Source organism: Hyperoodon ampullatus (assembly GCF_949752795.1).
Source record: "Hyperoodon ampullatus genome assembly, chromosome: 7".
Lineage (NCBI taxonomy): Eukaryota > Metazoa > Chordata > Mammalia > Artiodactyla > Ziphiidae > Hyperoodon > Hyperoodon ampullatus.
Genome location: NC_136920.1, coordinates 47,840,260 through 47,912,348, shown reverse-complemented (window position 1 = coordinate 47,912,348; position 72,089 = coordinate 47,840,260). Strand labels below are relative to the sequence as shown.

The window sequence follows — 72,089 nt, the reverse complement described above, 5'->3', positions numbered from 1 at the left end:
CCACAGCAAAGGAAATCATCAACAACATGAAAATTTAACCTACTGAATGAAAGAAAATATTTGTAAATCATATATTATATACAGGGTTAATATCCAAAATATATAAGACAAACAACTCAACAGAAAAAAACAATCTGGTTAAAAAATGGACAAAGAACTAAATATACATTTTTCCAAAGAAAACATACAGATGACCAACAGGTACATGAAAAGGTACTCAGCATCACTAATCAGGGAAATGCAAATTGAAACCTCAATGAGATATCACCTCACGCCTGTTAGAATTGTTATTATCAAAAAGACAAGAAATAAGTTTTAGCAAGGATGGGAAGAAAAGGGAACACTTGTGCACTGCTGGTGGGCATGTGAATTGGTGCAGCCACTATGGAAAACAATATGGAGGTTCCTCAAAAAATTAAAAATAGAACTACCATATGATCTAGCAATCCCATATCTGGGTATATATTCAAAGGGTATGAAAACAGGATATCTATGAGATATCTGCACTCCTGTGTCTTGTAGAATTATTCACGGTACTCCAGATATGGAAACAACTAAGTGTCCATCAATGGATTAATGGAGAAAGAAGATGTATTGTGTGTGTAATTATTCAGCCATGAGAAAGAAGGAAATCCTGCCATTTGTGACAACATGGATGAAAATTGAGGGCATTATGCTAAGTGAAATGAGCCAGACAAAGAAAAATACTGCAAGGTATCACTTATATATGGAATCCATTTTTTTAAGTCAAATTCATAGAAATGGAGAATAGAAAAGTGGTTGCCAGGTTTCTGAGGGGAAGAGAGGAAATACGGAGAGATTGGTAAAAGTGTACAAATTTTCAACTATGATTAAGGTCTGAGGATGTAACATATAACATAGTGACAATAGTTGATAACACTGTATTGTATAATTGAAATTTGCTAAGAGAGCAGAACTTAAATGTCTCACCCAAAAATAATTTAAAAGAGGGAGAAATAAATATGTGAGGTGATAGATGTGTTAATTATCTAGATGGTGGGAATCTTTCACAAAGTACACATCTATGAAATCACCAAGATGTACACTTAATATCTTACAATTTTAGTTAATTTTACCTCAATAAAGCCGAAAAAAAAAACGCTGAACTCATATTAACAGAGAGTTGATTGGTGGTTGACATAGGCTAGGGCATGGGGGAAATGAGGATATATTGGTCAAAGGTTATAAACTTCCAGTTTTAAGAGAAATAAATTCTGGGGATCTAACGTACATGGTAACTATAGTTAACAATACTGTATTGTATACTTGAAAGTTGCTGAGAGTAAATCTTAAATGTTCTCACCATAGTGGCAGCAACAACAGAAAAAAAGTGGTAATTATCTGAGGTGAAAGATGTGCTAACTAACTTTATTGTGGTAATCATTTTGCAACATATGTGCATATCAAATCATCTCATTGTACAACTTAAGCTTACACAATATTATATGTCAATTATATCTCAGTAAAGCTTGGGGGGAAATGGGCAAAATATTTAAAGACATATTTCAACAAAGAACATAAATGAATGGCTAGTAAGAATAAAAGAAGATGCTCAGCATCTTTGGTCATTGAAGAAATACAAATCAAAATCACAAAGTTACTACTACATACCCACTAAATTATCTAGAATCAAAAAGATACACAATACTAAATGTTGGCAAAGATGTGGAGAAATTGAAACTATCATACATTGGTGGTGCGAACATGAAATGGCACTGCCAATTTGAGGGATAATTTATCAGTTTTTTTAAAGTTCAACATAAATTCACCATATAAACTAGCAAATTCACATCTAGGAATCTACTCAAGAGAAATGAATACATATGTCAACACTAAAACATTTATACAAATGCCCACAGCAAGATGATTTATAATATCCAATACTGGAAACTATCCAAATGTCCATCTAATGGTGAATGAAATATTTTTAACAAGATATACCCATATGATGGAATACTACTCAGCAATAAAAAGGAATAAACTAGTGATACAGGCTACAACATGGGTAAACTTCTAAAACATTATGACAAGTGAGACCCTACATGTGAAAGATTACATATTGTACGATCAATTTATACAAAATGTCCAGAAAAGGCGAATTTACAGAGACAGAAAGCAGATCAGTTGTGGACTGGGGCTGGCAGTGAGGAACTTTTTATGATAATGTGAATGTTCTAAAACTGGATCGTGTGATGGTTCCACAACTCTATAAATTTACTAAAAATTGTTGAACTGTTGTATTATAATGGGTAAATTTTATGGTATATAAATTAAACCTCCATAAAGCTGCTTTTTTGGAAAACTGTGAACTTCCATCTTTTCTTTGCTTTTACTGACATGAGTGACGAAAGTACTTTCAAAAACCCTGAAATTCCTGTCAATATTACAGTACAGAAACTATATACATGATTCTCAATTTAAGATTTGAGCCACTGTTCACCAGTTTTCAAAATTTCCCTTGCATTTGGCAGTTAGAAATCTAAAGTAACAGCATAATGAAGGCAAGAGGCATATTTGGCAGTTATGATTTGAATGGATAGATCATAAAAGAAAACTCTTGTCAAATCAACTCCAGAAGAAACGTTAGCACATATGGTTCTACACTGACAGACAGCATTGTATACTAACTTCACTATATTATAAATCTTGCAAATGTTTCAATAAAATTTTTTCTATAAGCATCATTATTAAATGTTCCAATCGGACCCTGGTACAGTTCTCATTGAGATTTCTGTCCTGAAAATTTAATAATGATGTTTATAGCAATAAGTTTATTAAGCATTTACAATATTTCAGTTACCATGCTAAGTATTGCACATTTAAAATCTCATTTAATCCTTGCAATGATCTTATATATTTTTACCTCCCTTTTACAGATATGGAAATTGAAGCTGAGAGAGATTGAGCCTCAAGATTACACAGCTAATAAGTGACTTATCTCCAAGTTGATTTAGCACAGAACTATGCTTTCTACTCTTCATAAAAGCAAAACCACACCTTGGCTTCAAAGAAAAACTGTATTACCAGAGCATGTCATTGTAGGCTCCTGCTTACAAGCAAGAATACCCACTATTGCTGGCATAATTCTACTGTGAATGTTGGAGTCAATATAGAAGAAAGTCACCAGCAGTGGGTGAAAATGAAGTTGATCCAGGCAATTTTTAAATGACTTTGAACTATTTCCAGCCTAGAGTCCTTGTAAATATGAAAAGGCCAGGTTTAAAACTGATGTCCAATTTAGAGCTAAGCATTCCTGAATACCAGTGAGAAGAGAAAATGAGAGAAGGGAAATATTTACCATTGGTATTGACCATCAGGTTTTAGCCAAAGAATATGCTACACTCTTCATGTATCTTATTTCATATATCTTCAAAACCAACTCCATAAGTATTATTATTATCTTCAACTTGCAGATAAAAACTATAGGACTCTAAGAAGTCAATTAACAAATTGACCCAAATCACACAGTTAATAAGTGGCAAAGCCAGGATCTAATCTAAAAGTCCATGTTCTTTTCAGTATACCATGCTCAAACCCCAGTCTTCTATTGCTTATTTTAGAATTGCTTTCCTCCAATCCAAAAATGGCCTCCTCTTATGCCTTTCATCAATTAGTATTCTCTAAAGCTCTATCAGGCAATTCTGACTCATTCATTCATTCATTCCATTTGTTGAGCCCATTTATGTGCCGGTCAGAGCTACAGATAAAAGATGAGTTCGATGATAGTCTAGTGGTAAAGAGATTTGTGTAAAATAATTATAATAAAATGTGACAAATAAGCCCAAGGTACAATGCAAACATGGAGAAGGGAGTACCTAAGTAATTTCTCCTATTCTTTCCTACCTATAAGAACTTCAGGATGAAATATATATTTCTTGCCTCACCTTCAAGGCCTTTAATCCCTCTGCTCACATTTATTTTCAATGTAGTATTGATTGAGCATCTGTTGTGTGTATAAAAAGGCTGCATAACATAATGAAAAGAGGATGAACTTGGAGTCAAATAGATGAAAGTGTCAATCTATTCTCTGTCACTTACTAGCTATGTAAGCTTGAGTAAGTAGCTTTACTTCCTTCAACCTCAGTGGGCTTTTTAAATCAATTCTATTAGGGTATAATTTACATAAAATAAGATTCATTTTTAAGTATGCAGTTTGATGAGTTTTGGTAAACGTCTACACTCATATAATGAACACACAATCAAAATATAGAACATTTCTATCACCACAAAAGTGTTATATGAAAATGTTAATAGCAACTTTTTCATAGTAGCCCCAAACTGGAACCCAAATATCCATCAGTAGGTAAATGGATCTTTTAAAAGTTACCTTGCACCACTTCCTACTCAATCTGTCCTCCCACCTCAGACTCCAAACCTCAGACAACCACTATCTTTCTGTTAAAAAAAAATCAGGTTTGTAATAGAATTTCATATAAATTAGAATCATATACTATGTACTCTTTTGTATCTGGTTTATTTTTGTTTTAGCATAATGTTTTTGAGATTCATTTATGATCTTGCATGTAGTTTGTTCCTTTTTATTACTGGGTTGTATTCCACTATATAAATATATCACAATTTGTTTATCTATTCATCTACAGATGAACATTTGGGACCCAGTTTAGGGCTACTATGAATAACACTGCTACAAGCATTCTTACACAACGCTTTGTGTGAACAAAGATTCTCATTTCTCTTGGGCAAATATATTCAAGTAGAATGGCAGGTTCAGATAAATATGAGCTTAACTTTTTGAGAAACTACCAAACTATCTTCCAAAGTGGTTCTACGATTTTACATTCCCACTAGAACTGTATGAGTTCCTGCCAACATTTGTTATTGTGAGCTAGCTAAAGTTGGGTACTGGTATCACCCTGTGGCTTTAATTTACATTTCCCTAATAACTAAAGATGGTGAACATATTTTAATGGGCTCATTTTTCATTTAAACATCGTTTTGTTAAGTGTCTTAAATATCTTTTGTTCACTTTTTTATTGGGCGGGTGATTTGTCTTCTTATTCTACAGTTGTTAAGTATTCTTTATAAACTGTGAACACAAGTTATCTATCAGATGTGTGCATTGCAATATTTTCTCCCAGTCTCTGGCTTCCCTTTTCATTCTTTTCAAAGTATCTTTTGAAGGGTAGTTTTTAGCTTTGATTGAGTTCGATTTATCAATTGTTTCTTTCATACTTTTGGGGCCCTAAAAAATCTTTGTCTACTTCGTGGTTGCAAGGAATTTCTCCTGTGTCTTCTTTTAGAGGTTTTATATTTTCACTTCTTATGCTTAGATCTGTGATCCCTTCTGAATTAATTTTTCTGTATAATGTGAAGTAAGCATCAAAGTTCATTTTTTCCACATAGCTATCAAGTTGCTCTAATACCATTTGTTGAAAAGACTATCATCTCCCCCATTGAAGTATTTTGGCACCTTTGTCAAAAAATCAATTCACCTATATATTGGATCTATTTTTTGGAATCTCTATTCTGTTCCATTGATCTACATGTCCATTCTTATGGCAATACCATACTGTCTCGATTATGTTAGTTTTACAATAAGTTTTGTAATTAAGTACTGTAAGTCCTCCAACTTGGTTCTTCTTTTTCAAAATTGCTTTGGCTATTCTAGGTTTTTTGCATTGCTATATAAATTTTAGAATCAGCTTGTTAATTTCTAAAAATTCTGAGATTTATATATACATATATCAGAAATTAAATTATATAGATATAGATACAGATACTCCATCTGATCTGATGTCATGTAAAGCCAGTGTTTCCTTATTTTATTTGGATGACCTGTTCATTGATTTAAGTGGGGGGTTAAAGTTCCCTACAATTATTATGTTACTGTCAATTTCTCCTTTTATGTTTGCTAATATTTGCTGAATGTATTTAGGTGCTCCCATGTTGGGTGCATGTATATTTACAATTGTTATATCTTCTTATTGGATTGATCCCTTTATCATTATGTAATGTCCTTCTTTGGCTTTTGTTACAGTCTTTGTTTTAAAGTCTATTTTGTCTCATAGAAGTATTTCTACCCTGGCTTTCCTTCATTTCCATTTGCATGGAATAACTTTTTCCATTCCCTCACTGTCAGTCTGTGTGTGCTTTAGATCTGAAGTGAGTCTCTTGTAGGCAGCATATATGGGTGTCATTTTTGTATCCATTCAGTCACTCTATGTTTTTTGATTGGAGCATTTAGTCCATTTATATTTAAAGAAATTATTGATATGTATGTACTTGTTGCCATCTTTTTTTTCATTGTTCTCTGGTGGTTTTTAGAGTTCTTCTCTGCTCCTTTCTTCTTTTGCTCTCTTCCCTTGTGATTTGATAACTATCTTTAGTGTTATGTTTGGATTCCTTTCTCTCTTTTTTTTTGTTCATATCTATATAGGTTTCTGATCTGTGGTTACTATGAAGTTCACATATATCATACATATGTAAGATATATATATATGACTTATTTTAACTTGATGATCTCCTAAGTTCAAACATATTCTAACAACCCTGCATTTTTACTCCATGCCCCCAACACTCAATGCTTTTGACATTATATTTTACGTCTTCGTATTTTGTATATCCCTTAACTACTTACTGTGGATATACATGATTTTAACTACTTTTGTCTTTTGACCTTCCTACTAGCTTTATAAGTGGTTGATCTACTACCTTGACTGTATATTTGCCTTTACCAGTGAGAGTTTTCCTCTCATAATTTTCATATTTCTAGTTATAGTCTTTTCTTTTTCCACTTAGAGAAGTCTCTTTAACGTTTCTTGTAAAGCCAGTTTAGTGGTGCTCAACTATTTTAGCTTTTACTTGTCTGTAAAACTCTTTATCTCTCCTTGAAATCTGAATGATAGTCTTGCCAGGTAGAGTATTCTTGCTTGTAGGTTTCTTCATCACTTCGAATATATCATGACACTCCCTTCTAGCCTGGAAAGTGTCTGCTGAAAAGTCAGCTGACATTCTCATGGGAGTTCTCATGTGCATAACTAGTTGCTTTTCTCTTGCTGCCTTTAAGATTCTCTTTATCTTTAATTTTTGCTATTTAAATTACACATTTCTGGTGTGAACCTCTCTGAGTTCATCTTGTTTGGGACTCTGTGGGTCTGACCCAGGCTCCTTTCAAAATACTGCCTCTGTGCTACATCTCAGAGCATTTGAGATTTTGCGTGTACCTTTTGACAGCAGAGTCTCTGTTTCCTATAGCCCTCCGGTTCTCCCACAGGCAGACTCTCCTTGGTCTTCAAAGCCAGATATTCTGTGGACTTGTCTTTCCAGTGTAGGACCCCCAGGCTGGGAAGCCCGATGTGGAGCTTGAACCCCTCGATCCTTGGAGAGAACCTCTGTAATTGTGACTATCCTCTCATTTGTAGGCAGTTTACCCAGATGTGTGGGTCTTGACTACACCATGTCTCCACCCCTATTACCCATCTCGCTGTGGTTCTTCTTTATATCTTTAGTTGTAGAAATTCTTTTCTGCTAGTCTTTAGATTGATAGCTGCTCTGTAAACAGCTGTACTTTTGGTGTGCCCATGGGAGAAGATGAGATCACTATCTTCTTACTCTGCCACCTTGGCCACCTGTCCTCTATCATTTTAAATAGTATAATGAGGCAGCTAAGGAACTCAGGTTCTCTCCTCTCCCAGGATTTGTTGCTTTATTTGTTGTAGTTATTTCTGTTTCTTTTAGTGACTATCTGAACTCAGGTTGTAAAGTCTGTATTCTTTGTCATGTGTCCTTGAAATCTCTGTTTCATTTGCTTAGTGGTCAGCTAACAATTAAACAGAGATTTCACTAATACCCAGAATGAAAAATTCTCCCAGTCTGCAGAAGAGGTCTTGTGTACTGGGCCATATCTTCAGCACTCAGCCAGGCAGTTTACAAATTTCCATTAGTCTTCATTTCCTGATTCTGCAGAGCCTCAAAGTCTGAGGTGAGACCTTAGGGTCTACTCAGGTTTTTCCTGAGTATGTGCACAGTCACCCACATGCACATGGCCTTCTAGTTTCCTAGAAATATATCAGAGCTTCTCAAAGCCCTTATTCTCCAAAGTATCTCATTACCCAGCCTTTCTTCTCAAGCTTCTGTAAGTCTATTGCTTGCCCCAACTGTTAATCATCGCATCCAACAGCAAAAACTAAAACATTTGCTTATAAATATTTTGACAAATGCTGCAGGATAGCCACTTTAGTCCTGGTGAGTTCTGAGTTAGGTGGCCTTTTAAACCAGTATTCCAGGGAGGGACCTGATAAGTTAAAACAAATAAGCATAATTATTTTGCAAACGAGGTATATTCTCTTAACTCTGTTACCTGTAGTGGGAATGCAAGACTTTATTTTTAAGGATACCACTAATCTGGGGAATGTGGGATGTGACAAGGGTAAGTTTTCTAAAAGCCACATTGCTATAAGCTTTTGGTTAATTTCCAGAGTTCTGAAAAAGTTGATACTGAAAGTTTTTTCCAGTTTTTTTCATTTCTTTTATGGAGAGATGGACTTTTAGAGCTCCTTACTCCACCATTTTTCCAGCTGTAGGTTTTTCATAGATGTTTCTACATCTTTACAGATTTTCTCTCTCCTTGTTCTAACAATTACTGAAAGTACAGTTTAGAAATCTCTTAGTGAAATTATGTATTTGTCCACCTTTCTTTTCAGTTTCTGCTTCACAAATTTTGAAGCTCTGCTAGTAGTTGCCTACTTATTTAAGGTTATCATTCTCTTGATGAACTAGCCCGTTTATCATATGAAATCTGTTTGTTAACTCCATGCAATATACTTTGTCCTGATGCCTACATTGCCTGATATTAGTATAGACATTCTAGCTTTATGACTAGTGCTTGATATTTGTTTTTATTTTTAACCCATCTGTGTCCATATATTCAAAGTTGATTTCTTATAGACAGTACATGGTAAAGTTTTTCATTTTCACCTAGTCTGCAATGAAATTGTTTGGGTTTAAATCTACCACCTCACTATTTGCTTGCTATCTGACCTATCTTTTCTCAGATCCTTTTTTTCTCTCTTCTCATGTTCCGTTTTTGATTACTAAGTATTCTTTTTAGCAGTCTACTCTATCTTCACAATTGGCTTATTAGCTATATCTCTGTTTCATTCTTTTAGTGATTACCCTAAGTTTTACAATATTCATCTTTATTTTATCACAGTCTACCTTCAAGTATTATTGTGCCACTTCATATGTAGTATGAACTTTATAATGGTTTACTTCCAATTCATTCCTTTGGTCTTCCATAGTATTATTGGTATATATTCCATGATATTCTACTATGATTTTTGCTTTAGATAATCAATTACCTTTAAAGAAATTTTAAAATGGGGTAAATTTTTTTCCCATTCATTTAATATTTTGGTTTTTGTTTATTTGCACAGATCCAAATTTCAATCTTGTATTACCTGTCTTTCTCCTACAGAATTTTCTTTAACTTTTCTTATAGTGTAAGTCTGCTTACAATCAGTTCTCCCAAAATTGGTTTTGTTTGTCAGAAATAAACCTTTATTTTGCCTTCATTATTTTTTTTTTTTTTCAGTACGCAGGCCTCTCACTGTTGTGGCCTCTCCCGTTGCGGAGCATGCAGGCTCAGCGGCCATGGCTCACAGGCCCAGCTGCTCCGCAGCATGTGGGATCTTCCCGGACCGGGGCACGAACCCGTGTCCCCTGCATCGGCAGGTGGACTCTCAACCACTGCGCCACCAGGGAAGCCCCCTGCCTTCATTTTTGAAGGATGCTTCTATTGAATAAAAAATTCCAGTGTGACACTTTTTTTTTTTCTTTCATCAATTTTAACATGTCATTAAATTGTCTTCTTGCTTACATAGTTTCTGACAAGACATCTGTGCTTTTGTTTCTCTGGCTACTTTCAGGATTTTCTCTTTATCACTGCTTTTCAGGAATTTCATTATAATGTGCCTTAGTGTGATTTTCTTTGTGTTTACCCTGCTAGGGTTCATTGAGTTTCTCAGATCTAGAAGTTAATGGTTTTCATCAAATTTGGAAAATGATAATATCTATTGAACATTGTTGTTGTAAGGCTTATCAATAATTCACGTAAGAACTTAGAACAACACCTTGCATATAGTAGTCAACAATGAAATTATTGTTAGATCTGTGCCAGACACACAGTGAGAAAAAGAAAAGAATGATAAAATCGGCCCTCCAAAAATTTAAAATATATTAAATCTTTATTTCTTCAAAAAGTCCCACCTTTAAAAAACTTTCCCACACTTTTACCAGTTATAGTTTGTTTGATTTTCTTTCCTTTTTTGCCTCAATTTCCACATTTTCCTCCTTGTCCCCTATATATCAACCTTTCTTTACATAACCAAGAAGTTATATCTCACTCAAGGCCCTATTCATGACTTCCTTCTGGGGAGCCCACTACAATTTTCTCTGTAAGAAACAGGAGTGAATGAAAGGAACTGCACCCAAGTGAATCAAGCCAATTAGGAATATACAAAATGCACATATGTACACACCTCAAACATCTATAAGCCACTTCAATTCACTGCATGTGTTATAAGTCAAATTCATCCACATCTAAAATTACAATTTTCTGTCTGATTTCAGATAACCCTCCTTCTACTACTTCATAATGACTCACAAGTTGCCATCCTTAAAACATTCATTTCCACAAGCAAACTTCAGGTCTTTTTCAAGGTAGAGTGTCATTGCAAGGAAAAAACAATCTCCAATTTTTTTTTTAATCTCAACACTCTAACGCTAAATACTTCTAGACTCCAAGTGTGCATAAGTTTCCCACACCAAGCAATTCACCAATTCTCTGTAAACACCAACTAGGTGTCCTAAAATTCAATTCAATTCAATTCTTACACTATCTACCTGGAATTAGTAGCAGATCCCACAGATTAAGGGCTCAGTCCCACAGTACTGCCCCTCATTCCAACTTCATTTGCTAATCACAAATCTAGGTTGTCATCCATGCTTCTGAGTAACCGGTCATAAATTGGAGGTTCCTACAACATTTTCCTCAGGTCCAATAATTTGCTAGAATGGCTCACAGAACTCAGGAAAAGCTTGCTTACTAGATTATTGGTTTATTATAAAAGGATACAACTCAGGAACAGGCAGGGAGAAGAGATGCACAAGGCAAGGTGTTGTAGAAGGGGTGCTGAGCTCACATGTCCTCTCCAGGCACATCACCCTCCCAGCACCATCATGTGTTCACCAACCAAGAAGCTCTCCAACCCCAGTACTTTAGGGACTTTTATGCAGGCTTAACCATTGGCCATTGGTGACTGAACTCAATCTCTAGCCCCTCTCCCCTCCCCAGAGGTCAGGGGGTGGGGCTAAAAGTCTCAGCCCTCTAATCAGATGATTGGTTCCTTTGGCAACCAGCCCTCATTCTGAGGCTATCCAGTAGTCCCCAGCCACCCATCATCTCATTAGCATACAAAAGGATACATTACTTTGGAGATTCCAAGGTTGTTACAAGCTGTATACTAAGAAAGGGGGGAAGAGACCAAATATTTATGTCTTATCATGTCACAGCTATATTCACATATTTCTTAACCAAGCGAGGGCTTTTAATCTTCATATAGTGACTTAGCAGTACTGAGATGGTCAAAAAAAGTTCATGATGGCTATGGTAGAATGAAGAGTATAAGGCACAGTGACGAGTGTTAAAGAGCCAGAGTCCAGCAGTATAGTGGCTAATAGTCACTGGTGAAGGCAAAGAGCCACTATCCTTAGAACACTTATTTCTGTAGGGAGATCCTGACTGTGCTTCATATTTCTTGGTTCCTACCTATTTTCTTAGTCTGATCTCCAGCCTTACTACAGTTCTTGTAAGGTATCTTATATCCTTCCAATAAATCCCTTTTCTACGTAAGTTACATAGTAGTAGTCTGTTATATTCAGTCAAGAATTCTAATTTCAGGGGCTTCCCTGGTGGCTCAGTGGTTGAGAGTCCACCTGCCGATGCAGGGGACACGGGTTCGTGCCCTGGTCCAGGAAGATCCCACATGCTGCGAGCGGCTGGGCCCGTGTGCCCTGGCCGCTGAGCCTGTGCGTCGGAGCCTGTGCTCCACAATGGGAGAGGCCACAACAGTGAGAGGCCCGCATACTGCAAAAAAACAAACAAACAAAAAAAGAATTCTAATTTCAGGATTCATCTATTTCTAGTCTTAATCTCTGTCACATTAGAAATTATCTTGATAAATCAATTCCAGAAGGCTTAAATATTTATTTATTTATGGCTGCATTGGGTCTTCATTGCTGTGCGTGGGCTTTCTTTAGTTGCGGTGAGTGGGGGTCACTCTTCATTGCAGTGCATGGGTTTCTCAATGCAGTGGCTTTTCTTGTTGCAGAGCATGGGCTCTAGGCTCATGGGCTTCAGTAGTTGTGGTGCTGGCTTCAGTAATTGTGGCTTGAGGGCTCTAGAGCAGTCTCATTAATTGTGGCACATGGGTTTGGTTGCTCTGCGGCATGTGGGATCTTCACGGACCAGGGCTCGAACCCGTGTCCCCTGCACTGGCAGGCGGATTCTTAACCACTGCACCACCAAGGAAGCCCCCTTATATTTAACATACCCACATGGGTGTCTACTAAGCATCTCAAATTTCACACCTCCAAAACCTGACTTCTGGTCTTCACCCCACCTACCAAATATGCTGCTTTCCTAGACTTACTCATCTCTGAAAATGGGAACGCAATATCACCAGATGCTCAGGCCAGAAAAAAAATTCCTTCTTAACATTCCTATTTTTCTCATACCTGACACCCAATCTGTTTGCAAATTTCATTGGGTCTACCTTCAAAATCTAGAATTTGACCACTTCTCACCACTCTCTCTGCGGCCATAACCTAATCTAAACCACAGTCATATCTACCTGGAATATTACAATGAACTCCTAACTCATCTTCTCCATTTAATTCCTTGCATCCTTTTGTCACTTCTCAACATGCAAAGTTGATCATTTTAAATATGTCAGATCATATCATCTCAAAAGTCTCCAACAGATTCCTAGCTCATTTACAATAAAAGTCAAAGTCTTTATAATGGCCAGTAAATCCTTACATAATCTCTCCTCCTACCATAACCAAGCTCATTTCCTACCACTGTCTCTCAGTCAAGAATGATTAAGTCCATCACACTGGACTCCTATTATTCCTGGAATAATCTATGCATGTTCCTACCTCAAAGTCCTTTGCACTTGCTCTTTCCTCTGCAGATAGCCATATGACTCAATCCCTCAACCCCTTCAAGTCTTTACTCAAATGTCTTCCTAAACAGGACTTTATTAACTACTCTATTTAAAATAGTAACTCTTCTCCTCTTCCATGGTACTCTTCTATTCCCCTTCCCTGCCCTATTTTTCTCTTCGCTATGTTTGTATATTACTGATATTCTGCCACTTAACTATAAGTTCTATGAGACCAGGAATGCCTGTCTGTCTTGTTCACTGATATATACCTAGCATCTATGTCAGTGTTTGACACATCATAGGTGCTCCATAAATATTTGTTCAATTAACAAATAAGTTAATGAAAGGCTTAGGAAAATATATCATAAAGAATAATTGTATCAGTAAGAATACACTTTAAGTGGTACTCTTAAATTTCTCAGAACAGCTGAGATACAATCAAGATTCTAAGAGAAAGATACAAGTACGTAAAAGGAAAAAGACACCTAAGAAGTCTTCTACATTAAATACTAGAAACTAAGTCATATTATTAACAGAGATCCATATTTTTATTCTGTTAAATTTTCATAGTATTGAAGACATCGTAAGTTTCTTTCATATTACCAGCAGTAACCTCAAAAAAGAGCAGGACATGTAAACAAGTAAAATTTGCATGCTTTAATAGGTCCAGCAATTTTAAATGATGCTGTTTTGATCACTGCATACCAGCAAACTCCAAGAGCTTGTCTGGCAACGCAGTAGCATAATTAACCTAATGTGCTTTTCTGACCTCATAAATCACCTTCTTCAATGCCCTGAGCTCTTGGCACAAAAACCCTGAAAACAAATGCAAATTCCCACTGTATTAACTATAAAATATTGCAAACACAAGCACCTCTTTTAAATGAATATCTTAAGTGAAAAGTACTATGTTGAAGAAAGAATCTAATGATTTTGACTTTAAACAAAAAGCAAAAACAAAGAAAATGTTAATGCAGTTATCTTGCCAAAATTTAAAAGTTGACCATCAATAGTAAAATAGCTTTTCCTTCATTCACCAAATTATATTAGCCAATGGACAATTTTTTAAATAGTGAGATAAATTACCTTTTGTTTCAAAAGGTCACTGTGGATGCTATGTAGAGAATAGATTGGGGCAAGAGTGAAAACAAAGGGATATCAGTCAGGAAACTACTGCAATAGACCAAAGAGACTAAGGTGGCTTAGACCACGATGGCATAAGGGAGATGGTAGGAATTGGTAGGATTCCAGACTTAATTTGAAAATTTGGCAACAGGACTTGCAAAGGGGTGTATGAGAATGTGAAAGAAAGAGAAAAATCCAGGATGACTCCTGGGTTTCTGGGTAAATGATGATGACATTTACTGAGATGGTGAAGACTAGAAGAGAGGAGCAAGTTGGTTGTGGGGAGGGGTAGAATCAAAGTCCAGTTTTGGACATGTTAAGTTTTGAAATGCTTGATAGATATCCAAGTGAAAGATATTAAATAGGCGACAGGATATATAGAAGTCAGACATAAGTTTGGGAGTCATCAGCCTATAGGTAACATTTAAAACCATGGGACTGGGCTTCCCTGGTGGCACAGTGGTTAAGAATCTGCCTGCCATGCAGGGGACACGGGTTCGAACCCTGATCCTGGAAGATCCCACATGGTCCGGGAAGATCCCACATGCAGCGGAACAACAAAGCCCATGCGCGACAACTACTAAGCCTGCACTCTAGAGCCTGCAAGCCACAACTACTGAAGCCCACGTGCCTAGATACTGTGCTCTGCAACGAGAGAAGCCACCACAAAGAGAAGCCTGAGCACCGCAATGAAGAGCTGCAACTAGAGAAAGCCCATATGCAGCAACGAAGAACCAATGAGGCCAAAAATAAATAAAGTATATTTTTAAAAAAATAAAATAAAATAAAACCATGGGATTGAATGAGACTATATAAGTACTGTAGTGAGTATAGATAGGAAAAAAAAAAAAAGAAGAAGAAGAAGCCTGAAGCACCTTAGCCAAGGTACTTCAACATTTAAGTCAAGAGAGAAAGTAAAGAAAGTGGTACAAGAAGGTGGACATGACTGGGTATGTCAAATGCTGCTGAGAAATATGATAAATCCTGAAAATTAATCAATGAATTGGCAACACAGAGGTCTCTATAACCTTGACAAGTACAATCCCATTAGGGTAGAGAGGACAAGCCTAATTTGGAGTAGCTTCAAGAGAAAATTAGTGATGAAGAAGCACAGACTGAGTATAAACAACTCATGATAAATTTTGCTCTAAAGGGGATTAGAAAAATGGGAGAGGGGCTACATGACAGGCCTGTAGACTTAAGTAGCAGAATGCAGTCACTGCTAAATCATGGCCCAGAAGGAAGTGGACCACAAGAATAAATATCCCCATCTCTCTTTCCCTCCTCCACCACTTCTGATCTCCTCTTAGTACCTCCCATTGGCCAAACTCAGATAGAAGTTGGAAGACAAGGTGAGGGAGATGACAGATGAAGCAAATGGATTTTAAAGACGACAACAGTAGCAAACACTATGTGCTAGGCACTGTTCAAAATGCAATACATATATTAACTTATTTATCCTCACAACAACCCTATGAGGTGAGTACTTTTCCTATGGTCCTCATTTTACAGACAGGGAAAGTGAGGCACAGAGTGGTTATGAAATCTTCCCAGAGTCACACAAGTAGTAAGTGGCAGAGGACCCAGGATACGAACTCAGGCCGTCTGGCTCAAGGGTCCATACTCTTAACCCTTACTCTAAAATGTTCCTCTTAAGAGGAGACATTTGTGTGCTAATAACTGAAGAGGAAGGTAAAAATTAATTGAAAAGAGAGAAGAAATAATTACAGTAGCATATTCTTTGAGTAAATAAGGAAAAATGCAGACATAATCTGTCATGAATCTTCTGTGTTTGCCCTTCCAGGTAATCTTTCTTCCCCTATCCACCCTGCTCTGTGCCCTGGGAGGCTGACCTTAAAAGACTGTGTTAACCAGCTCACTTGTCCTCTGGCTTCCTATTGCGGTCCACTAATAGGAATAACCAGCAGAAGATCAGGGAAGGGAGGAAAGAGGGGTTGGGATGTTTATTCACCCAGCCCTGTTCTTGCTGGGTCATGGTGTGGCAGTGGCTGTCTTCTTCCTAAAGCCATCATTCCTCTCAGGCAGCCTTCTAATAATTACAGTTCTATTTGTGTTACAGTAACAGCTCACATGCTTTCCCTGTTCCTTCAAGATTCCCACTGTTCCTAGTCCCCAAGTGCTTCCATCCCTGGTTGATTCCCTTAACTCTGCCCCATCTCTTTGTAAACAAATTCTTCATTAAACTCTCTTCAAGAAGGCTTTCTGTTACCTTCCAGGACTCTGATACTCTATCCAAGAGGAGGATTTAGTCTTAGATAAAAGGAGGGACAGTTTATCCACATTAATAAAAGAAAAGGCAAAACACATAGATACAGATATAGGTAGGTTGGTAGATCAAGTACTGAAAAAATGAGGAAGTTCTCTTTTGATTGTTTTTATTGTCTCAATAAAATAAGAAGAAAGGTCAGCAGCTAAATTTGAAGAAGGTGCAGTGTATTGCATTTGAGAAGAAAAAAAGGTATGAAATGCTCCCCCTGGGAACAAGAAAGTGAACTGTCCAAGGAAACATAATAGGCTTTTGGGTCATAATTTAAAGTGAAACCAGTTAACAAGGTTGTATGTATTTCTACAGCTACATTTAGCTGCAATGGTGCAGACATGGAATAGACAGAGATGGGTTTAACCAGAGGTTGGTTTTGCCGGCAGATGGAGAGACAACAAAGAAACTGAAGATGTATATAAAATGATTAAATATAGCAATGAATCATGTCTTTTAAGCTGGACCTGAAGATTTATGGTAGCTAACAGATCACGAAAATAAAATGTGTGGGGCCAATGACTTAGAAGTGCTTATGGGATCAATGATTGATATGGGAAATACAGAAATGAACTGGATCAATAGAAGGTAACGAACGATGGTCACAGAGTAATATGTTTAAAACTGAGATTTTTAGAGGGGTGTGGTTATTAATATTGTTAAGATATAGAGTAAAATCTAAGAGTGGGTGGCTGAGATACAGTGAAGGAAGAGATTATTACCAGAAGAGAGATCAAGAAACTGATAAAAGGAACTGGACTGGTTCCAGCAAAGGAAACCAAAAACAAGACCAAAAGACAACTCTCAGAATGGGAGAAAATATTTGCAAATGAAGCAACTGACAAAAGATTAATCTCCAAAATTTATAAACAGCTCATGCAGCTCAATAGCAAAACAACAAACAACCCAATCCAAAAAATGGGCAGAAGACCTAAATAGACATTTCTCCAAAGAAGATATACAGACTGCCAACAAACACGTGAAAGAATGCTCAACATCATTAATCATTAGAGAAATGCAAATCAAAACTACAATGAGGTATCATCTCACACCAGTCAGAATGGCCATCATCAAAAAATCTAGAAACAATAAATGCTGGAGAGGGTGTGGAGAAAAGGGAACACTCTTGCACTGATGGTGGGAATGTGAATTGGTACAGCCACTATGGAGAACAGTATGGAGGTTCTTTAAAAAACTACAATAGAACTACCATATGACCCAGCAATCCCACTACTAGGCATATACCCTGAGAAAACCATAATTCAAAAAGAGTCATGTACCAAAATGTTCATTGCAGCTCTATTCACAATAGCCCGGAGATGGAAACAACCTAAGTGTCCATCATCGGATGAATGGATAAAGAAGATGTGGCACATATATACAATGGAATGTTACTCAGCCATAAAAAGAAACGAAATTGAGCTATTTGTAATGAGGTGGATAGACCTAGAGTCTATCATACTGACTGAAGTAAGTCAGAAAGAGAAAGACAAATACTGTATGCTAACACATATATATGGAATTTAAGAAAACAAAAATGTCATGAAGAACCTAGGGGTAAAACAGGAATAAAGACACAGACCTACTTGAGAATGGACTTGAGGATATGGGAAGGGGGAAGGGTAAGCTGTGACAAAGCGAGAGAGAGGCATGGACATATATACACTAGCAAACATAAGGTAGATAGATAGTGGGAAGCAGCCGCATAGCACAGGGAGATCAGCTCGGTGCTTTGTGACCGCCTGGAGGGGTGGGATAGGGAGGGTGGGAGGGAGGGAGACACAAGAGGCAAGGGATATGGGAACAGATGTATATGTATAACTGATTCACTTTGTTATAAAACAGAAACTAATAAAAAAATAATAATAATAAATAAATAAATAAATAAGGAACTGATAAAAGGAACCGGACTGTCCAAAAACAAAGGCAAAATAATGACAATAATTCAGATTTGAAAGTATGAAGTTATTATGTAGAATACTGCTGTCCATTTTCCTATATCCTTCATTCAATATCCAGAGTCATAGTCCTCTCCATAATCATCCATGTTTATAAAAAATTCATTGCACTAGCCCAACTCTTCCATGTTACAATTATAAATACTCAAATTCAGGAAATGGAAGTGTCTTGCATCAAAATCTATTTAGTACTTACAGAGAACCCTATTAAATATGTTATATTTTCCATATCTCCAGCAGCTCCATTTCTAGAAAAACATATAGTTTAAAAAATTAGATTTGTATGAGGAAAATAGCAAGAAGAAAGTGAACATATATCCTGAAAAATTATTAAATGGAGTCCTGCACCTAAAATAAATAGGTTTGGTTGGATGGTATTAATAACCTCAATTAATGAAATCTAAGCATCACCTTTATATTTATAATCATTGTCCTATTTTGATCAGTTGAAAAGCTCTTAAACCCTTCTTCAAAAAACTCTTGCTGCTGGGCTTCCCTGGTGGCGCAGTGGTTGAGGTCCGCCTGCCAACACAGGGGACACGGGTTCGTGCCTCGGTCCGCGAGGATCCCACATGCCGCAGAGCAGCTAGGCCCGTGAGCCATGGCCACTGGGCCAGCGCATCTGGAGCCTGTGCACCGCAACGGGAGAGGCCACAACAGTGAGAGGTCCGCGCACCGCAAAAAAAAAAAAAAAAACTCTTGCAGCAACTATTTATAAAGACCAAGGCTTCTTTCTGAATGGTTTATTTTCAAATGGCTTATTTTCAAAATTGAAGGTTTTTCTGAAAGCATTATTTAATATTCAGTATAATTTGTTTCTGTGAGTTTAACAATGCTTTAAACTTTTAGGGATTCATGATTAACTCATTTTGTAAGACCTGGCATGCCCACTGGAGTTTGGTAGCTCTAGGTACATTTAATGACCCAATTTGCATATATATGGTCCTGTAAAGAAAATTCTAATCTTATGGTTTTATTAAAGTTTATGATTTTGACAGCAAACTGGAAACTGAATATAAGGTAGAACCCAGAGACTCAAACTAGAAACCAGGAAAATTTATGCTGTATGGTGTCTGTAGGTTATTATTGGAAGGTTTGGAATTCCTAACATAGTCTTAGAAGTTCTGGGCTTCTGAGCAACAAATGAGGTAGAGGAGAAATATTTTCTTAAGCAACTCTTAGGAGTGACTCATGTAAACAAACTAAGGTAGACCAATGTTCCTCATTCTCCACCACTTCTATCTTTTGCCAGGAACCAGAGATAACAGGAGGAAGGGGAAGCCTTTCCTGTGAGACACTTGTGGGCTATTTCTTCTCCCATTGCTCCTTCTTGAGGTTAATGCTTTTTGACATTCAATACCAAATTGAATGTTGAAAATGAAGAGGTAAGATACAACATTGAGATCTATGCTTCAGTATAGCAGGGTCACACATACAACTTATACCACACCATGGTATAAGTGGCATGGTGGCAAACAAAATGTATAGGTCTTTACTGTGTATGTGTCTTATCCAGCAGCTTCAGAAGCCCTCAATCACTGGTTAATTGGGAAAAGTGACCACTCAATCCAGTTTAAAGTGTAGTCTGGCTCAATAATTTAAAGTCTCTCTCAGATAAAACTTTTCATTCATATAGCCGACCCCTCCTCCTTCTCTCTAAAATAATGCCCCGTTATATGGGAGTAGACAATTCTGGGGTCAGACTTGTGGTTTATCTGCCATCATAGTCTTGGGGATAGAAATAGGTTGTGTTCATTGGATCTACATGCTGTCCTTGGGCTTCTCTGGTCCTTGAGCAATGACCCTGTTCATCTGCTCACTAGGCATACTGCTAGCCTCTGATGCAGAAGTCTGTTTGGTGGGACCTGGGATCCATTCTTTTGGCTCAGGCAAAGCTCCAGGTGCTCCGCCTGGTGACAACACTTTTGCCTTGGGCTGTACTGGCACTACACTCCTACATTGCTTCCTGAGGTCACGTTATAATTCCCAATCAGTACAGATGCTGGCTGGAACTTTCCTGAGATGCTGACTTAATGCCAACAACTGCCTACCTAAGGACAACATAGTGAAAATAAAACCCTACTTACTTACGCTTTCCTCTCCTTTCAAATTAGTCCATTTCTAACTTAAACAAGAATCTAACACAGTCCCAGGCATGCAACAACACTCACTTATTCATTCATTCATTTAACAAATATTTATTTAGTGGCTATTATGTTCTAAGCACTAAGCTAAAATAAAAGATACAACAATGAATAAGACAGGCAAGAATGCTCCTACGGAATTTACATTCTAGTGGAGAAAGCCATACAAAATGCATAAACAAACAAAATTTCTCATAGTGATACCTACAGTGACAAAAATAAAACAGGTAATGTGATAGATGTGACTTGGGGGTGGGATGGAGGTGAGGAGTGAGGTGAAAAGGCACTTTAGAGGCACGGAGACCTAAATGATGAGATAAGAGAGTAAGACAAAGATCTAGATAGAAAGGTACTCCAAACAAAAAAGAAGCATGTAAAGTGTCCTGGGGCAGCATTTAGGAACAGAGAGAAGGCCAGTGTGGCTGAAGTACAGTGAGTAGGGAAGAGTGGTAAGAGATGAGATGAGAGGTAGGCAGAGCTGATAGGGAGCCTTACAGGTGAGAAGTTTGAATTTCATTCCAAGGATAATAGAAGACTAGAATGTTTCATTAAATAAATAGTATCTAAACATTTTTAAACAAACACAATACAGTAGTATGAATTATACCAGTATACAAGTAACTCCTTATGATTTTACTGTTTGATCCAAATAACTATTTCAAAGTACTTATCACAGTTGTACTTATTTAATGTCTGTCTCCCTTATTAGACCATGAGCTCCATGAAAATAGGGTCCACATCTCTCTTGTGACTAAATCCCCAGAGCCTAAGAGTGTCTCTTAGATAGCAGGTGTTCAAAATAGATTCTGTCAAATGAAAGAAATTTAATGATTGACTATTCCATGGCAGACACGGAATTAGAACAAGTCCCTGCATTCAAGAAGCTCACAGTCTATTGAAGGAGACCAACATGTAAGCAATTAACAATAATAAAACATACTAAGTGCTACACCAGAAATATGAACAAATACTAAAGGAATGTAAAAGAGAAAGTAATTAATTCTGCTTCCTGGCAGGGAAAGTATTAAGGAAGTTTTTAACTAAGAATAAATATTCATTTCCTTGGGATAAATGTTTATACTAAGAAAGAAGTCTATATCATGTTTTATTAATTTTATTAGTTCTACAGTTCAATAGAACATACACTCTATTGACAAAATTGTTTAACATATTATTACCATGATATTTTAAGACATCTTGAAAAGGCTTATTTCTAAAATAATCTTTTAGAAATTTCTCTATATTTTTGTTATTATGTATATCAACTCCCTACATATTAAAGTTAAATTCAAGACTAAAATATTCATAATATTATTCTTCTACCTATGGGAAAAAATAGATGGAGAAGCCTATTGTGCTCTGCTTTTTTGCCAGCTACCATATATCAACCATACTGATCATCACCAGATTTTCATTTATTATGTACCTTAGCAGAAAATACCAGATGCTTTCATGCTCCCAACAAACTTTTGGGGCTTCATTACCTTACTGTGTATCGAAGTCTAATATGCTATCAAAATAAATTAATTTTTTGCTATTTCAGTTATAGCACAAATAAAAACATCCTTCATTTTTAAAACAACCACCCTTATAAGCATCCATAGTACATAAATTTAGTTAAATGGTGCCATCTGGTGACATAAATCCTGCAGCAAATATACAAAGTCCAGAGCCAAGAATGACATACAATCCTCTTGATGGTACCCAACCTAAAGTGTCAAATTTAACTTAAGATATATTTGATCCTACTTGACATGAAACACACAACTAATCACACTCAGTATACGGCAGTTTAACAATGGGAATTTTTTTATTATTTTTTTTATTATTCTGCTTTATAACAAATTTAATCAGTTATACATATACATATGTTCCCATATCCCCTCCCTTTTGCGTCTCCCTCCCACCCTCCCTATCCCACCCCTCCAGGCGGTCACAAAGCACCGAGCTGATCTCCCTGTGCTATGCGGCTGCTTCCCACTAGCTATCTACCTTAAGTTTGGTAGTGTATATACGCCCATGCCTCTCTCTCACTTTGTCACAGCTTACCCTTCCCCCTCCCCATATCCTCAAGTCCATTCTCAAGTAGGTCTGTGTCTTTATTCCTGTCTTACTCCTATGTTCTTCATGACACTTTTTTTTTCTTAAATTCCATATATATATGTGTCAGCATACAGTATCTTTCTCTTTCTGACTTACTTCACTCTGTATGACAGACTCTAGGTCCATCCACCTCATTACAAATAGCTCAATTTCGTTTCTTTTTATGGCTGAGTAATATTCCATTGTATATATGTGCCACATCTTCTTTATCCATTCATCCAATGATGGACACTTAGGTTGTTTCCATCTCCGGGCTATTGTAAATAGGGCTGCTATGAACATTTTGGTACATGACTCTTTTTGAATTATGGTTTTCTCAGGGTATATGCCCAGTAGTGGGATTGCTGGGTCATATGGTAGTTCTATTTGTATTTTTTTAAGGAACCTCCATACCGTTCTCCATAGTGGCTGTACCAATTCACATTCCCACCAGCAGTGCAAGAGTGTTCCCTTTTTTCCACACCCTCTCCAGCATTTATTGTTTCTAGATTTTTTGATGATGGCCATTCTGACTGGTGTGAGATGATATCTCATTGTAGCTTTGATTTGCATTTCTCTAATGAGTAAAGATGTTGAGCATCCTTTCATGTGTTTGTTGGCAGTCTGTATATCTTCTGTAGAGGAATGTCTATTTAGGTCTTCTGCCCATTTTTGGATTGGGTTGTTTGTTTTTTTGTTATTGAGCTGCATGAGCTGCTTATAAATTTTGGAGATTAATCCTTTGTCAGTTGCTTCATTTGCAAATATTTTCTCCCATTCTGAGGGTTGTCTTTTGGTCTTGTTTATGGCTTCCTTTGCTGTGCAAAAGCTTTGAAGTTTCATTAGGTCCCATGTGTTTATTTTTGCCTTTATTTCCATTTCTCTAGGAGGTGGGTCAAAAAGGATCTTGCTGTGATTTATGTCATAGAGTGTTCTGCCTATGTTTTCCTCTAAGAGTTTGATAGTTTCTGGCCTTACATTTAGGTCTTTAATCCATTTTGAGCTTATTTTTAACAATGGGAATTATAAGGACTGTTTGGGCCGCATTTTATGCTTACTACTCTTGTTTCTCAAGGGCACCCTCAAACTTAAACAAGCCTTTAGAAGAGATTTAAGTCTAACGTGTGCTTTAGCCAACCCCTAGAGAACATTTTTAAAGCATAAATATCAAGAACATCTTGAACCCCTGTTTAAATCACATCTACTTCCTCACTCTCCTTCTGATCTCTATGAAACTGTTTAATTGTCATCCCCTAAAATGTCACTTCCCTAAGAAAGCTTTCCCCAATTCCACTGCTAAGGTTAAGCTTCTCACGCATAGCATCCTCTACTTCTCCACTGTAGCATTTTCACAATTGTAAATATAAACTATTCGTGCAATTTTGTTTAATGCTTGCCTCCCCAGTTTTATATCTGGCACAGTGTTCAATAAATAATTTTGAATGAATAAAGGGATGGATGGATGATTAGATGGATGGATGAGGAAAAATGTCCTTCTCTATCCTCTTTTCTTAGTCAAATCCTATCATTGACAAGACCCAGCTCAAGTTTACATTTTATATAAAATCTTCCCCAGCAACACCAACCTACAATAAACCCACACTTCTCTGAACTCCTACAGTTTGGTCTAGGCTCCAGAGTTTAGTCCTTGATTACATCCTGTCTTATATTTGTTTGTATATATGTGAATATTACCTTCCCAATTGACTTTAACACCTTTAAGTGTAGGAATTTGGTTTTTAATAATATCCACCTGCATATGTCCATGTAAATAGGTAAACACTTCATAAATACCTTGTTAATTATTATAATTAAATTGCAATAACTGAAATACCTGCATTCATTTTAGTGAAATGAGTATTCTAAACAAATAAGTAGGAACAGAGTAGACCTTGGTATTTAAGAATCTAACATTCACCACTTTGACCAGTCAGTACTTATTTAAATGTCCATAACATGCAGTAATTAAATGTGTTTCAAAGGAGCACATGCTTTGAGGCTGTGAGTGGCATCAAGCACTTCTCTAGTGAGTGAGCCTCGCACTTGCCAACAGCAGCATCTCAATGTCGCTTATCTGCTCTTCTCTATCCATAGCCCCATAGGTAGAAACTACCATTAAGCATCCAAAGGGAAAAAATTACTTAAATGTTTCAGATATACTATTGTCCTTTAAAAAGAAAATTAGATGCCATAATGATATTCCTAAATTTATGGATCCTCAAAGTAGTCAAGATATATCCCAGAATGATAATGGCTCATTGTATTTCTTAAAGATCAAGTCGTCTTTATAAAACCCAAGAATGAAGAAATACCACTGTCATATTTTCCCAAATTTATTAATACTATTCACATACTATATTACTTTCCTTGAGTGGCCAAATACCTAACCATTTAGAAAATATGTTCTCAAACTTTAGCATGCCTCAGAATCACCTGGAAGGCTTATTACAACACTATTTGCTGCACCCTGCTTCCAGAGTTTCTAATTCAGTAGGTCTGGAGTGAGGCCCAGGAATCTGCAATGCTGACCAAATTCCCAATGAGGCTGATGCTGCTGATCCACGAACCACACTTGGAGAACCTCTGCTTTGGAGGATTGAAGCCGAGTTGTTCCAAATTTATATAACCATTTCACTAGAATCTATAAAAAATTCTTTGACCTTCTTACAATCAGGTGGCAAAAATTATACATTACAAAGGCAAATCAAGACCAAAATAACCATGATATTTTCAAATAGATGTTATTTTATTTTGAAATAAAATATTATATTAGAATTACTATACTGAGAAAATATGTAGTTTTTTTTTACTCAAACTAGAATCTGGTAAAACTCCTATACATATCAATTTTGTAATACTTATTACTGTTATATTTAAATGATTAACTGATTGCATACCTAACATCTCTTTTCTCTCTACTTGATTTCTCTCACTTACCCATAAAGGCAAGGACTATCCTCTCCTCTAGAGTTTACTGTTGTATCCCTATTGTCTAGCACAATGTGTAATACATAACAGGTATTTTTTAAATAATTGTTGAATAAATGAATAAAAAATTTATTGCCGGCCTATTATTATTAAAGGTCCACATACTGGGGATACAACTGTTAGATATAACCTCAACTCTCAAGCTACTTACATTCTACTGAGGGAGCAGAAATATATTCAGTTCATCATAAGTCAGTGTAATAAGTGCCTTAAAATAAATATGAACAAAATGGTAAGAGACATAATGAAAGGGCTGGTTAAAGCTGCTTACAGGTAGGGACATGATAGAAGGCTTCAACAAGGAGGTGATAAATCCTAATATGTAGTATATCTACTGTATCACCCCTATTGCTAATAATTTCAAGTATCCATAAGGGTCTACACTAAGCTTTATGAAGATAAAAAATATTCTACTCTAATACAAAGTCTGACATGCAAGCCTCCATAAAGCAGGATAAGTTCTTTTCTAAGATGTTGCTACTAGTAGACTTTTAAGGAAACTATCACTCTACTACCCATTCTCTTCTAAATCTTTCCCCAAAATTCCCCCTCAAACACTGCAGTGAAGTAAGAGGAAATAAAATTAGATAAACAAGGTTAACAAGATTTTAGAAGGGGTTGAAACCCATTAAGTATACATACATAGTTCTGCCCATACTTGTACATAAAAGTAATGTAAAGAATAAGAATAAAGAATAAGACAATTTTTTACCATTGCAACAAAAAGAATAAAATACTTAGGAATAAACCTACCTAGGGAGACAAAAGACCTATATGCAGAAAACTATAAGACACTGATGAAAGAAATTAAAAATGATACCAACAGACGGAGAGATATACCATGTTCTTGGATTGGAAGAATCAATATTGTGAGAATGACTATACTACCCAAAGCAATCTACAGATTCAATGCAATCCCTATCAAATTACCAATGGCATTTTTTACAGAACTAGAACAAAAAACCTTAAAATTTGTATGGAGACACAGAAGACCCCGAATAGCCAAAGCAGTCTTGAGGGAAAAAAACAGAGCTGGAGGAATAAGACTCCCTGACTTCAGACTAGACCACAAAGCTACAGTAATCAAGACAATATGGTACTGGCACAAAAACAGAAACACAGATCAATGGAACAAGATAGAAAGCCCAGAGATAAACCCACGCACCTATGGTCAACTAATCTATGACAAAGGAGGCAAGGATATACAATGGAGAAAAGACAGTCTCTTCAATAAGTGGTGCTGGGAAAACTGGACAGCTACATGTAAAAGAATGAAATTAGAACACTCCCTAACACCATACACAAAAATAAACTCAAAATGGATTAGAGACCTAAATGTAAGTCCGGACACTATAAAACTCTTAGAGGAAAACATAGGAAGAACACTCTTTGACAAAAATCACAGCAAGGTCTTTTTTGATCCACCTCCTAGAATAATGGAAATAAAAACAAAAATAAACAAATGGGACCTAATGAAACTTCAAAGCTTTTGCACAGCAAAGGAAACCATAAACAAGATGAAAAGACAACCCTCAGAATGGGAGAAAATATTTGCAAATGAATCAATGGACAAAGGATTAATCTCCAAAATATATAAAGAGCTCATGCAGCTCAATACTAAAAAAACAAACAACCCAATCCAAAAATGGGCAGAAGACCTAAGTAGACATCTCTCCAAAGAAGACACACAGATGGCCAAGAAGCACATGAAAAGCTGCTCAACATCACTAATTATTAGAGAAATGCAAATCAAAACTACAATGAGGTAGCACCTCACACCAGTTAGAATGGGCATCATCAGAAAATCTGCAAACAACAAATGCTGGAGAGGGTGTGGAGAAAAGGGAACCCCTTTGCACTGTTGGCAGGAATGTAAATTGATACAGCCACTATGGAGAACAGTATGGAGGTTCCTTAAAAAACTACAAATAGAACTACCACACGACTCAGCAATCCCACTACTGGGCATATACCCAGAGAAAACCATAATTCAAAAAGACACATGCACCCCAATGTTCACTGCAGCACTATTTACAGTAGCCCGGTAACAGAAGCAACCTAAATGCTCATTGACAGACGAATGGATACAGAAGTTGTGGTACATATATACAATGGAATATTACTCAGCCATAAAAAGGAATGAAATTGGGTCATTTGTTGAGACGTGGATGGATCTAGAGACTGTCATACGGAGTAAGTCAGAAAGAGAAAAACAAATATCGTATATTAATGCATATATGTGGAAACTGGAAAAATGGTACAGATGAACCGGTTTGCAGGGCAAAAATTGAGACACAGATGTAGAGAACATCTGTGGGGGGGGTGTGATGAATTGGGTGATTGGGATTGACACATATACACTGATGTGTATAAAATTGATAACTAATAGGAGCCTGCTGTATAAAAAAATAATTAAAATAAAATTCAAAAATTAATAAAAATAAGACAATTTTCAATAAGGTATAAAAGAACTTTTGTAGTACATATCTAAAAATGAACTAACTCATTATATTATATAAATGGTTTTTACAAATAATTATGGTGGCAATACATATCTTTAAATTTCAAAGTAGATCTGGAAGGGAAGTATAAAAAGAAAAACATTCCATCTTGCTCCTTCATCACCTAAATGAAGGGGAAATAACCTAATAGAGTGCCTTGAAAGTCTGAATGTTTTAGCTATGCTAAATGAAAGAGATCTAACTTAATTTGTAAAATATCGTGGAATTCCAACTCACTTATATTCAAATTCTGAAGTGTTAATAATGCAATAATCATAAAACTATAATTATCTATTGGACAAAATATTTTCCTCAGTATTACCACAAGATGTCACCCTAAGCCTAACATCAAAATGTGCAGCTTTGCTGTTTCAGGCATTTTTCTTCTTTTGTACATTAATGAGCACTAATTACTAACTTTTTAAAAGTTAAGGTGTTTTGTTTTTGTTTTAATTTATTTATTTAATTTATTTATTTTTGGCTGCATTGGGTCTTTGTTGCTGTGCGCGGGCTTTCTCTAGTTGAAGAGAGCGGGGGCTACTCTTCGTTGCCGTGCATAGGCTTGTCACTGCGGTGGCTTCTCTCATTGCAGAGCATGGGCTATAGAGCACAGGCTTAGTAGTTGTGGCACATGGACTCAGTAGTTGTGGCACACGGGCTTAGTTGCTCCGCGGCATGTGGAATCTTCCCGGACCAGGGCTCGAACCTGTGTCCCCTGCATTGGCAGGCGGATTCTTAACCGCTGCCCCACCAGGGAGACCCTAAAAGTTTGGGTGTTTTTTTTACACTTTCTGTTATTGGTAAATGGAAAGCCAAAACACAGAATACAGGGACTAGAGAAGCAAGAAAGAAGAAAGTTAAACAGTTCATCACCCTATTTACTATAAGAGAAGTGCATTTTACCCTTGGATTTTATTTTCTTCTTTGACTTTATTTTTAAAAATTTCCATAATGAGCATATATGTTTATAATCAAATAAAGGTATATTTTAAAAAGGAAAAAACAATACCTCTGCTATCACCCTCCACCCTATTATCACAGAACCCATTTATAAAATGTTTTTTTGAGATATAATAATGGTTAAAGTTATGGAGACAGAATTCTGTCCTCAAGGATTATACCATCTAAGACGTAATAGTGTTTGTGTTTTCTTTTTTAGGCATATGATGAAGTACCACAAAAGGAGGATAGTATTCATTTTCAAAGTGATGCTTTTCATCTGTAGAGAGAAGGCCTGGTTTCCTGGTCACTTGTAAATGTTACAGCACATTCTGCAATAATAGTGTTTTACTCTACTATCCATTTATGATGGGTTTTCTGCACTATGATTCTCTTCTATTTCTTCAGGTGAGATTCATGCAAGGTATTATTTCAACATACTGGCTACCTGAATACCAGAATAACGGGTGAAAGTCACTATCTTCCATCACTTGTAACAAAAAAAAAAAAAAAATGGGGAAGGGAAGTTGGTCAAAACAGAAAGCAAAATATAGAGCATAACTAATGCCCTAGTGCTTTGTGAACACCTAGAGGAGTGGGATAGGGCGGGTGGGAGGGAGACGCAAGAGGGAGGAGATATGGGGATATATGTATATCTATAGCTGATTCACTTTGTTATAAAGCAGAAACTAACACACCATTGTAAAGCAATTATACTCCAATAAAGATGTTAAAAAAAATAATAATGCCCTATTTATTAATGGTTCCCTACTTATCCATTTATAAAGATATAATCTCCTTCAGGATGAACAGGGCTACATAGTTTTTCTTCTGTGTCCTTAAAATTGCACAGTGAGACCAACTCAAACATTCAATAATAATAAATTAGTAAGCAGTATTTAGCAACCTACACAGGATTCAACAGAAAATTATGTTTTGTTGTATAGCATTGCTCCATTCTTTGCACTCTGGTTTATCCCAAAATGACTTAAAAGACCAGCCAAAGCAAATCTATCCATTCAAAGCTGGGCATCAGGATTACTTACGTAACAGCTTTTTACAGATTACTGTTGCCTCTCATCTTATTACAGAAATTCCAATTACACTACAGGCTTTTTGCCAAGATATTTATCACTCACTCAAAACAATGGCAAAATACAACTCTTTGTCATTCGTCTTTTTATTCCCCCTGTAATGATGTTGCATTACCAAATGGTTACACTACCTTAGTAGAATTTTCTAAAGCATCCAACAATATTCTTCCTAAATAAAGTTCTCAAAAACTCAAACTCTCAAAAGTCATAGCCAAACTTATCTAAGCACATTATACAAATCTATTTAGAGGCATTGCCATTCTGTTAATGGCCTTTACTATTTATCAACTAGATAAAACTATTAATTTTTAATTGAGAAATTTGTTGCTTAAAAGTGTTCTCTAAAATACTATTCTCTAATGACAGGGTTTATTTAAATTCTGTAAGACTCCATTTAGAGCTGTTTTTATTTAATACCAACTAAGATGATTATAGTTATTTGTGTCATTAATTCTTACCAGCCATATAAGAATATTTTAAAGAAATTAATCCACAGGCAATAATCCTATAAAGCTTTTTACTTCTATTTTTATTCAATAGACTGATTCTCAATTTTTCAAAATTTAATGGTTTTTTAAATTATATTCAAACCATAAAGTTATAGTTTTGTCAATAAGTGTAGACATTCATTATAATAAAAACACAAATAAAATATTTTCAAGATTAACCCCCATAAATTCACATTTTTTGTTTCTATATCAATAACCATCAAACCTGAAAAAGACTAACGTCTGGTAGATTCAATTATTTCTTTAATATATGCTGTTTAAGTCCAGTAAAATCTATAGTGTAATTGAGTGAGTCTTTTTCTAAATTCTTTAGTTAGTTGGTTGCTTTTGTTGAGGGGAGGTATTTGTTTCTATTTTTTATTTAATTCTAAAAAAAGAATTAAAAATTATCTGCATAAATGCAAAAATGTATGTATAAAGACATACATAAATAAACCATAAATTCAAGAATAAGCAAAAGGTTAAACATTATATAGTTAGATTCATGAAGCATTGACAAAACACTGAGATTTTCATCAATAAACTTCTCAGTTTGAATCATGAAATTTCTTGAGAAGCAAAAAAGATGAAAAAAGTTGTTTTTGTCTTAAGAAGAGAGTAAAACTAGAACTATGTTTCTGAGTAGAATGTAACCCATCACTTTTTGTGTTAGGGAAGTCTTCCTCTAGAAGGAGGAAACTTCCTTCTTTAGCATAATTGTCCTCAATTTTTTGCAATAAGCTACTCCAGTTTTTTCCTGTGTAAACTTGTCTTCCTATATAAAACATTCTTTCAATATTTTTATTTTTATTAACATACACTTTATTTCTATTTTATAGAAGTTCTTTTTAAAGATAACCTTAAACAAGAAAATGGGGGGAAAATCTTTTCTTCTACTTGATATCAAGAAAAATATTTCAGTTTTAAATTTGGTTATCGGGTTTTCTGACCACATTACTCAAACTCTTAAGCCCAATTCTGATCATTAAGATGATAAATAATTTTTTAATACATACCTAGCAAAGCTTGGAATAAGTTGCTCTTAAAGATACCCATCACCTTTTTAACAGCGTTTTTCAACTGCTGCTCCTCTGGTTTCCTCAATTTTTTGCAGTATTCTTCCAGTAATGATAAAGCTCGGTCAGTATCTGAAAAACATGATTTTAAAATTCTACCTTATGGTCTTAGAAAAATAATAAGCTAACATTAACTATTCTATAGTTATATTCCTAATTGCATGACAAAATAATTTAATAAACTAATCACGAATTCCATAAACTATCTTTAAAATTGATAATTATAATGAACTCAATTTTAAGAACCCACTTTTATTTCTGTTGTCTTCCAAAAGAATCTGCAACTATGAAACAAAAGAAAGGTCCGAATGGAATGCTGACCAATTGATATTCACATAGTAGATGAGACTCTCTCTTGTCAGAAAAAATTATCTTAAAATTGGTGACTTCCTACCAGAGAATGTCCAGATTCATTAACACAACCTTTGAGGCCTCCGTCCCATGATCTGTTTACAAGTTATATATTCAGCCTTATTTCCCACTATATATTATTCCACCCCCTCCACACATACACACACAGTGCCCAAGTCACATTGGATTAATCACTTCTCCTCTCCACTTCCCAACACACACACACACACACACACACACACTTTCTCTACTTTTTGTCACCTCTGCACTTTTCTTTGCTCTTCCGGCCCCCTGTATTGGAATATCCTCCCCCATACCCCGATTCCCTCCCTTGAATCAGTGTCCTATATTGGAAAGCGTTTATTGTCAGCTAGATCTGGGTCTGAAACCTACTTACTAGCTGTGTGTGACCCTCAAATTACTTAACTTCTCTGAGCTTCAGTTTCCTCACAGGTAGCAGGATTAAATTACACAATACTTAATACAATGTCTAATGCATAGAAAGTAATCAAGTCAACTGAAAACCGATCTTCCCTTAATTTAGACCTAACTCAAATGCTCTCTATTCCATAAAGCCATCGCTGACAGTTAAAATTAATCACTGTCACCCTTCTTCCAAACCATTTTGTCTACACAAATACTGCAGGCATTCTTAATACATACTGTTATATTATGGCTCTTGATTACATGTCTTCACTGCCCGCAAGACAAAATATCCTTGAAAAAGTCACCAAAGTGGCAGTGTCTTTGTGTGTAGTAGGTGAAAATGGTCTTTTTTTTTTTTTTTGGAAGTGAGAAGATTCAATTTTGTTGTTCCAATATGAAGATCTATTTGGAGAATGTCAAGTCATATATTTTTAACTAATAATAATTAGGTACACCAAGAATACAAAATACAGTAACTGATTTACTCAGACCTGAAATGCATTATGAGAAAAGGCAAGACTCATCTTAACCAGTAAACAACTGCTTTAATCATCAACTTGTGTTTTATAAAATTATGTTTGGAAAGCTTCTGAAGAAAATGTCAACAAAGTTCAGACCAGAGTCTTAAATATTACATTGATAATTTTCCTTTTTATGATTATATATATATATCTTTATTTGTTCTCTCTGAGGAATTCTTATCCGAGGAACTAACAATATACAAACTTTTCATTTATAAGGCACATTATGAAAAGGGTTTCTTATGGGTATCATTTGGGATGAAAGACGACTGGAATTATCATTGGTTTTCCACAATTTCATCCTTTGCCCAGATTCTGTCATGAGTAAGAGTTTTACTTAGAGTCAATGTCACTTCCTTCAAAAGTCTCTTTTGGTATTCCTGGCACTTCTCCATCTGACCAGAGCTCTTCTCCTGTTACCTTATATTTTCAAATCATATGATGGATATTCATCAAAATTTCCATGCTTTGAGATTCATTCTTTTCTCTTCCAGCTTTACTGAGGTATGATTAACAAATAAAAATTGTATATGTTTAAGGTGTACAACAGGAAGTTTTGATAATACATATATATTGTGAAGTGATTATCCACAATCATTACTACAAAGACAATTGTCTTTGCATTTTAAAAGCCTTTCCCCCTTCAAATCTACCACTTTCACAAATTAAATACCAATTATAATAACAATAATTCATATTTATTGAGTACTTTATTTCATATCTTTCTCCCGAACCTACCAATTCTTCTCCCCCACAGCCATTCTCAGCTGATGATCATGCTTTCTATTTTATGGAAAATCATAAGAGGACTTCCACAAGCTTCTAACGTAACATCTACTGATTTATTTGTAACTGCACCCCTATATTCTGCCTTCCCTCCTGTTACTATGGATAAAATATTTGTGTTTCTCTCTAAGGCCAACTCCTCTACTTGAGCACCTGAGCCTAGTCTCTTTTGCCTACTCAAGGACATTGCTTCATCATCAACTGTTTTCCTCTCCATTCAATCACTCCCTTCAGCTTACAAATCAACTGTATTATCAGTGATTTTTAAAAACTTTCCTTTATGCCTCATTCCTCTCCAAATAACTATAGTCCCCATTTCTCTGTTCCCCTCTAGAGCAAAACTCCTTTAAATTTCCCTTCATTCTTTCTTGAGACTACCCTAATCAGACTTTCTTTCCAGTAATTCCACTAAAACTGCTCTTGTCAAGGTTACCTATTATCTCCAGCCTACTAAATCCAGTGGTCAAGTCTCAGTCATCTCACTTGACCCATCAGCAACATCTGATACTGTTGCACTCCTGAAACATTTTCTTCACTAGGCTTCCAAGCAGTGAATGCTGGTAAATGTTTAACAAACCAGTTCTCCAGGTAAAAAAAGAAAATGTCAAACTTTAACTTATCAAAACTGAACTCCAGATCTTATTCACCACCCCAATCTGCTTCCCCTGCAATCCCCTGCAATGTTCTCCATCTCTCATCCTTCCAGTTGTTCAGGCCAGAAATCGCTGGAGTCGTCATTCATTCTTCTTCTCTAGCTCTCTCTCTACATCGAATCCATCAATAAATCCTGTTGGCTCTAACATCAAATTACATACAGAATCCCATCACTTCTCACCACCTCCAGGGCTACTACCCTGGTCCAGACCATCATCTATCCCCTGCATTAATGAAATAACCTCTTACAGGTCTACATGATGTCACTTTTGCCCTCCTACAGTCTTCTAAACACAGCAGCCAGGAAGATGTTTTTAAGTCAGAAGTCAGATAGGATCACTCCTCAACTCAAACCCTCCAGTGACTCCCCATCTCACTCGACAAAAGCCTACCTCTCCGATTTCAGCTTTTACACCTCTCCTTTTGCTCAGTCTACTCCAACCACAGTGGTCTCTGCTCTTTCTCAAATACATCAAGAACCCTCCTACCACAGGGACTCTACACTGGCCATTCTGCCTAGACATTCTTCCTTCAAATATCCATGAAGCTTACTACTTCACTGCTTTCACATCTCTGCTCATATGTCACCTTATCAATGAGGCCTTCTCTCATGCTCCAATATAATATATCTTACCCCCTTAAAAGAAGGGAGAATTTCAATAAGCAGTAATGAATGGAGAAGGACATTGTGTAACTAGTTCTTTTTTTACCTAAGAAGGATAGAAATATAAAAATGAATATGGATGCACAGGAGCTCTCTCCAATTTTAAAATAAGACATATATTAACAAAAGATGGTGTTATAAACATATGCTAGTACATGTGTATAAACCTTTAATTTTTAAAAATGCTTTCATACTTTACCTGATATATTTTTAACAACTCTTTGAATCAGGGACAAATATTTGAATCCCCATTTTGTCAACAATTAAACAATCAGCTGTTTCCCTGAAAAGAGAGTAGCTTACTATACCTGAGCTTCTAATGCATTCCTAACCACTAATGTAAATAATCAACAATGTCAAAATTATAGTATACCTCTCTCAGTTCTCATATGTATCTTTGGGCTCTAGTTATCTGATTATCTATAGTGTTTCAAGCTTTAGCCTTTCTCATTCTTTCATTTGTTAAACAGATAATTTTTAAAAGTCTAAGTGCCAGGCATCTTTTCTTTTTTCTTTACAATTATAATTCTTTTTCCTCTGTGAAAAAGATATAATTTTGTAGGTACTCACTTATTCTGAGATTTTTTTCCTGTGAATGGCAATTCTCAAAAATGTATCAATAGCATTCCCATAATCACATCTACAAATATAATTTGTTATGTAAGGGGACTTTCACTAATTCATTCAACATATATTTATTGACTACCCAGGGAAGACACTGTATTGATTCAAAGTAGCTAGGTGTTCTCTAAACCAGCAGAGCTTATTATGCCTCTCATCTCTGTATGAGAAAAATCTGACACATAAAACAAGATGGTAGACTATAAGAAAAAACAAATGGTCAAATACAGTCAAGTCTGTCTTAGACAACTTAGGCTTTTGCATGCCAGCATCTAATGCTGGAATTCTGGCTGCCCTTTTACGCTTCTTTTGATTATCAATAATGATCACTACATAGTGTCAATTCCATTTCTGATTAAATTCTTATTTCTGATTAATGAAAGGTTGAATTTGAAGGTAATCTAAAACTAGATACCTATACAAAGATGATAAATTAAGCAAAAAAAAAAAAAAAGATGACAAGGATCTTGTTATACGAGTCAAAGATCCCTAGCCAGATGTTGACTACTTGAATAAAGTGGAAAGTTGAGATAATCATCCAAGTAAGTCAGGACGAATACTTTAATTGATGTTCAAATTAAACCAGGTATAAGTGGAGATTTTTTTCACCTGAATTGCCAATACAATGGCCTCAATTTTCCTATTTCCTTTGTTAAAGGAAATCTGTATTCATATGACTCCTGAGTCTATTGAAAGGATGAAACTAAATTTGTAATACCTGAAGGCACATACAGGAGGAAATAAGAGGGAAATCTTTTTTTTTAAATTTCCCCTTAGTTTTTAATTTTTTAATTTTTAATTAATTTATTTTTTTTTGGCTGTGCGGCATGTGGGATCTTAGTTTCCTGACCAGGAATCGAATCCCTGCCCCCTTCATTGGAAGTGTGGAGTCTTAACCACTGGACCACCAGGGAAGTCCGGAAATCATTTTTTTAAATAAAAAATTTTTGCAAATCCAAAGGATATAGTGAATGTTACATAACTGAAATTATAGGTAATCATGTGTCTGTTAATTAAGCTTCAACTCTTTCGTATTGGGTTTAAGAATAGCATTACCAAAAAGTTACAAATAATTTGGGACAGGTGATTTAAATTTGAAACAGCAATACTGCTAACAAATGAAATTTTAGAAAGAGGGAAAGGATAACATAAAATTATTTGCCACAACTAAAAACAAAAGGAAGAATTATAGAACATGTGATGGTATTGTTCAGAAAACTAAGATCAAAGTATAATAGAGGAAAGGGTAAACTAAATACACAAATCATTTAGAATACTGAAATTCTTTTAAATAAATTTATGTAATATTTTTAGTTTAGAAAGAACTTTCACATGCATTATCTGATCTGATTCCCACCCCTGAGAAGTCATATTGCCTATTTTACATGAAACCGAAATTCATAGTGGCTTGTCCAATCACAGAACTACTGAATAACAGATTTGGAGCTTAATCCTAAAGCTTTTGATTTCAAGTATAGTGTTTTCTCCACAGTACCGCCCTTAATCCTCCAGAAACAGAGCTGAGCATATTTCTATGGAAAAAAAAATAAAACTTGACCAATCAGACATAATTTTATCACTGAATTTTAGAATCTAGGGTTATATGTTGAAACTTATTTTTACATGTGTTTATTAATATAAAAATTATATTTATAACATATAAATTAAAATGGTCCTACCTTTAAAACCTGATAGAGATAAAAAGTTGTTTCATTCATTAATCAAATATTTATCTTACTATGCTCTAGACACTGGGAACTCAACACTGAACAAGATAAATATTCTACCCTCTTAGGGATTTCTTTTGTCTGAAAGTAAAGATAATTAAATAGAAAATTTAAACAAAGTAAACGATTAAAATAGAGTGGGGTCATGCTATGATGAGGTACCAGGGGCCGTGAGAACAGAGAAGTAAATTGATGCCATACAGACCATGCTATGTTAGGCCTTATACTGAAGGAGGAATAACAAGCCATGGAAGATTTTTTAATAAAGATAAGCATGACCATTTTTTAAAGTTTTAGAAAGATCATCCTAACTACGGTGTGATGTATATCAATTGAAACAAACAAAAATGATTAGAGTTTTTCCCTCTCTCATGCCATTTCAAATGAATATATGCAACATTGAACAGTTTTTGATCATTATTTACAATATAAGACATTATGACTAGCAAATAAAAATATTTTATTAGGAAGTACTTATATGTGCTTAATTCTTATTACTGACATTATTGTTCTTGTTATTTTGTAAATTAAGATATTCATATGAAAATAATAAAATGATGAATGCCAACAGAAAAGTTATCCTCATACCAGGTCTTTAAAAAGAAGCTTTTCTGGGCGTCCCTGGTGGCGCAGTGGTTGAGAGTCCGCCTGCCGATGCAGGGGACACGGGTTCGTGCCCTGGTCTGGGAGGATCCCACATGCCGCGGAGCGGCTGGGCCCATGAGCCATGGCCGCTGGGCCTGCATGTCCGGAGCCTGTGCTCCACAACGGGAGAGGCCACAACAGTGAGAGGCCCGCGTACCGCAAAAAAAAAAAAAAAAAAAAAAGAAGCTTTTCTAATATTAAAATATACAGTTCAAGGCGATACAACAAAGGTGTCATTTTATTACTAATGAAATTAGCCGGCATTTTTTGAGCAATGCTAAGCATTCTGCAGAGATCACCTTATATAATTTTCACAAGAACCCCAAGAAATACTACTATACACCTTTTGCAAATGAGGAAACAAACTGAGAGAAATGAAAAAACTTGCCCAAGGCTACATAACCAGTGTTGGAACCAGGGTATAAACCATGGTCTATCTGGCACCAAAGCCCATACTTTTAAGTATTATGCCATATTGAAACGTAACTTATTGGGGAAGGATCAGTGTTTCTTTTTTCTTTAATTGTCCTTAGCAATTATACTATACTTCCAGCCCGCCCCCTCCCAAAAAAAAGTTTTAAATATACTTCAACAAACACCTGTTGATAAGGCTATTTCCCCTATTGACAGAAAAAGATACTAATATGAAATGGTGAATTTATATTACTACCTTTCAGATAAGTCATGCTTTCAGAATTTCTACAGAATTCTTGAAGAGAACAATGGGAAAAGTACAAGGTTAAATAGTAATAAATAGAAAGAAAGAAGATAGTAAATTGCATCTTCAGCTGAATACTGAAATATGCCTTATTCCAGTTGTAACAAACTAGAAAAAGAAAATGAAAAAATAGGTAAAACTTGGAATTTAAATTGTGGGGAAAATGTATGGCCAGACTTAAAGCAGATCTAAAGACTGCAATCATTTTGTAAATATTGGATGCTTTACAGATTACTTTAGCAAAATTGAAAGAGAAGAAATACTCATAAGAAATATTATTCTATTCTAAAAAAAAAAAGCACAGTGTGGCATTCCCTTTCTGTAACCAGATGTGTACTTGCCACATCTGGGTAGGCTAACTCCAGAAGCTGACCAGGAAGCTGGACCCAGACAACTGATGGAAGGAGACAACTTTCCTCTGAACACAACTTTCCTCTTCCTTGGACCAAAAAAAAGAAAGAAAGAAAGTATTCTGATAAGCATTTGTATAGCACTTTCTTATTCCCAAAATAATTTCCACATGGGCTAGATATTTTTCTTTGATTGTCTCAATAATCCTAAGAGTTGAGTATTATTAGTGCAGTCATGTCTTAAGATGAGGAATTTGAAGCTCAGTCTGTTGATCTTCTTTAGATAAGTTATTCAGCTAATGGTAAAGACAGGATTCTGTCCCGGGACTCTCCTCCACTGCACCATGATGCCATTCATTTGTTCAAAGAATACCTTACTCATACAGTAGAAAGAACATTGGATGAGCTTCCTGTCCTAATTCTATCACTAACTTTATAAAAGTGAAGTTAATATATATTATATTATTTGATGGGGAAAAGAAATAACATATATGGGGGGGAGTATTAAACCCCTTTTAGAAAAGGAAACTGAGGTTCAGAAAGATGATATGATTTTCACAAGGTCACCTGGTGGCATTATCATAAGAAGGCATGTGAAGAAGTACCTGTTCGAGGCTGGCACTTTGAGATGTTAATTTCTTCTCTCCCTAAATGTTCCCATTTCCTTTCTTCTCATTCAAGCTGGTAACTGGTTTTGTACTTTATTGCCTCAGGGGAGGTATGTACCAGGACAGAAAACCGACGGGATTTTAAAGTTATCCCAGTGTTGCTTTCCAAAAGCCGAAACCCTCCAAATAAAAGAAATGTTTGTTTCAGAGATGAAAGAGAGATTCTCAGGTACATGCAGAGAGGGGGACATCTCCTAGCCCCTCCCCAGTCTAGAAAGAGATTTTCTCAGTTGAAAAATAAGAGAAGTTTTTGGATCCCAAGGCAGCAGGTATCTAGGCTCTGTTTCCTGGCAGCATTGTCTGAAAGGCCGAAAGACCCCAGAGAGGAAAAGCATCATTATGCAGCTAGACAAACAGAAACACAGAAATTCCGGGAAAAAAACATTTAAATACATGTCTTAGAAGTAGCAATTGTTGCCAGGCCAGAAAGAACCATCTAGACACAACAACTCATGCCTCAGAGGTAAACTGTTGTACATAGATGATCAATGACCAGAGTATACCCCCATTCCAGATGGAACCCTACCATAACCCCACGGAAGTAGGAAAAAAATCAAAAAAGATTGGAGTGATTCTGCCCACAACTTAGTAATTAAGAGTCAAAAATAAAGTTGAACTATAGAAAATAAATGGATATTTCTTACACACCTAAATTTATAGACTGAGAGTCCAGCTCAGTGATTATCAGAGCTTGTCCCTTCTCCTAGAAGCCAGGGCTTCTGACTATGGGTCTAGGTTTTTCCCACAATATCACTGCTATTGAGGATTATAGGGACATGATGCAAAGAAATGAACATGACACGATGCTAATCCCAACATACACAGTGAAATTGCCTGTGTCCATATCTGTCTCCCTAATAAATTTTAAGCATCATAAAGGCAGATACTGAGTATCATTTGCCACTGTAAAACATGCACCTAGCACAGTGCCTGGTACATAGCAGGCACTCAATAAATTTTTGTTGAATGGATAAATGATGGAATAAATAAATAGAAGGAAAGCTATTTCTTTAAGTACATACCCAAGTTTACCTTTTAAAATGATTTATAGTTTATTACCTATAAGGTATTTTACATAGTACAGAACCTAACAGGTTTATTTCAAGTCTCACCACACTTTCAATGATAAAGAAGTCACAACTCTCCAAAATGATAGGCCCCTTACAGAAGCCTCAGAGTCTTACTCTAACAGAATTAGGGCCCTAATGGCTGGCAAGATGTGTCATCAGCAACAATGGGATACATAATCTTACTCATAATCTTTGAAAGATTTAACTTAATTCATTTTCACAGGATTTTCTACTTTATATCATTTCCCCTTGATTTTAAATCCTAAAACAAATGAGGTCAGGAGAATTGTTTCATAATAGAGGTGATTTGGCCATAATTCTTGAAATAGCTTTGAAAAACTCACTAAAAACTGAACCTATGCAGAAAGCTTACTATTTGGAATTTGGAATGACTGACTGGACAGAAGAGACTGGGTAAAACTCATGATCCTTTGCTGACAAAGCAACCTACATTGAGGATACAGAGCCCTCGTGCCTTGACTGCTACAAACTCCTGAGCAGGAATTATAGCTGGGGTACAAGTGCTCTTGCTCCAGTTAAAAATAAAAAATAAAAAGATTTTATACATCTCAGCATTATACTCAAAAATATTCTATAATCACTGACATGGTTACACAATAAATATTAAGAAATAAAAGTGTATAATGAGAGTATATAATTAAGAAAGAAGAGCATTCTTATAGTTTACTGAATGTATTATAGAAGAGCGACAGATTAATTGATTGGCAAAGGCATAAATGAATTGAATGTCTTAATTTGATGTTTTAAAAATCCAATATTTTGTGTACATCTTCTCACTGACTAGACTCTTCCACCCAAAGATGTAATCAATCATAGACCTAAAGGAGAGATCAAATATTCTATCATGAATGGAGCACTTGGGCAGTTTCCCAAAAACCTAACAGTTCAAATATTTTATGGTATCAATTCATTAACATATCATTTGCAACATTCCCAATACATAAAAACTGTAAAACAAATTCAATTAACAGATAATTTTAACACTATGCCTATTATTTGCTTCATAACATACTCCTAATCAGTAGTTGAATACAAAGAGTATTCTTCTATTTCTCTCTTCAGAATGTTCTCTCTTTATGCCTCCTGATTGATGAGTATTTTCCAACATCAAGGATCTGTGGCTTGATGTAGAGAACAAACATATGGACAACAAGGGGGGAAAGTGGCGGGGGGGGCGGTGGTGGTGTGATGAATTGGGAGATTGGGATTGACATATATACACTAATATGTATAAAATAGATAACTAATAAGAAACTGCTGTATCTAAAAATAAAATTAAATTAAAAAAAAAAAGAATCTGTGGTGTCATGATTTTTAACAATTCTCTCAACCAAGGTCAACATGTCCCTTTTGAGGGATTTTAAATCTAAAAAAATCTTTAGTAAGTTATCTTACTTTGACTTACAGAAATTACAAAAGTTTGAAACCTGCCTTTTCCCATCCCTCTCTGGGGCTTAACTCTTTTGAGTTCTACTGGCTCGGAAAAAGAAAAAGCATAAAGTTTTTTGAAATTGAAAAAGCATCTGAATATAATCCTGGTACGGCAAACACAAAAGTTCAAACAAAAACTTGGTGAAGTACTTACAGAAGGGATAAAATAGCTACTCAGGTGTAGTCAATAAATTTAGGTACATATTTTCCCCCTTAGAGAACCTGAAAAAAAACTTAGTAATTGAAGAAAAGCTAAATATAGGGCGTATGCTCAGATGCTCAGATAATGAAAGGCAAATATAAACTAGTGAGATCCTACAAAAAAGAAGTTAAGCCACAAAGTGCAGGAAATAGACAATGAAAGAAATTTTTTAATGAGGAAAAATTAAACATAAGAGTTATAAGTTCCCTTCCAGAGAATGGGGAAAAAAGAAAAACAGAAATGACACTTTTATGGAGTATACAGTCAACCAAAAGGAAAGAGTGTAAACCCAGGAAACAACAATCTCAATTTCACAAATGTCCATAAGATACATGGCAATATCATGTCTTGGGATTCTAATCACACAACATTCTTCAACTTCCTTTAAAAAGAAGAATGTCAAAACATGTGAATTATGAAAATGATAGTGTTTAAGTTTCAGTACATGGTATACATACTCTATTATATGGCTAAAAACAGTTGCAACAGAAGAATTCAAAGGAAATAAAGTGTCATGTAAATTAATAACATCAGATAGACTTCTATACCAATTTAAAAGAAGAGCAGAATAGGATAATTTTTTAAAAACACAAATGAAATAAGCATCAACCTCAAAGTATTAAAAGCATTGATTTTTTTCACATATTTAATGACAATGAAGAGAATAAAAAACTGCTCAAAAAAGAAACTGCAATGTACTAAAAAATTCTGTTGAAGTATATTTTATCACTAAAACAGCAACTTTCTGCAAAAACCACAGGGGAGAACACAACTATCGTTAACTTTAATTTCTTGCATTAATCCAACATGAAATCAGATCAATTCACAAGTCTGTTGAAATAGCCCCTTACTATACATCATGACCTTGCACCATATCAGAGAATGCTGATACAACTTATCTTGGATTGGCCCTGAATTTTCAGAATTTAAAACAGGTCAAAGGTATCATAAATGCTCATTTGGGAGCAAATCAAGTTACAACTGTAGAAAAGAGAATCCTGAATGAAAAGCGACTGCTGGGAGAAAAGTATCTCTGAAGAAGAAATGATGAGTGTTCTGTTGATAAAACTGAGATCTATAAAAATGTGAAGAGAGTAAGGTAGAAGAGATAGGAAGTAATGTCATAAAGCAAAATAGCACTGAATATAGCAGTTTTGGCTTACCTAAGAACAATCAAGAATAGCACCTAAAAATGTACTTAGGGACTTTCCCGGTGGTCCAGTGGTTACAACTCTGTGCTTCCACTGAAGCGGGCCGGGGTTCCATCTCTATTCAGGGAACTAAGATTTTGCATGCCGTGAGGTGCAGCAAAAAAAAAAAAAATGTACTTAGATGTCACACCCATTCTCACTTCCTACCATGCTTGCATGTTACCAATCAGAGAAACTACTCTCTACTTTTACAATAACATACAAAATATATAACAAGTGAGAAGTATGTCTTATGAAAATTTCTTATTGTAATAAGAATATATTCAACAATGAATAAACACTTGGCTCTATGAGGATAATTATTGTTTAAAATTACATAAAGCCTAGCTTCCATCCTATCTACCACATGCAACAATGAAGAAAGAAAAAAGAGGGACTTCCCTGTTAGCACAGTGGTTAAGAATCCGCCTGCCAGTGCAGGGGACACAGGTTCAAGCCCTGGTCCGGGAAGATCCCACATGCCGCGGAGCAACTAAGCCCGTGCACCACAACTACTGAGCCTGCGCTCTAGAGCCCGTGAGGAACAACTACTGAGCTCACGAGCCACAACTACGGAAGCCTGAGAGTCTAGAGGCCACGCTCCGCAACAAGAGAAGCCACCACAATGAGAAGCCTGTGCACCGCAGCGAAGAGTAGCCTCCGCTCGCCACAACGAAGACCCAACGCAGCCAAAAATAAATAAATTTTAAAAAAATACAAAAGAAGCAGCACAAATATTAAAAAGAAAGAAAAAGATTCAAGATGATAGAGGACTGTGCTCTCTGCAGAATAAATCTAGGTTATACTTCAAAGTATTTGTTTTACTTATAGAAACAGTACAGATAGTAAGCTTAGCTAATTAAAAATATAATGTACATGTCATAACTTGTTTGGTTAGTTGTCTATAACATTTTAAAACATATCTTAACACTAACAGTTTTAAGAGATTTTTAAAAAGATAAGCTGTTTCTCTAGATTAGTTCATGAAGTAAATTACATAATGCATATACTTTAGTAATATCCAAATATGTACTTGTTAATTAGAACTTTGTACTCTGCTAATTAGAACTTGTTGCTTCCTTAAAAAATTTGACCCACTACAATCAACCCATTGGTAAAGAATAAGAGAAGAGGAAGGAGGGAGGGAGGGAGGAAAGAAGAGGAGGGGAGGAAGCAGGGAAGGAAATAAATTATTTCTCATAAAGTATGGTTTTCAATAATGTATCGGCAATTTTTGTAACTTCCTTTAAAGGTAGGAACTTTTTAAAAAAACTCAGTCTGTTGGGTTTAGAAATCTTAAGTTCACCCTGCTTAGCTAAGTTATATCTAGAACATCAATGCCTTTCCTCCTCCTCCTTCCCAGATACCTTTTTATCCCTCTCTTTCTCTCTCCCTTTCCTCTCTCCCTTTCCTCTCTCCCTTCCCTCTCTTCCTCTTCTCTCTGTCTCCGTCTCATACATACATACACACACACACACAATGTGTTTAATTCAATTACTAGTTTAAAATGAGTCCAAAAGGGACACTAACTAGAGCACAATAAATGGTAGAAAGAATAAAAATACACCCCAAGCTAAATAAGTCAAAGAAACGTATCCTTTATTGGCTCCATTCCCCCAAATCATTCTTGTTCCAAATAAACCAATTGTGTCAGGTCTGGACAGGTGTAGCTCCAAAATCTCAAGGAGAGTTTACTTCTCTCAGTGATATTATGGAGGAGAGCAGGAGAAGGAAACAAGCCCAGTCTTAAATTCCAGCATACAAAGGGACATTTCTAGGTGTTTCAGAGGTTTTGTATATCATTGTCCTTCTCTACAGACAGCAGTTGGATAAAGAATCTCACTGATTATAAGTTTCCTCAATACACCTTCCAAATCCACAGGTAGGATTAAACATCATGCAGAGCTAGTTTGCACCTTAACCTTCACACTAAGCTTTAGTTTCAGACTGTAGCAACTCACATAAATGGTCAACATTTGGATCTATACTAGTCCACTACAGTAGAGTTCAAGGGTATTGATAGACATTTCAGTTTAAAACTCTTTAAAAAAACTCCTTTATAGTTGATCTGGTCTTCTATAAAATGTCAAAAAACTAAAAACACCAGCTTCTCTAGGATCCTTAGGTGAACAAGGCTCACCTGGGGTAGATCTAGGCTAAAGTGAATCCCAAGGTCTAACCTATAATAAACTATACTTCAGGAACCTTCCAGATCTTGATCAGTGGGGGTGGGGAGTGAGGTGTTTACCTCATTGGCAGAATTTGCCAATCATGTTACTGGATAATGTATACATCTGGAAAAGCTCAACAGTTACCAAAGTGGTGCTTTATCACAAAAGTGAAGATTTCCACTAGAGTAAACCCAAACATGAAAGCTATTTTTAATAAAAGATAAATAATAAATCTATAATCGCATTCACTACAAACAACTTTATCTTTTACAACTATGTAATTTGCTTGATAAATGTTAAATCCATGAGGAAGAGCTGCACTGTACAGGTTTCTTTTTTAAAGACTGTGTAAAAGTAACCTTTAACAAGCTAAGAAAGCAAGCTAAAGAAAATCCCAAATCTGTGGTATCAAATTTACGCTGATTACAAATGGTGATTTATACCACCTGATTTAGGAAACCATAATTGTCTATAATTAAATACAACAGTCCTACTTGGTTTTCATTTAGTAAAATAATATTACTGAATGATGTACCACAGAAAAGACATCATTACAATAACTACATCCCAAGCAAAATTCTACTCTCAAATGGACAATTTAAACTGCAAATAGCAGAACCAAGAAAAAGGAGAAACATATATAGAAAGCCTCATAGCCCACCTTTCTTCTTGACTGGCATTCTTAGGTCTTTCCACTGACACAGGATTCAAGATCTCTTTTCAGGTCTCAACTTGATCCACCTGGATGGAGGCCAAGAGCCAGGTAACTGTTGCAAACCACTTCACTGTTTGAAATCCAGGCTGTCTTCTCTTTCAAATAAAGAAAAAGTGATGTATTTTTTCCACCAACTTTGACAGTGCCCACGGAGTTTAAAGAAAAATAGCTTTTGAGTTTTTCAATGTTTATAAAACATTTATTCTGTTTAAAAAGAAAATTATTGCAAGCATAGAAAACATTATTAAAACTCCTCTTCAGGCAGCAACATTTTTGGAGTTCGATGACTAACTCAGTTAAGGCACAAACCAAATTTACACAGCTGTCTCATTACTCAATACATGATCAAATCCAAAAATGAACTGGTTGATGATAAAAACACTCAATTCTTTAGAGAAAAATTTAAAACCCTCATCCCCCCAAAAATACTTTAAAAAACCTCTTTGACTCTAGTCTCTAAAAAGGTGGGTGAGTTTGGACAGTTTTCTGGGGCAGAACACAGACTGAAAGGCCCCTTTCTATTCACTGGACCAGAAGTTCCGGATCTCACCCCCTCAGTAAGACAGGATCCAGCTTGCTGTCACTTTCATTTTTTTTCTTCTGTGCTCTCCAAGCCCCTCAGGCTTGATCCTTAATGCCCCCTCTGATTCTGATCCTCCCACGTATTAACCGAGAGGATTGAAAAGAAGGAAAGCAATCCCCTGGCATGGAGACATTAAAGTGACAGTGCTACTCAATGGGCACTTGATGCAGGATGAGTTGGCGAAGATTTCTTCACACTGGAGTCATTCACATCATGCCGTCTCTTCGCATCCAAGCAGCTCCCTATCCGTCGAGGAAAAACACTGAGACTGTTCGAGACAAGTCAAACCTTCCCCCAAAGGTGTTTTCTGAGACGCTGTAGTAGTATTAGGCATGTGAGCATAAGCCGTGCAAACAGTTCGCGGTTTCCTAAATGAGAGAGTTCGGCCGCTTGGCTTCCACATCCACCCTTTTTCCCTCAGTCTCTTTCCAAACTACCCACCTTCCTTTTGCAGAAAAAACAAATCTCTGCTACCGCCGGCCACCCCTGCCCACACCCCGTTCTTATATAGAAGAGCACAGAAATGTCCTGCACCCTCCACGCGATGAAGTGTTTCCTCAGGCAGGAGAAACAGCAGCACTAGAAATTATATAACTCTCGATTTTGGCTTCTCTAAGACATGGAGACTGGAGGGTCGGGGGGTGCTGGTCTGGGAGATACTGCTGGGCACTGAACGCGCACCAAAGGGCGCCAGGCGTCCTCGCAGCGACCCCCAACCCGAAACACCGGCTGGTAAGGGGGTCTTCTCGGGGAGGGGGGGGCAAAATTCTCTCCGGTCTCTTTCCAAGCGAGGAGAAAGGATGGAATATGAGGGGACTAAAGACTGAGAAGGGGAGTCTGACGGCTGTGAGGGGAGGAGGCTAGTAGGGGCTGCTCTGGAAGCCGGTTGGGGGCTCTAGGGAGGAGGTGCCCGAGAAGCCGGAGCCTTAACACACGGGCCATGCCAGAGGGGCAAGCACCCTGAAGGAATGAAAGGGGCTGGGCAGCTCGGGCCCAGCTAACGGAGGTGCCCTGAGGAGAAGAAAACGCGCAGCGACATCCCTGCGCTCGGACCGCCCCACGTTCCCTTCAGGAGGCGAGAAGAGGGAGCTAGGCTAACAAATTAAAGAGAAGGGAATACGGGCCTGGCAGGGGGGCGGGCCCATGGGAGTCTGGACCTCCTGGAAGCCAATGAGCGGCTCCCGTTTCTGGACGCCGGGCCCAATCACAGCCAGGATGGAGGGCGCGGCTTTTGACTGGGTCGGGGCGGGCCAGGGATGAGGGCTAGAGGCGTGAGCACCACTTCCCGCCCCGGGAGTTCTGGGTCCCCGCCCACCACTAGTCACGTGAGTCGCCAAAATGGCGGCGCTCGGGCGTGAGGCTGGAGCCGACCAGAGGGCTGCAGGTGTGGTCCCGGTGGGAGTTGGGGAAGCGCCCGAGGTAGGCGGAAACCCAGGGTGGTATGGGCGGTGATTTCTGCAGCCTCAAGTGCTGGCGCACTCTTCTGAAATGATGCGCGTAAAAGGGATTTGAAGTCTAAAGAGAACAGCTCCCAAGTCCATGCAGGGCGCAATTAAATCCCTGGTTGCTATGAAAAGGGTGGGGAGAAAGTAAGAGACCTAAAGTTTAGTCCTGATTGATGTAGCCTGTTTTCTCTTGACTCGGGGCCTTTGCATTTTAAATTTCCTGCCATTTTGTCCTGACCTCTGCCTGGGTTGTGGGTTCTGAGGACATGACTACATCTTGCTTATCCGGGGGGCTTTCAAATACCAGGTGAATGTCTGAGCAAATGATGAGTGAATGTTAAATAAAATTCTGAAGGTCAAGTGAAATAATACACATAAAAGCACTACAAAACCATAAAATATTACTGGTATAATCGTGGTGACCAGTTGAGTGGCCTTGAACTGGTTACTTTTTAGATAAAATGTTAGTTATGGAGAAATTTTTACATTTCAGTACTTGTAAAAATTCTATCAGAAAGTTATCAGTATATTTCTCTGCCTTAATAACTGCCTTACAAAAACTATGCACTCAAATATTTGCTGTCCTGTTTCAGTATTTTAGGATCATAATCCTGGATATCTGTGTTTTCTATATATTGAGGTGTAGACGAGGTAGGAAGTTGGTACAAGGGATTGCCTGAAAGTTTTCTTTGTGAGGAATAAGGGACTTCAGTGAATTGGATGACAGCAAAACGAAAAGTTTTCCCAAGTTTCTGGTTAATTGTCATGTTACTGACATCTGCCTTCATGTACACTAGAGGGATTAGATATAGAATCTCCCTTAGATATTGCTATCTTGTCTCTTCCATTTGCCATTTAGATGTCAGAGAGAGGCAAAAGATTAAATCTAGTCTTTGAAAAATTGTAATTTATAAAATATTTTACTTTTTTTTTTCTGTCCTCCCCAGATATTTTAAAGAAAAAGAACTGGCTTGAGTACAGTTCTTCAATGATGCAGGGAAAGAAACTTGTCCATTATTACTCATTGTTTAATACCATATGAAGATTCAAAAGAGCCTATACTTTCAGGATGTTGATACCATGGATGAATTGGCGTTTCATTAGGTAGGGTTAGGGCTGGTACATACCACTTATTCAGAAAATGAATATTACAGTGATGTTCAACATGTGTCCATTGACTACCAGCATCAGAATCACTTGGTGTTATTAAAATGCAGATTTCTAGACTTTACCCTACTCCTGTTGAATCCAGATATCTCAATAGGGAGCTCAAGAGACTGCATTTCAGATAAAGTCGTGATTCCTGGCCACATGAAAAGTTGAGAATCTTACTAAGTCTCTTTTGTGTCTTTTATGCTTAACCCTCTCTGATTCTCTTGCCCAGGACTCCTAAAATTTGAGACTTATTAGTCTATGCCCTTGACCATAAATGTTGTTAAAATGGAGAATCATATAAATTGCGAAAGGCATAGATTTAATCTATTCATTGGCTAATCTGGAATCCCATAATGCCAGTATGGCAAAAGATGTAACAAATATTAAGACGTTTCACAGAAATCTGAGAGTCTTACCCAGAGCAAAATATTCAGAAGGGATCTTTTCTGAGGGTCCCGTTTTGTTTTGTTTTGTTTTCAACTACTGGTTTCTGTTAAGATGCTACTGGCCAAACCTCATGGTCCCTTGACATTAGCAACTGTCTATTCATACATCACACTTGAGACACAGGAACTTTCCAACCCTGGAGCCCAGTGCCGTAGGTCCAGGCTCCCTGATATACTGCATAGCAATTTCCAGCAAAGGCCCTACTTCTGCCTCAGTAGGGATCTGGATATATATACCTTATATAATCCAAGGTAACCATGATCCACTGCCTCTTCCTACGCTGGAATGTGTCCCTCTTTCTGATGTTCTCTCTCGATATTCTCCAAGGCAATCCCTGTTCTCTCCTACCTCTCCAGGAAACTCAACATCATCTCCAAAAGCTCAGGCTTTCATGAGACAGAGGATAAAAATAGTGGTCAACAAGTAGCTACTGTTTACTTTCAGCTCTGAAAAAGCTAGAGCATGGAGAACTACAAAGGGCCTGGCTACCTTCAGGGAAAACTGTAAAGAAAACAAAAAATATCTCAGTAAATTATCCTTCTACAACAAGTCCTCAGGCAAGTCAGCCTCTCTGAACCTTGTTCATATCATCCATAAAGGTGGAGATGACCATTATCCTACCAATTTCTCAAAGTTGTTATGTGAATCAAAAAGCCATCGTCTAACAGATAATAAGAGCTCACTAAATAGTGACTGAATCATTAACAAAGTATATGAAAGCAGATGACAGTACCTGACACTTTTACTAGAGTCTAAATTAAATGTTTTTTAATCTGAATCTGTAGAATTTATAAGATTTAATATTAACATCATTAGCTATTATGGTTCTGGATTTTTGTGTTTTTCAGGACATCAAGATGCCAACATACATATATGGTCAGTCCAGTCCTTCTCTAGGAGATGCAAAACTCAGAAAACCAATGATCATCGAAATCATAGAAAAAAAAATTGAATATCTTAGAAAAGAAAAGTAAGAAACTCACCCAGACTGAAAGTCAATAACTTTATTTGCAGATCTTCTGTATTGCCATTGTTTCTAGGTATCTAAGATCCTGTTAACTTCATTGAGTTGGTTATAAAGAAAGCTTATTTTAAAAAAAGAACTGGAGGGAAACATGAGCAGATGAAAATAGTGGTTTGTTGGAATACTGAGACTGGATAATTTCTTTTCTCTCTTGAAATTGTTTTGTTTCTAAAATTGTTGAAATGTTATTTGTGCAATAAACATATTTTAATTAAAAGTAATTAGGAGGGGCTTCCCTGGTGGCGCAGTGGTTGAGAGTCCGCCTGCCGATGCAGGGGACGCGGGTTCGTGCCCCGGTCCGGGAAGATCCCACATGCCGTGGAGCGGCTGGGCCCGTGAGCCATGGCCGCTGGGCCTGCGCGTCCGGAGCCTGTGCTCCGCAACGGGAGAGGCCACAACAGTGAGAGGCCCGCGTACCGCAAAAAAAAAAAAAAAAAAAAAAAAGTAATTAGGAGAACACCATCTTGAGGGCTACTTATATTAATTATCAATTGTAATTAATTTCAGTTTAGAATTTATTACCTCAGCCATAGTGCTGAGCTCAGCAAAAGGGAATACAGATTCCATGATGTACATATAGTCTCACATTACCCTTCTGACTTTTAGATTAATAGAGCTCAAGAATAAAATCAGAGGGCGTTGATCTTAGACTTTAAACATTTCTGGATTTAGGTATGAGTCAGAAAAACTAGATCTTTCAAATTTCTTTGGATGAAGTTTTGGAAATCCTAGACAAATTATTTTAAATGTATCTGGACTACTCAAGAAATAGTTATTTTCTAGAAGGCCTAACCAAATGTAAAAAACTTTTTTCAAATGACCTTAAGCAAATTAATTCTTTTAGTAGAAAGAACAGTATTCTAGGATTTAGATAGTTCATAAAATTTGGCTACATTGGAACATACTCATATTTATTTGTGGCCAAAATTTATTCTCTCTTTAAAAGAGCTCCATCTTAGAACCACTGTATTCTCAGAAAGATAATTATATTGTTCTCTCATTAGAATGCAAGTTCCATGAGGGGTGGAATTTTTTTTCCTTTTTTTTTTCCGCTTTATTCACTGCCCCACCCTCAGCACAAAGAAAATACCTTTCTTTGTCTAGTATTGAGCATAGTAATGCTCAAGAAAACTTTGATGTTGAGTAAATATGTAATAACAAACCCAGGAAAGGATATATCTATTAGAAGAATATTATGTTGAACTTAATTCTTCACTTTGTTTTTCCAATTAGGACTTTAAATATATATGGAACAGTGACCTTTGGAACAACAGCTGGTTTCTCTGGAATATTGGCAAACTTAATTTTCAGACATTGCTTCAAGGTTAAACATGATGCTTTGAAGACATATGCATCATTGACTACACTTCCATTTTTGTCTACCATAGTTTCTTATGAGCTTCTTGTAAAACATGCTTTGTATTCAGGTAAATTTAAATTCATTGACATATAATATATTTATATCTAAGTAAAATTATTCATTAACATATACCGTTGCTACTGCTGATAATAGTCCCTTACATTTGTGTATTTCTTTACCACTAACAAAGTACCTTCACATATATTGTCCTGTTTCATCCCCACAACAATCCTCCTAATCAGCCAGGGCAAGTATTATTGTGTCTTTTCTTTACCGGTAAGAAACTAAGCTGAGACATGTTCAAGTATACTAAGCAGCAGCATGATATACTGGGAAAAAAGGAGGCTTTGGTATACTACATATTTCACTTAAGTTTTGTGACACTGGGCAAGTCATTTAATCTCTGAGACTCAGTTGTCTTATCTATGAATTAGGACTAATAGTACTTACCTCACAGGATTGTTTTAAGAATTAAGATACTGTATGTTGAATGTCTAACATAGTATCTGGCATACTATGGGCTTCTAATGTTATTTCCTACCTCCTCCCCTTACCTTAAGTTTCACAACTAGTAATTGATGGAACCTCTGACCCCTGTTCATCAGGTCCCTGCTTAAATACCTTTTCCCCAGGGAAACCTCTGATTCCCTCAGGTTAAGTTTCTAGATACATTCTCTATTCATTTTACCTTCAAAGCATATGCACACTTAAGATTATTTGTTTAAATATTTGTCTAATGTATTTCTTTCTTAGTAAACTGACGTGAAGGTCAGAGATTGGATCTCTTCTATGTAATACTGTATCCCTAGCACATGCCTGACACATAGACAATATAAATGTACTACCCTAAAATCCAGATATCTGGTCTGCTAGTTTAATATTCTTCACTATGAAATTACTTCTGCAACAGCCATATAAGTAAGAGGTAACTTATCTTTATGTGAAGTATAATAAAAGCATTTTTTAAATGTCATACATTTAATCTATTGTGCCATAGACTGAATTTCTAATATTCTTTCTACTATTTTGCTATGCTTGAGGACAGTGCAAATAACTACTGTATGAGGACCCAAGACTCTTAATAGTTCTTATGCTGAGTTTTAAAGGGAGATCAAATTTACTTCTGTTTTCCAGGTAACATAAGCCGGGAAAATTGTGTTCTGAGAAGTTCACTGATTGGCATAGTGTGTGGTGTTTTATATCCCACTGCTTTAGCTTTTTCTAAAAATGGACGTCTGGCAGTCAAGTAAGTCCATCTTTTTGTTCCGTTTCTTCCTTTCTTCCCTTTTTCTTTAATTAATTTATTTATTTATTTTATTTTTGGCTGCTTGGGGGTTTTCTCTAGTTGAGGCAAGCAGGGGCTACTCTTGGTTGCAGTGTGCGTACGGGCTTCTCATTGCGGTGGCTTCTCTTGTTGCAGAGCACCGACTCTAGGCACACAGGCTTCAGTAGTTGTGGCACGCAGGCTCAGTAGTTGTGGCTTGTGGGCTCCAGAGCGCAGGCTCAGTAGTTGTGGCACACGAGCTTGGTTGCTCCACGACATGTGGGACCTTCCAGGAGGGCTTGAACCTGTGTCCCCTGCATTGGCAGGTGGATTCTTAACCACTGCGCCACCAGGGAACCCCCCCTTTTTTTTTAATGTTAGTAAACTCTCCTTATTCTTTAGATGCCAATGACACATTTTCATCAAAATATCATAGTTTCATATTTCAAATAGCTAAGTTTAACCTTTTTTGCTATCTACATGAAAGATCTAGAATAGAAATGATCAGTTTAGGAGACATCAACAAATTTTTTATAGAATTTACTTCCAGAGGAAGTAATTAATCCTTTTTCATTTTTAGGTATCATACTGTTCCACTGCCACCAAAAGGAAGGGTTTTACTTTATTGGCTGCTGCTTTGTCAAACAGAGATAAAAGCAATGGTGATTCCTCTTATCCTTCAGACAGCCCTTGGAATATATCATGGTTTACAGCATTATGCAATATTTGAAAGTACACTTGAGCAAACTGTACATGAAGATTAACCAAAGAATGAATGGATACTAAATCAGTATAATGGACTTTTTTATGATGAGGACTTAGGCACTGCTGAAAGAGTTAAAAGTAATTCTGGATAGACAGTTTGTTTCTTTTCCTTTTGCCTGGTGTATAGCAGGTGCTCAATAAATATTCAGTAATTAAATAAATGTAGGTTTTGTCTCTGTTTTGTCATTGTATGTGGAAATGGATTTGAGGCCTCAAGGTCTGATCTATACATTTATGTATGTATTCATTCACAAACATTTATTGAGCACCTGCTAGGTCTCAGACATTGTGTTACATATAGTAAGAAATCGTCCTTATCCAGGAAGAACTCACAATTAGAAATGTGAACACATAGCATGAGAGGGTTTGAGAGATATACACATAATTCTATGGGCACACTGAGGGTGTGGCTGTTAACCACTTGTGCAGAAGGGAAAGCTATGGGTGGAAGGTGACATTTGTCCTAGATTTTGAAGGGGAAGTTGAAAGTTCACAAGAAAGCAATATAGAAATAACATAACAGCCCATTCCTCTACTCTAAACTCTAATTCAGTACACTTACTAGCTCTTCTCATTGACAGATTACCTTCACTGTGCTATTTAAAGAACATTTATTGAGTGCCTATTTGCTATGCATTAATATAGGCACCAGGGGTACGAAAATTCAGTCACTGCCCTCAAGAAGCATAAAATCTAAAGAAAGAGATCACAGCATGCTTCTTTAAGTCTGCTAGAGCATTCTTGAGCTACATGTTTAGTTAGGGAAACAGGAGAGGAAATGAATGCTGTCTGATGAAAAGAATAAGACACAGAATGGAACCCCGTAACTCATTCTCCTTGTCTTAATCACACTCATCTTGAGATTTAAAGATTTGGTCATCTGAGGCCCCAAGCAACACAAAACAGAAATGGAAGTCTTAACGAGGTGCTTTACAGCATCATATATAACAAACTTAAACACATACACTCTTTCACTAATAAAAAAAAAATGGTTAGTAAGCCGTCCAGCTTTGTATTCTCAGAATAATTCATGATACTTGAGGAAAGGGCAGGCAACTGGGGGGAGAGAGGAAACCAAGTCAAATAGATAACAAGATCAATGGTATTAATATTAACTCTTAAACAATTATTATACAAGTACATGAATACCTTCTTATTGTGAGATATACAAATGATCCAGAAGTATATAGAGCATGACTTGAAAGTCCCCCTTCACTCCCACTCCGTCCTATTTCTACTCCATTCTCCAAAGGCAACCATTATCAAGTTAGCACATCTTTTTCCTTGTAGTATTCTTTTGTAACTTACATATTTTTTTAAATAAATGGTATTATCCATACATATTATACTGGAAATTAATTTTCCCTTCAATATATGTCTTGGAGATCTTTCCGACTCATTATGTGTAGGTCTAACATGTTCTTTTTGGTGACTGAAAAACATTCTTGGTGATTCTAGTATTCACATAGGTGATCCTTCCAACACCCTGGTCTCTCTATCCTACCACTTATTCCCATGGTCATAGTTTAGACCTGTGCTGTCCAATATAGTAGTCATTAGCCATGTGTGGCTCCTGAGCATTTGAAATGTGAGTAGTCTAAATTGAAATATGTAGTAAGTGTAAAATACACATGAAGTTTTAAAGATTTACTATGTAAAAAAGAATATAAAACATCTCAATAATCTTTTGATTACATGTTGAAATGTTACTCTTTTGGCTATATTGGATTAAATAAAATACATTAAAATTAATTTTACCTGCTTTTTTTAATCTGGCTACTATGAAATTTTAAGTTGTATACACAGCACATATTTTTATTGGACTGTGTTGCTCTAGACCTTGTCATTATCAATAAATTGAAATTCTTCACATTCTCAATTGTAAAATCCCATATTCTGATCACTACCTCCTGTCCTTCCTGTTTATTCCTTCTCATACCACAATCCGGCATTACTTCAGCTCTACCAGAATCTATAATCCATCAATCCCACTACCTTTTCACTGTCTCTCACCCCCCTCACATCCTTACCATCCTTCTCCAGCTTCAGCCACATTAATCTTTCTAAAGTTTGCCAATATCAAGGAAAAAAGAAAAACATAAAAATGAATCTAGCTAAGGTTGACTTTGAAATAAAGATATTTTCCTCTTGTTTTCTTTTGTGAATTTTCTGTTCATGTCTTTGGCGCATTTGATTTGTAGGTCAAATAAATTCTCTATAAATTCTGGGTATTTTGTTTCTTCATATGCTGAGATAGTAATCTGAGAAATACAGCAAGGTTGATTTAGGTTCACCTCCCTTGCTACCTGAAAGCAGGAGAGATTTGTATCTTACTCCATGACTTCAATTTGCCCTTTTTACAATAGAAAAGGCAGGGAAGTCTATCAATGTTTTCCACTGGCTTTGGAAGCAGTACTTGCCAAAGTGGCTGTAAGAGGCCTGAAAGGAGAAATTAGGGAAAATTTGACCTGGGCCTGAGCCCAAAGGTGAAGCTAGGTGAACCACAGTGAAGAAAGGCAGCAAGTCACTAGAGGCAAGATAGTTCAGAGGTGTGAAGTATAGCCTGGAGCTCCACTATCAAAGTTCAAATCCTGGCCTTACTACTTACCAACGGGATAACTTTTTTTTTTTTTGCGGTACGCGGGCCTCTCACTGTTTTGGCCTCTCCCATTGCGGAGCCCAGGCTCCGGACGCGCAGGCTCAGTGGCCATGGCTCACGGGCCCAGCTGCTCCGCAGCATGTGGGATCTTCCCAGACTGGGGCACGAACCCTGTCCCCTGTGTCGGCAGGCGGACTCTCAACCACTGTGCCACCAGGGAAGCAACGGGATAACTTTGAACAAGCTATTTCACCTCTCTGCACCTCACTTGCCTCATCTGTAAACTGAGAAATAAAGATTGTACTTACCTCATAGTGTTGTCAGCACTAAATGAGTTAATACATGTAAATCAAAACAGTGGCCAACTCACAGGGAGTCTGTATATGTTACTGCCATTACTGTTGTTCCTGTTGCTCTTACTGCATGCCAGCTAGCACAATCCTTTCCCTAGCCTGTAGTTATCTGTTTAGCATTTTTCTAGGAAAGATTAGAAAGAAGCACAGCAAAGAAGATTCACAAGATATCTTTCACTTGAATAAATACATACTCATTTATTCAACTAATACTGATTCAAGATACAGCATATGAAAGAGATTGTATACCACACGTTGGGCAATCTACCTAACCTTTCTGTGTTTCCTCTTAAAACATAGTAATAACTGCTTTGCAGTGAGGTTATAGAAATGGAACCATACCATACCTGGCCTATAGGAGGTGCTCAATAAATGTGTTTACATTGCCTGTTTTCCCCGATGTTCTCCCTTAGTTATATGTAATGACTAAGATATGGTCCCAACTATGGGAATTTACCTTCTCTCTTGGCTTTTCCCCTGCATTTTCTCCAACTGCCTTAGCCATGTGATTATCCCCCTGCTTTTGTATTTACTGCATCATATTGCATTACTTGCTATGTATTGTATCATATTCATTTTCTTCCTGCCTTTGTACAATTATATTGTCTTGTGTAAACTATTCAGTATTTGAATTTCCAACTTTAAGCAGTAATCTAATAATGAAGAAGTGGTATTCTACAGATGTGGCTGATTTCATAGAACTTGTTCACTTACATTCCTAAGCCTCATTAAAAAAAAAAAAGATTCTTCCAAAGATACATAACCCATATTCCCCTATCTTCATCATCTTATCCCCACAAAGACAGTCACGCTAACATTAATAAAAAGAATAATTGAATCTTGGTACCCCTGAGTCCCACCAGCTTCACTAAAGTAATGACCCCCAAAAGCCTTCCCAAGATTAAACATAGCAGAAGAGTAGTAAACTTAAAGACACAATATCAACTTCAAAGTAAAACTGAAAAAAAAACCTAACATAGTATTAGTGAGTAGCCTTATATACCTGTAATTAAAGTCAATTAAGGAAGGGATGAGCAGAAAAATTTTTTTGAAATACTCATGGCTGAAAATTTTCCAGATTTGATGAAATGTATAAAACAAAAGATTCACAGATTTCCAGTCCAAGGTGGTAATACAGGAGACCCCTAAACTCATCTCCTCCCACAAACACACCGAATCTACAGCTACACACAGAGCAATTCCTTCTGAAAGAAATCCAGAAACTAGCTGAGCAACTCCTACGCATCAGGCAAACAAGGAAATATCCAGACCAAAATAGGTAGGAAAGGCAGAGAAACATTCTAGCCATAAGCCCCCCTGCCAGCACAGCAACATACTCTCACGAGGAAACTTGAAAATCCCAGTCTCTCCCACGCTGTTGGCCACACACCTTCCAGGTGTCTGCTCCTCTAGTGACACGGGGCTGGGAGATGCTCTCCTCAGCTCCTTGCCTGGGTGGGCAAGTCAGGCTCTAGGGCCAGCAGAAATCCGCATTTGAGGGTCCCACTAAGGTCCCCGGTCAGAGTGCTACAACTGAGCAGAGCGGCTGCTTGGGACTACTGCTCAGGTGCTGCAGAAAGCCTTCTTGGAATCTGACATGTTATTACTTTTGGACTGTTGGCCAGCTGCTCCTGACTTAGCCACATGAAGGCTCAGACTATCCCAGTATCTGAACTGAAGAGAACCAACACTATTAGCATATCTCTCACCACCATGAATGCAAGGTATTTCAATGAAGAGTATCAGGAGGACATCTACAAATCCCAGACTGGCATGTGCAAGTTCTGAGGAATGATGGAATAACCCAATGTATCTGGGTGACCTTTGCAGACAGCTGAGACAGAGCTATAACAGGGCAGTGGCTGACACACAACTCAAAGCACATCTTTTCCAGCCATGTGGCTGACAGGGTCTTGGTGCTCTGGCCGGATGTCAGGATTGAGCCTCTGATGTGGGAGAGCCAAATTCAGGACATTGGACCACCAGAGACCTCCTGGCCCCATGTAATATCAATTGGGGAGAGCTCTCCCAGAGATCTCTGTCTCAACGCTAAGACCCAGTTCCACTCAACAACCACCAAGCTCCAGTGCTGGACACCCCATGCCAAACAACTAGCAAGACAGGAACACAACCCCACCCCTTAGCACAGAGGCTGCCTAAAATCATAATAAGTTCACAGACACTCCAAAACACACCACCGGATGTGGTCCTGCCCACCAGAAAGACAAGATCCAGCCTCATCCACCAGAACACAGGAACCAGTCCCCTCCACCAGGAAGCCTACAAAACCCACTGAACCAACCTTACCCACTGGGGGAAGACACCAAAAACAATCGGAACTACGAACCTGCAGCCTGGGAAAAGGAGACCCCAAACACAGTAAGTTAAGCAAAATGAGAAGACAGAGAAATACACAGCAGATGAAGGAGCAAAATGAGAAGACAGAAAAATACATAGCAAATGAATACCAGAACAAACAAATGAAGAGGAAATAGGTAGTCTACCTGAAAAAGAATTCAGAGTAATTATAGTAAAGATGATCCAAAATCTTCAAAATAAAAGGGAGAAAATACAAGAAACATTTAACAAGGACCTAGAAGAACTAAAGAGCAAACAAACAATGATGAACAACCCAATAAATGAAATTAAAAATTCTTTAAAAGGAATCAATATGAGAATAACTGAGGCAGAAGAACGGATAAGTGACCTGGAAGAAAAAACAGTGGAAATAACTACTGCAGAGCAGAATAAATAAAAAAAGAATGAAAAGAATTGAGGACAGTCTTAGAGACCTCTGGGACAACAGTAAACACACCAACATTTGAAGTATAGGGGTCCCAGAAGAAGAGAAAAGGGATGGAGAAAATATTTGAAGAGATTATAGTTGAAAACTTCCCTAATATGGGAAAGGAAATAGTCAAGTCCAGGAAGCACAGAGAGTCCCATACAGGAGAGATCCAAGGAGAAACACGCGAAGACACATATTAATCAAACTATCAAAAATTAAATACAAAGGAAAAATATTAAAAGCAGCAAGGGAAAAGCAACAAATAACATACAAAGGAATCCCCATAACAGCTGATCTTTCAGCAGAAACTCTGCAAGCCAGAAGGGTGTGGCAGGACATATTTAAAGTGATGAAAGGGAAAAACCTACAACCAAGATTACTCTACCCAGCAAGGATCTCATTCAGATTCAACAGAGAAATTACAACATTTACAGACAAGCAAAAGCCAAGAGAATTCAGCACCACCAAACCAGCTTTACAACAAATGCTAAAGGAACTTCTCTAGGCAGGAAACACAAGAGAAGTAAAAGACTTACAATAACAAACCCAAAACAATTAAGAAAATGGTAATAGGAACATACATATCGATAATTACCTTAAATGTAATGGACTAAATGCTCCAACCAAAAGATATACACTGGCTAAATCAATACAAAAACAAGACCCGTACATATGCTGTCTTCAAGAGACCAACTTCAGACCTAGGGACACATACAGACTGAAAGTGATGGGATGGAAAAAGACACTTCATGCAAATGGAAATCAAAAGAAAGCTGGAGTACCAATTCTCATATCAGACAAAATAGACATTAAAACAAAGAATATTACAAGAGACAAAGAAGGACACTAACTAGTGATCAAGGGATCAATCCAAGAAAAAGATATAACAATTGTAAATATTTATGCACCCAACATAGGAGCACCATAATACATAAGGCAAATGCTAACAACCATAAAAGGGGAAATCGACAGTAACACAATAATAGTAGGGGACTTTAACACCCCACTTTCACCAATGGACAGATCATCCAAAATGAAAATAAATAAGGAAAAACAAGCTTTAAATGACACATTAGACACGATGGACTAAATTGATATTTATAGGACATTCCATCCAAAAACAACAGAATACACTTTCTTCTCAAGTGCTTATGGAACATTCTCCAGGATAGGTCATATCTTGGGTCACAAATCAAGCCTTGGTAAATTTAAGAAAATTGAAATCATATCAAGTATCTTTTCCAACCACAATGCTATGAGACTAGATATCAATTACAGCAAAAAAGCTGTAGGGGGCTTCCCTGGTGGTGCAGTGGTTAAGAATCCGCCTGCCAAGGCAGGCGACATGGGTTTGAGCCCTGGTCCAGGAAGATCTCACATGCCAAGGAGCAACTAAGCCTGTGCGTGATAACTACTGTGCCTGAGCTCTAGAGCCCACGAGCCACAACTACTGTAGCCTGCGTGCATAGAGCCCATGCTCCGCAAGGAGAGAAGCCATCGCAATGAGAAGCCTGCGCACTGCCAGAAAGAGTACCCCCACTCACCGCAACTAGAGAAAGCCTGCGAGCAGCAACAAAGACCCCGTGCATCCAAAAATAAATAAATAAATTTTTTTTCAAAAAGCTGTAAAAAATACAAACACATGGAGGCTAAACAATACAGTACTAAATAACCAAGAGTTCACTGAAGAAATAAAAGAGGAAATCAAAAAATATCAAGAAAAAAATAACAGTGAAAACATGATGACCCAAAACATATGGGATGCAGCAAAAGCAGTTCTAAGAGGGAAGTTTATAGCAATAAATCCTACCTCAAGGAACAAGAAATATCTCAAATAAACAACCTAACCTTTCACCTAAAGCAATTAGAGAAAGAACAAAAAACCCCCAAACTTAGCAGAAGGAAAGAAATCATAAAGATCAGATCAGAAATAAATGAAAAAGAAATGAAGGAAACAATAGCAAAGATCAATAAAATTAAAAGCTCGTTCTTTGAGAAGATAAACAAAATTGATAAACCATTAGCCAGACTCATTTTAAAAAAAAGGAAGAAGACTCAAATCAATAGAATTAGAAATGAAAAAGGAGAAATAACAACTGATGCTGCAGAAATGCAAAGAAAGGATCATGAGAGTTTACTAACAAGCAACTATATGCCAATAAAATGGACAACCTGGAAGAAATGGACACATTATTAGAAAAGCACAACCTTCCAAGACTGAACCAGGAAGAAATAGAAAATATAAACAGACCAATCACAATCACTAAATTGAAACTGTGATTAAAAATCTTCCAACAAACAAAAGCTCAGGACCAGATGGCTTCACAGTCGAATTCTATCAAACATTTAGAGAAGAGGTAAGACCTATCCTTCTCAAACTCTTCCAAAATACAGCAGAGGGAGAAACACACCCAAACTCATTCTACAATGCCACCATCACCCTGATAGCAAAACCAGACAATGATGTCACAAAAAGAAAACTACAGACCAATATCACTGATGAAAATGATGCAAAAATCCTCAACAAAATAACAGCAGACAGAATCCAACAACACATTAAAAGGATCATACACCCTGATCAAGTGGGGTTTATCCCAGGAATGCAAGGATTCTTCAATATATGCAAATCAATCAATGTGATAAACCATATTAACAAATTGAAGGGAAACACGATATGATCATCTCAAAAGATGTAGAAAATGTTTTTGACAAAATTTAACACTGCTTTATGATAAAAACCCTCCAGAAAGTAGGCATAGAGGGAACTTACCTCAACATAATAAAGGCCATATATGACAAACCCACAGCCAATATCGTTCTCAATGGTGAAAAACTGAAACCATTTCCACTAAGATCAGAAACAAGAAAAGGTTGCCCACTCTCACCACTATTATTCAACATAGTTTTGGAAGTTTTAACCACAGCAATCAGAGAAGAAAAAGAAATAAAAGGAATCCAAATCAGAAAAGAAGTAAAACTGTCACTGTTTGCAGATGACATGATATTATACATAGAGAATCCTAAAGATGCTACCAGAAAACTACTAGAGCTAATCAATGAATTTGGTAAAGTAGTGGGATACAAAATTAATGCACAGAAATCTCTTGCACTCTTATACACTAACGATGAAAAATCTGAAAGAGAAATTAAGGAAACACTCCCGTTTACCACTGCAACAAAAAGAATAAAATACCTAGGGATAAACCTACCTAAGGAGACAAAAGACATGCATGCAGAAAATTATAAGACACTGATGAAACAAATTAAAGATGATACAAACAGATGGAGAGATATACCATGTTCTTGTAATGGAAAAATCGACAATGTGAAAATGACTATACTACCCAAAGCAATTTACAGATTCAGGGCAATCCCTATCAAACTACCAATGGCATTTTTCAAAGAACTAGAACCAAAACTTTCACAATTTGTATGCAATCATAAAAGACCCCGAATAGCCAAAGCAATCTTGAGAAGGCAAAACGGAGCTGGAGGAATCAGGCTCCCAGACTTCAGACTATACTACAAAGCTACAGTAATCAAGACAGTATGTTACTGGCACAAAAACAGAAATATAGATCACTGGAACAGGATAGAAAGCCCAGAGATAAACCCACGCACATATGGTCGCCTTATCTTTGATAAAGGAAGCAAGGATATATAATGGAGAAAAGACAGCCTCTTCAATAATTGGTGCTGGGAAAACTGGACAGCTACATGTAAAAGAATGAACTTAGAACACCTCCTAACAGCATACACAAAAAAAACCTCAAAATGGATTAAAGACCTAATGTAAGGCCAGACACTATAAAACTCTTAGAGGAAAACATAGGCAGAACACTCTATGACATAAATCACAGCAAGCTCCTTTTGGACCCACCTCCTAGAGAAATGGAAATAAAAACAAAAATAAACAAATGGGACTTAATGAAACTTAAAAGCTTTTGCACTGCAAAGGAAACCATAAACAAGACGAAAAGACAACCCTCAGAATGGGAGAAAATATTTGCAAACAAAGCAACTGACAAGGGATTAATCTCCAAAATATACAAGCAGCTCATGCAGCTCAATATCAAAAAAAAACAACAACCCAATCCAAAAATGGGCAGAAAACCTAAATAGGCATTTCTCCAAAGAAGATATACAGATTACCTACAAACACATGAAAGGATGCTCAACATCACTAATCATTAGAGAAATACAAATCAAAACTACAATGAGGTACCACCTCACACCAGTCAGAATGGCCAGGAAGTCTACAAACAATAAATGCTGGAGAGGGTGTGGAGAAAAGGGAACCCTCTTGCACTGTTGGTGGGAATGTAAATTGATACAGCCACTATGGAGAACAGTATGGAGCTTCCTTAAAAAACTAAAAATAGAGCTACTATATGACCCAGCAATCCCACTCCTGGACATATACTCTGAGAAAACCATAATTCAAAAACAGTCATGTACCACAATGTTCATTGCAGCTCTATTTACAATAGCCAGGACATGGTAGAAACCTAAGTGTCCATCGACAGATGAACGGATAAAGAAGATGTGGCACATATATACAATGGAATATTACTCAGCCATAAAAAGAGACGAAAATGAGTTATTTCCAGTGAGGTGGATGGACCTAGAATCTGTCATACAGAGTGAAGTAAGTTGGAAAGAGAAAAACAAATACCGTACGCTAATACATATATATGGAATCTAAAAAATATAAAATAAAATAAAATGGTTCTGAAGAACCTAGGGGCAGGACAGGAATAAAGATGCAGATGTGGAGAGTGGACTTGAGGACACAGGGAGGGGGAGGGGGGGCTGGGACAAGGTGAGAGAGTGGCATGGACATATATACACTACCAAATGTAGAATGGATGGCTGGTGGGAAACAGCTGCATAGCACAGGGAGATCAGCTCGGTGCTTTGTGACCACCTAGAGGGGTGGGATAGGGAGGGTGGGAGGGAGGGAGACACAAGAGAGAGGGGATATGGGGATATGTGTATACGTATGACTGATTCACTTTGTTATACAGCAGAAGCTAATGCACCGTTGTAGAGCAATTATACTCCAATAAAGATGTTGGGGAAAAAAAGAAAGAAAATCCCACTTTCTCCCTGATGAGGGAAGGGAAGGGTTTGGATTCAACACCAGTGCCCCAACATTTGACTTCCATCTGAGGAGTAGCCCTTCAAAACACCTAGCTCTGAAAGCCAGTAGGCTTGCAACAACTCCATGAGACCCATTTGTAGGAGCACTGGCTGTAGCTATCCTCAGGGCTCAGTGCAGAGGGAGCAGGCAAAAAATGTCAGTCAGTCTTCCAGTCTTCCCTGAATGGGGTCTATTTTTGCACACTTTAAGAAATGCTGCCTGAAGGTCAGAATTCTAATTTAACTTGCATCTAGGGGCTAACTGCAATCCTCCCCAGAGACCAGGGAAGCCAGAACACACCTTTCCACCTTCTCTCTTGAGGCTGCTCCAAGTCACCAGTATCTCCCTGGAAGGAGCTAATATACTCATCTGTACCCCAGCTTTTGCAGCTGCTTCCCAAGGGGTGGGTCCACAGATCTCCTGGCTCTGATAACCAATAGGCTCCCATTCACTAGTCCCACAGACAGTAGCAAACAAAAAAGCAATTGTTAAACTGCTATACCCCCAGGGCTCAGCACAGAGTAAGCACGCACAAACCCCCATCTCCCAGTCTTTCCCTAAAAGGGGTCTCTTTGCATACTTTAAAAGATGCTGCCTGAGGTCAGGCTTCTAATTTAGCATGCATCTAGAGGCTAACTGCAATCCTCTCCAAACACTAGGGAAGACTGTGGACACCTCCCATACCCTCTCCTTTTGGTCCGCTCTGAGTCACAGTTATCTCTCTGGAAGGACCTTGTACACACATCTGACACACCAGCTTTAGCGGCTGCCACCTGAGAGAGCCAGGCAATCTGCACCCAGATTGCCTGGCTCCGAAAGCCAATGGGGCTTGCATTCAGGAGTGTCACAGGATTGCACTAAACAAATAACAAGTTCTTAATGAGCTCAAAAACACTCCCCCCACTTTGGCTCTACACCCCAACCCAGTGTGGAGAGAACAGACAAAAACTCTGAACTGCCACTGGGACCGGGAGTGAAGAAACAGAGAGATGTTTGTAAAAGGGTACAAAATTTCAGCTATAAGATGAACAGGTGTGAGGATCTAATGAATACCATGGTGACTCTAGTTGATAACACTGTACTGTATAATTGAAACTTGCTAGGAGACTAAAACTTAAATGTTCTCAAACACAAAAAGATAAATGTGAAGTGATGGATGTGTTAATGAAACAGATGTATATGTACGTATATTAAATCACTGTGATGTACACTTTAAATATCTTACATTTGTATATATTAATTATACTTCAAAATAGGTGAAAATTTTTAAAACCCCAGATTCAAGAAGCTCAATGAACTCCAAGCAAAATAAATATGAGAAAAACTACTCCCACACCACATCACAATCAAATTGCTTAAAAGCAGTAATAAAGAGAAAATCTTAATAGGAGCCAGAGAAACACCTAGAGAAATAATAAGAATGATAGCAGACTTCTCACTGGTAATAATGCTAGCCAGAAAACAGCACAGCAAAATCTTTAAAATACTAACATTTGACAAAAGTCTACCTAGAATTCTGTACCTAGCAGAAATATTTTTCAAGAACTAGGGCTGTGGGCTTCCCTGGTGGCGCAGTGGTTGGGAGTCCACCTGCCGATGCAGGGGACACGGGTTCGTGCCCCGGTCCGGGAAGATCCCACATGCCGTGGAGCGGCTGGGCCCGTGAGCCATGGCCACTGAGCCTGTGCGTCCGGAGCCTGTGCTCTGCAGCAGGAGAGGCCACAACAGTGAGAGGCCCGCATACCGCAAAAAAAAAAAAAAACTAGGGCTGAAAAAGGAGGATGACATCAGCAAAATGGCAGAATAGGAAGCCACAGACCCTCCTTCTCCCATAGACACAGAAATTTAACAATACTACACAAACCATGTGCCTTTGTGAGAAATCCAGAAACCAGTTAAAAGGATCCTGCAAGGCATAACCCTCCCAGACTTCAGACAATACTACAAAGCTACAGTAATCAAAACAGCATGGGTACTGGCACAAAAACAGACATATGGATCAATGGAACAGAATAGACAGCCTAGAAATGAACCTACCCACTTATGGTCAATTAATCTTCAACAAAGGAGACAAGACTATAAAATGGAGAAAAGACACTCTCTTCAGCAAGTGGTGTTGGAAAGGTTGGACAGCCACATTTTTTTTTTTTTTTTGGCCATGCCACGCGGCTTGCAGGATCTCAGTTCCCCAAGCAGGGATTGAACCCAGGCCATAGCAGTGAAAGTGCCAAATCCTAACCACTAGACCACCAGGGAGCTCCCTGGACAGCCACATTTAAATCAATGAAGTTAGAACACACCCTCACACCATATACAAAAAGAAGCTCCAAATGGCTTAAAGACAAATATAAGACATGACACCATAAAACTCCTAGAAGAGAACATAGGCAAAACATTGTCTGACATAAATCGTACCAATGTCTTCTTAGGTCAGTCTCCCAAGGCAATAGAAATAAAAGCAAAAATAAACAAATGGGACCTAATTAAACTTACAAGCTTTCGTACAGCAAAGGAAACCATAAACAAAAAAAAATGAAAAGACAATCTACAGAATGGGAGAAAATATTTGCAAATGATGTGACCAATGGGACTTCATTTCCAAAATATACAAACAGCTGATACAATTCAATAACAAAACAACCCAATTGAAAAATGGGCAGAAGACCTAAAGAGACATTTCTCCAAAGAAGACATACAGATGGGCAACAGGCATACAAAAAGATGCTCAACATGGCTAATTATTAGAGAAATGCAAATCAAAACTACAATGAGGTACCACCTCACACTGGTCAGAATGGCTATCATTAAAAAGTCTATAAACAAGAAATGCTGGAGAGGGTGTGGAGAAAAGGGAACCCTCCTACATTGTTTGTGGGAAAGTGAATTGGTGTAGCCACTGTGGAAAACAGTATGAAGGTTCCTCAAAAAACTAAAAATAGAGTTGCCATATGATCCAGCAATCCCACTCCTGGGCATATATCCAGACAAAACTATAATTCAAAAAGATATATGCAACCCTATGTTCATAGCAGCACTATTCACAATAGCCAAGACATGGAAACAACCTAAATGTCCATTGACAGATGAATGGGTAAAGAAGATGTGGTACATATATACAGTTGACTACTACTTAGCCATAAAAACAGAATGAAATAATGTCATTTGCAGCAACATGGCTGGACCTAGAGATTATCATACTAAGTGAAGTTAGTCAGAGAAAGACAAATATCAAAGATATCACTTATATGTGGAATCTAAAATATGACACAAATGAACTTATCTACAAAACAGACACACAGACATAGAGAACAGACTGGTGGTTGCCAATGGTGGGGGGGGGCGGGGATGGATGGAATGAGAGTTTGGGATTAGCATATACAAACTATCATATATAGAATGGATAAACAACAATGTCCTACTGTATAGCACAGGGAACTATATTCAATATTCTGTGATAAACCATAATGGAAAAGAAAAAGAAAAAGAATGTGTGTGTGTATATACATGTGTGTGTGTGTGTGTGTGTATATATATATATATATATACACACACACATACATATGTATAAGTGAATCACTTTGCTATACAGCAGAAATGAACACAACATTGTAAATCAACTATACTTGAATAAAATAAGTTAAAAAAAAAAAACGGATCCTGCACCCCAGGTGAGCACTAAGCCAACTGCCTCAAAGTTGGCAGGAAAATTCACGGCACTTTCTCTTGCCAGAACCCCTACTGCCCACACAGTGTGGCACCATTAGGAGGGAAACCTCAATTCGCATATTCTCCCTGGTGAGAGAAACAAGTAGAACGTATGTCCATTATTCTGACTTTTAGGGGGGCTGCCTGAGGGACCATTTTCTGTCTTACTTGAATCCAAGTACTGGCAGGAATAGAGAGGCCAGATTAGGGGTATCTGAGAACAAAACCATCAACATTCACCAGTTTTCATTACCAGAGACACTAGGTAGAGTTCCAATACTGCAGTTTATTACAGTACCAAAGAGGTCACAGTATCAAAGAGACACTCCAGTGGGAGCTCTCAGGAAGAACTGGCAGACTTCCCTGGTGGTGCAGTGGTTAAGAATCCGCCTGTCAATGCAGTGGACACGGATTCCAGCCCTGGTCCAGGAAGATCCCACATGCCGCAGAGCAACTAAGCCCGTGTGCCACAACTACTGAGCCAGTGTGCCACAACTAGTGAAGCCCACATACCTAGAGCCTGTGCTCCACAACAAAGAGTAGCCCCCACTCACCACAACTAGAGAAAGCCCGTGTGCAGCAAGGAAGACCCAATGCAGCCATAAATAAATAAATAAATAATTTTATTCTTAAAAAAAAAAGAAGAACTGGCAAACCTCCTAAAGTCCAGAGAGGATGCATCCCTAGAAAAGATTTGAGTGGTCTCCAGAATCCCTAGCCAGGCTCAGTGGAGAAAGTTCTCCCTACACAATTGCAGATTAAAAAGTCTGGGGGTGATGGCTGCTTCTTCAAATGCTAAAATCCCAAGAAAAAAATAACAAGCCATACAAAGAAACAAGAAAAATGACACATTTAAAGGAAAAAATTAAATCTCCAGAAACTAATCCTAATGAAACAGAAATATATTAATTACCAAAAAAAATCAAAATTATTGTTATAAGGGTGCTCAATGAATTAAAAGAGAACGTAGACAGACAACTAAAATGAAATCAGGAAAATTATGCATGAACCAAATGAGAATATCAACAAAGAGAGGGAAACTATGAAGAAGAACCAAACAGAAATTGTGGAACTTAACACAATATCTGGATTGAAAAATTCACTAAAGGGACTCCACAGCAGACCTGAGCAGTCAGAAGAATGAATCCATTAACTTGATGGCAAGACTTTCAAAAGTAGCAGAGTAGCAAAAAGAAAAAAAAGAATGATGAAAAATGAAGGGGAGCCTAAGGCACTTTTGGGTCATCATCAAATGGAACCATATATGCACCATGTGAATCCCAGCAGGAGAAGAAAGAAAAAAAGGAACAGAGACTCTATTTGAAGAAATAATGTCTGAAATCTTCCCAAATCTGAGGAGAGAAATGGACAAACAAATTCAAGAAATTCAAGAAACTCCAGTTAGGAAAAATCTAAAGGGATCTACAAGAGATATTGTTCGAAGAGGTAATCTGTTAGAAGACATGACCACTGGTTGACCTAAAAGCTGGACCAGGGCAAACAGAGGCTTCTCACCCACTTCCCTGTCCTTAGAATGTACGTTCTGCCCATCATTCCCACAGTGGGAACCGTTTTCAAGGACACAGCCTTGAGAGAACAGTGTTGTTGAGACCATCAAGACAGTATACACGACTGAACCTAGTTCAGGCCTCTCTATAAACTTTTAAGATTCTGGCAGGTAGGTGATGTGGAGATTACTCATCTTGCGGCCACCCAAGACAAGCCTTGTATGTAAATTCCCTTGTTTATTAAAATTACCACCTACCAATATGAAGTGGTCTGCTTCATTCTTCAGTCTCTCCTTACCCTCCTTGTAGAGGGGCCAGTTTGTAAGCCAACAGACGTTATAATCAAATTGTCAAAAGTCACAGGCAAAGAATCTTGAAAGCAGCCAGGAAAAAGCAACTTTTATGTACAAAGGAGCTACTAGTAGATTGTCAGCAGATTTCTCAGTGGAAAGCTTCCCTGGAAGGGAGTAGGATAATATATTTAAAGTACTGAAACAAAAAAAATGCCAACCAAGAATACTATATCTTGGAAAACTTTTCTTCAAAAACAAAGGAGAAATTAAAGAGTTTCCTACAAAAACAAAAGTTAAGGGAGTTCCTTACCACTAGACCTGCCCTACAAAATGCTGAAGGGACTCCTTCAAGTTGAAGAAAAGGATTATAAACAACAACACAAAACCATACAAAAAAATAAAACTCCCTGGTATAAGTAAATATTTAAACAAATATAGAATTCTGTAGTGTGATAATGTATGTGTGTAAATCACTTTACAATCTAATATAGAATTTAAGAAACAAAAGCATAAAAAATTGTTACAAATTTATGTTAATGGATACACAATATAAAAGAGGTAATTGTATCATCAATAACATATATAGGCATACCTCATTTTATTGAGCTTTGCTTTATTGTGCTTTTCAGATACTGCATTTTTCACAAATTGAAGGTTTGTAGCAACCCAGCATCAGGCACCATTTTCCCAACAGTATTTGCTCTCTTCACATCTCTATGTCACATTTTGGTAATCCTTGCAATATTTCAAACCCTGCACCTGATGAAGATTACAATTCACTGAAGACTCAGATGATGGTTAGCATTTTTTAGAAATAACGTATTTTAAAATTAAGGCATGTACAT

The 72,089-nt window shown here is 37.2% G+C and overlaps 2 protein-coding genes across 7 annotated transcripts in view; one reads left to right on the top strand and one right to left on the bottom strand.

Moving 5' to 3' along the window:
- The window catches only part of DLG2 (discs large MAGUK scaffold protein 2), a gene marked incomplete at its 5' end in the record, with an annotated part of 2,112,028 nt that extends 2,080,152 nt beyond the window's left edge, over positions 1-31,876 (bottom strand). For all 6 annotated transcript variants that reach the window (XM_079707355.1, XM_079707356.1, XM_079707361.1 and 3 more), the window contains one exon: positions 31,822-31,876. In XM_079707355.1, the coding sequence (XP_079563481.1) occupies positions 31,822-31,861 (40 nt within the window). The remainder of the gene's footprint in view (positions 1-31,821) is intronic.
- Positions 31,877-48,733: 16,857 nt separating this feature from the next.
- On the top strand, positions 48,734-55,004 carry TMEM126B (transmembrane protein 126B; the record flags this gene model as incomplete). Its single annotated transcript, XM_079708766.1, has 5 exons — positions 48,734-48,814; positions 51,291-51,412; positions 52,700-52,893; positions 53,961-54,072; positions 54,671-55,004. The coding sequence occupies 5 exons, from the start codon at positions 48,734-48,736 to the stop codon at positions 54,852-54,854; spliced, it is 693 nt and encodes a 230-aa protein (XP_079564892.1). The 3' UTR covers positions 54,855-55,004.
- Positions 55,005-72,089: the final 17,085 nt, after the last annotated feature.